Source organism: Crinia signifera, chromosome 3 (genome assembly GCF_055691185.1).
Source record: "Crinia signifera chromosome 3, ASM5569118v1, whole genome shotgun sequence".
Taxonomy (NCBI): Eukaryota; Metazoa; Chordata; class Amphibia; order Anura; family Myobatrachidae; genus Crinia; species Crinia signifera.
The window spans coordinates 336,059,699-336,131,787 of NC_139219.1; the positions used below are offsets into that span (position 1 = coordinate 336,059,699).

General features: G+C 46.1%; 1 protein-coding gene across 1 annotated transcript; it reads right to left on the reverse strand.

Moving 5' to 3' along the window:
- Positions 1-897: 897 nt before the first annotated feature.
- LOC146063095 (vomeronasal type-2 receptor 26-like) lies at positions 898-48,481 on the reverse strand. The gene is made up of 8 exons (XM_083175108.1): positions 48,471-48,481; positions 45,763-46,054; positions 42,229-42,314; positions 41,567-41,850; positions 31,010-31,389; positions 16,377-16,598; positions 7,061-7,184; positions 898-1,968 (listed from the first exon to the last, which is right to left on the reverse strand). The coding sequence occupies exons 1-8, from the start codon at positions 48,479-48,481 to the stop codon at positions 1,070-1,072; spliced, it is 2,298 nt and encodes a 765-aa protein (XP_083031234.1). The 3' UTR covers positions 898-1,069.
- Between the last annotated feature and the right edge of the window lie 23,608 nt (positions 48,482-72,089).

A 72,089-nucleotide genomic window follows, 5' to 3' on the forward strand; every position in this document is an offset into this window, starting at 1 on the left:
TGTTTAGTTTCACGGCGGCATTTACATAGTTAGTGTAGTGTCTCTGTCAGAATCAGCGTAGTGTTCCTGCAGCAGGCGTAGTCAGCATCCCTGTCAGTATCAGAGTCATGTTCCCGCCTGTTGATGGCTAGCTGGAGCTTACGTAGTCAGCAGAGTCAGTCAGCGTTATGCAGTTAGAGTAGTCAGTCAGCGCTTATTACATTGTGTGGGAACCATTGACCATTTCAACCTGCCTGACATGACAGGTGTGAATGTGTTCCTGAAACACCCCCTCTATCCACACCAGTCTGAAGCGTGGCGAGCAAAGCGAGCCCTGCGAGGGGCGGCGGTACGCATCCTCCCGACCTGTTCATACCCCCACTATCCACGTCAGCGTAGAGTGGATTCTATAAAGTGTGGCGAGCGTAGCGAGCCACCAAGCCCAAAGTGTGGCGATCATAGCGAGCCCCACGAGGGAACATGGGTTACTTGAGGCCATAATCCATGTCCCTGCGCTCCCCAAGCTTCTGGCTTGGTGGCTTGCTGCACTTCCCACACTTTATAAAATAAAATTCATGGCAACATAGATAGTGGGGGTATGATAAGGTCGGGAGGACGCGTACCACTTCCCCTCGCAGGGCTCGCTACGCTCGCCACGCTTCGGGCTGGCATGGATAGTGGGGGTTTGAAATGGAGGCATTTGCCAGTATGTAACATGGAGCACTGGCAAATGCGTCCTACCCTGCCACAATAATTACTGAGACACAGGAGTCCTGCATCTCAGACAGATGGAGTGCCTCTCCGCCGGTGCCCGCATGATCCCCTCTCTGCCAGCGCAAGGGATCTGGCGGTTACCGGCGCTGTGTGAGAGGCGCTCACTAGGCTTGCCAAGGACGCCGGGGACAGAGCTGCAGCTCCCAGGGAGAGTACGGTGACTGGCTGCCTGATGCGGACACTACGCTGACTACGCAGGGCTGCCGTGGAGTCACTACGCTAGCTGTGCTAGGCAATCATAGGGCTACGCTGACAACGTAGCTTAGCCTATACTGAAAATGTAGCGTAGCCTGCCGCCGTGAAACTACACAAGTACCTATCTTTTTGCAGATAAAATTGGCTTGTTGTTTAACTCTGGCCTGATAAGGATAATATAACATTTAGGGAGGAAGATGCAGCCCAGGAGTCCAGCGCTGGAAGCCAAAATGGCAAATACCTCAACAGCCACAACGTATCTGCCCTTGGCACTGAGGTAGGCCGGGATGAAGGCCAGCCAAACGCTGCAGAATACCACCATGCTGAATGTGATGTACTGAGCCTCATTGAATGTGTCTGGCAGCTTCCTGGCTAAAGATGCCACAATAAAGCATAAGGCAGCCAGACCTCCCATGTAGCCAATCACCATGTAGAAAGCAGTGACAGATCCTTCATTACACTGTAATATCATCTTCCCAACCTCTACCTGGGTGTCATAGTCTTGGAATGGTGGAGATAAGACTAGCCAGAGGGCACAGATCACAGCCTCAACACAGAAGCTGATGACAAGTATGAATATCGATGACTGTTTGGTCAGCCACCTCATCGTTCTCTGGTCTGGTTTGGTGGCTTTGAAGGCGAGGATAACGGTGACTGTTTTGGCCAAGAGTGATGATAAAGCAACAGTGAAAATGTTTGCAAAAGCCACTTGTCTGAGGAGACAGGACATCTTCGTGGGGCGTCCAACAAATAACAGAGGACACAGGAAGGCTAAAATGAGTGAGAGGAGGAGGATGAAGCTTAGGTTCTGGTTGTTGGCTTTCACAATAGCCGAATCTCTGTATTTGATAAATGTGCCCAATATTACAGCTGTGAGACCACAAAATAATAGAGCGATGGAAATAAGAGATGCTCCTAATATTTCTCCGTATGATAAGAACTCGGCTGTCCTCTCTATGCAGGCGTCTCTTCTCTCATTTGACCACTGATGATCGGGACACTTCAAACATTTCCCCAGATCTGAAATAGGGAAAATTCTGACATGAGTCATTCATAAATAATTTTATTTTGGTCTGATCTTATTATCATATCTGTCGTATTTTAATTTTACTTAATAGTATAAAATATTACAGATGTGTCTCCAGAAGGTTATCATGATGCCTCCTGCAGACACGTTGAACGCCCATCAGTGAGCCACACGTACAAGGCTGAGACTTTAACTTTACAAGATACAGAACACACACAAAGACACAGATGGGGCACGGTGGAAATGAACAGGAGAACATTCTGTGGCCAATCACCTCAGAAGCCTTTCTAGACAGATTCAGATCCAGTCATGCAACGATGGACAAATGTCACACCTCAGATTGATCAGTGTAATGCAGTAATGTAGTTTGGTCGCTTCTAGTGGAATTAATTAGGTGAGAAGACTTGGACCTGGAGTGTTGTGAGGGCTAATTGTCTGACTTTATCATCCACACTCAACACTCCCACTCACGAGTGCAGGACTTTCTTCTGGCTGCAGCCACTCTGTGGTATCCCCTCGCATGTACTCCTCCAAACTTCAGAGAAGCATTTCCTGACATTTACCTCTTCAGGCAGCTTATCACCATCTAGAACCCAAACACTTTTGACCTTTTATACCATAACTGCCGAGTTTAATGTTAATAAATTATTGCAAATTATGGTAATGTGTGGGTTAGGGTGAGAAGTGTAGGGCCCCTCCCCTATGCATTACTATAAAGGGGGTGTGTTAAGGTGCGCAGTCTTGGCCCCTTATGCGTGTGTTAGGGTGCACAGTCTTGGCCCCTCCCCTCTATATTCCTGTAATGCGTGTGTTAGGGTGAGCAGTCTTGGCCCCTCCCCTATATATTCCTGTAATGTGTGTGTTAAGGTGAGCAGTCTTGGCCCCTCCCCTATATATTCCTGTAATGCGTGTGTTAGGGTGAGCAGTCTCGGCTCCTCCCCTCTATATTACTATAATGCGTGTGTTAGGGTGAGCAGTCTTGGCCCCTCCCCTCTATATTCCTGTAATGCGTGTGTTAGGGTGAGCAGTCTTGGCTCCTCCCCTGTATATTCCTGTAATGCGTGTGTTAGGGTGAGCCGTCTCGGGCCCTCCCCTCTATATTCCTGTAATGCGTGGGTTAGGGTGAGCCGTCTCGGGCCCTCCCCTCTATATTCCTGTGATGCGTGTGTTAGGGTGAGCAGTCTTGGGCCCGTCCCCTGTACATTCCTGTAATGCGTGTGTTAGGGTGAGCAGTCTTGGCCCCTCCCCTGTATATTCCTGTAATGCGTGTGTTAGGGTGAGCAGTCTTGGCCCCTCCCCTGTATATTCCTGTAATGCGTGTGTTAGGGTGAGCAGTCTTGGCCCCTCCCCTGTATATTCCTGTAATGCGTGTGTTAGGGTGAGCAGTCTTGGTCCCTCCCCTGTATATTCCTGTAATGCGTGTGTTAGGGTGAGCAGTCTTGGCCCCTCCCCTGTATATTCCTGTAATGCGTGTGTTAGGGTGAGCAGTCTTGGCCCCTCCCCTGTATATTCCTGTAATGCGTGTGTTAGGGTGAGCAGTCTTGGCCACTCCCCTATATATTCCTGTAATGCGTGTGTTAGGGTGAGCAGTCTTGGCCACCCCCCTGTATATTCCTGTAATGCGTGTGTTAGGGTGAGCAGTCTCGGCCCCTCCCTTGTATATTCCTGTAATGCGTGTGTCAGGGTGAGCAGTCTCGGCCCCTCCCCTGTATATTCCTGTAATGCGTGTGTTAGGGTGAGCAGTCTTGGCCCCTCCCCTGTATATTCCTGTAATGCGTGTGTTAGGGTGAGCAGTCATGGCCCCTCCACTGTATATTCCTGTAATGTGTGTGTTAGGGTGAGCAGTCTTGGCCCCTCCCCTGTATATCCCTGTAATGCGTGTGTTAGGGTGAGCAGTCTTGGCCCCTCCCCTGTATATTCCTGTAATGCGTGTGTTAGGGTGAGCAGTCTCGGCCCCTCCCCTGTATATTCCTGTAATGCGTGTGTTAGGGTGAGCAGTCTTGGCCTCTCCCCTGTATATCCCTGTAATGCGTGTGTTAGTGTGAGCAGTCTCGGCCCCTCCCCTGTACATTCCTGTAATGCGTGTGTTAGGGTGAGCAGTCTTGGCCCCTGCCCTGTATATTCCTGTAATGCGTGTGTTAGAGTGAGCCGTCTCGGGCCCTCCCCTCTATATTCCTGTAATGCGTGTGTTAGGGTGAGCAGTCATGGCCCCTCCCCTGTATATTCCTGTAATGCGTGTGTTAGGGTGAGCAGTCATGGCCCCTCCCCTGTACATTCCTGTAATACGTGTGTTAGGGTGAGCAGTCTTGGCCCCTCCCCTGTATATTCCTGTAATGCGTGTGTTAGGGTGAGCAGTCTTGGCCCCTCCCCTGTATATTCCTGTAATGCGTGTGTTAGGGTGAGCAGTCTCGGTCTCTCCCCTGTATATTCCTGTAATGCGTGTGTTAGGGTGAGCAGTCATGGCCCCTCCCCTGTACATTCCTGTAATACGTGTGTTAGGGTGAGCAGTCTTGGCCCCTCCCCTGTATATTCCTGTAATGCGTGTGTTAGGGTGAGCAGTCTTGGCCCCTCCCCTGTATATTCCTGTAATGCGTGTGTTAGGGTGAGCAGTTTCGGCCCCTCCCCTGTATATTCCTGTAATGCGTGCATTAGGGTGAGCAGTCTTGGCCCCTCCCCTGTATATTCCTGTAATGCGTGTGTTAGGGTGAGCAGTCTTGGCCCCTCCCCTGTATATCCCTGTAATGCGTGTGTTAGGGTGAGCAGTCTTGGCCCCTCCACTGTATATTCCTGTAATGCGTGTGTTAGGGAGAGCAGTCATGGCCCCTCCACTGAATATTCCTGTAATTCGTGTGTTAGGGTGAGCAGTCTTGGCCCCTCCCCTGTATATTCCTGTAATGCGTGTGTTAGGGTGAGCAGTCTTGGCCCCTCCCCTGTATATTCCTGTAATGCGTGTGTTAGGGTGAGCAGTCTTGGCCCCTCCCCTGTATATTCCTGTAATGCGTGTGTTAGGGTGAGCAGTCTTGGCCACCCCCCTGTATATTCCTGTAATGCGTGGGTTAGGGTGAGCAGTCTCGGCCCCTCCCTTGTATATTCCTGTAATGCGTGTGTCAGGGTGAGCAGTCTCGGCCCCTCCCCTGTATATTCCTGTAATGCGTGTGTTAGGGTGAGCAGTCTTGGCCCCTCCCCTCTATATTCCTGTAATGTGTGTGTTAGGGTGAGCAGTCATGGCCCCTCCCCTGTATATTCCTGTAATGCGTGTGTTAGGGTGAGCAGTCTTGGCCCCTCCCCTGTATATTCCTGTAATGCGTGTGTTAGGGTGAGCAGTCTTGGCCCCTCCCCTGTATATTCCTGTAATGCGTGTGTCAGGGTGAGCAGTCTTGGCCCCTCCCCTGTATATTCCTGTAATGCGTGTGTCAGGGTGAGCAGTCTTGGCCCCTCCCCTGTATATCCCTGTAATGCGTGTGTTAGTGTGAGACATCTCGGCCCCTCCCCTGTACATTCCTGTAATGCGTGTGTTAGGGTGAGCAGTCTTGGCCCCTGCCCTGTATATTCCTGTAATGCGTGTGTTAGGGTGAGCAGTCTTGGCCCCTCCCCTGTATATTCCTGTAATGCGTGTGTTAGGGTGAGCAGTCTTGGCCCCTCCCCTGTATATTCCTGTAATGCGTGTGTTAGGGTGAGCAGTCTTGGCCCCTCCCCTGTATATCCCTGTAATGCGTGTGTTAGTGTGAGCAGTCTCGGCCCCTCCCCTGTACATTCCTGTAATGCGTGTGTTAGGGTGAGCAGTCTTGGCCCCTCCCCTGTATATTCCTGCAATGCGTGTGTTAGGGTGAGCAGTCTTGGCCCCTCCCCTGTACATTCCTGTAATGCGTGTGTTAGGGTGAGCAGTCTTGGCCCCTCCCCTGTACATTCCTGTAATGCGTGTGTTAGGGTGAGCAGTCTTGGCCCCTCCCCTGTATATTCCTGTAATGCGTGTGTTAGGGTGAGCAGTCTTGGCCCCTCCCCTGTATATTCCTGTAATGCGTGTGTTAGGGTGAGCAGTCTTGGCCCCTGCCCTGTATATTCCTGTAATGCGTGTGTTAGGGTGAGCCGTCTCGGGCCCTCCCCTCTATATTCCTGTAATGCGTGTGTTAGGGTGAGCAGTCATGGCCCCTCCTCTGTATATTCCTGTAATGCGTGTGTTAGGGTGAGCAGTCTTGGCCCCTGCCCTGTATATTCCTGTAATGCGTGTGTTAGGGTGAGCAGTCTTGGCCCCTCCCCTGTACATTCCTGTAATGCGTGTGTTAGGGTGAGCAGTCTTGGCCCCTCTCCTGTATATTCCTGTAATGCGTGTGTTAGGGTGAGCAGTCTTGGCCCCTCCCCTGTATATTCCTGTAATGCGTGTGTTAGGGTGAGCAGTCTTGGCCCCTCCCCTGTATATTCCTGTAATGCGTGTGTTAGGGTGAGCAGTCTTGGCCCCTCCCCTATATATTCCTGTAATGCGTGTGTTAGGGTGAGCAGTCTTGGCCCCTCCCCTGTATATTCCTGTAATGCATGTGTTAGGGTGAGCAGTCTTGGCCCCTCCCCTATATATTCCTGTAATGCGTGTTTTAGGGTGAGCAGTCTTGGCCCCTCCCCTGTATATTCCTGTAATGCGTGTGTTAGGGTGAGCAGTCTTGGCCCCTCCCCTGTATATTCCTGTAATGCGTGTGTTAGGGTGAGCAGTCTTGGCCCCTCCCCTATATATTCCTGTAATGCGTGTGTTAGGGTGAGCAGTCTTGGCCCCTCCCCTGTATATTCCTGTAATGCATGTGTTAGGGTGAGCAGTCTTGGCCCCTCCCCTATATATTCCTGTAATGCGTGTTTTAGGGTGAGCAGTCTTGGCCCCTCCCCTGTATATTCCTGTAATGCGTGTGTTAGGGTGAGCAGTCTTGGGCCCTCCCCTGTATATTCTATATTATGAGATTTTGAATATATCCTCTACATAGTCAATAAATATGTAATGAAATAACCAATAAATAAATATATCCTCTTAGCTGCGTTTGTGCTCCCAGGCCGCAGTGAAGGACAAAGGAAGCTCAGACTGTAATTAATCTGCAGGTCTCTGACCGGTTGTGTTGGTGATCTCCCCCTCCGGACATGGGACACAGTAATGGCAGCAAACCTGTCGCCTTCTGTCAGGAAGTGTGTGATATCCAGGCAGGCAGCTCTCAATGCACACAGAGCGGGGCGTCTGGGGAGACCGAGACATTATATGTAGGTTATTATTCAAACTCACTTACTGTATGGTTAATTTTATATCATACATAGTGTACCCTGAAGCATTGAAAGAGAAATCCACCTTTTTAATACTATATATATATATATATATATATATATATATATATATATATATATATATATATATATATATATATATCTGTATCAAATAGAAGAGGAGAGGGGCGCTCCATAGTGCATAAAATACCGTTTTAATAAAAACAGTTAAAAACAATACAAGCAAAGGTGTACTGCTCGTACCAATAGTTACATCTGCAGTGGGCTGGATACCACAAGATTTTATATACAGAGTTTACCAGGCCTGGACAGCTGACACCAATCCGGGGCACCTTCAGGGACCAAACAGCCCACGCTGCTTCCCTCAGGAGGTAACAGCGCGCCGGGTCCTTCCGGGAACAGATGGTTCAGGAGCAGCCTGGATGACAACAGCAGCGAGCGTCACCGTAGCCACGCCCCTACGCGTTTCATGGTAACACTTCGTCAGAGGGCGTGCTCTCTGACGAAGTGTTACCACGAAACGCGTAGGGGCGTGGCTACGGTGACGCTCGCTGCTGTTGTCATCCAGGCTGCTCCTGAACCATCTGTTCCCGGAAGGACCCGGCGCGCTGTTACCTCCTGAGGGAAGCAGCGTGGGCTGTTTGGTCCCTGAAGGTGCCCCGGATTGGTGTCAGCTGTCCAGGCCTGGTAAACTCTGTATATAAAATCTTGTGGTATCCAGCCCACTGCAGATGTAACTATTGGTACGAGCAGTACACCTTTGCTTGTATTGTTTTTAACTGTTTTTATTAAAACGGTATTTTATGCACTATGGAGCGCCCCTCTCCTCTTCTATTTGATACAGATGTCCACTACTTCTGAGAATCCCAGGAGTCAATTTGTTGAGGGTGCAGCAGTCCGGATTGTTGGGACTTAGTGAACTTTGGTGACCCCAGTAAGGGTCCTTTTGCTGGACTGAGATCTAGAGCGCTTATATCCTTCATCTTTTTTATATATATATATATATATATATATATATATATATATATATATATATATAAGCACTCACCCTCCTTGCAGAAGGTTTAGGGAAGAACCGGCACACACTTGTAGAAGTCCAATGTAGATTTATTTTAAGGCATGAGATGGTATACAGACACGGCCCAACAGCCGTTTCAACTGATATTCACAGTCTTCCTTAGGGGCCCCTGACTGTATATGTGTGTGTGTGTGTGTGTGTGTGTGTGTGTGTGTGTGTGTGTGTGTGTGTGTGTAACAACAACTCCAGAATTGAGCTGAAACTTATAGGATTATTCCAATATTGGTCGCTGTCAACACTAAATTCCCTACTAGTCAAAACTTTAATCACCGATCTCCAATACAACAGTGTCAACAGCGCCCAGCATTAAATGGAATTTAATTCATATGTACAAACAGACAAAAACATTTTTAAAAATACTTACTTAAAATAATACAGATTCGACGACTCCTTGTGGCTGGAGTAAGCCTTGGTGTTAAAAGTTGTTTGTAATGACTGATGTAGCATACCCAGTGCATTTCGTCTTAACAAAAGACTTCATCAGGGGTAAAAATGATCTCTTGAATACGTCTATCTGAGATCAGGGTATTTTGATCTTCTATATAGACCAATACAGGGGATTATATCCTGATGACACATTCGTTTGATTAGAACTAGGAACCATTTCCATCCCATTCCCATATACGATCTAATGGAGGTAGATACAGTATACACTTGTTTTCCCATCAAAACAGAATTTTTATTATCTTCAATTGCCCACTAATTATTAATTAGCTGAAAGCCTCCAGAAATATCTGATGGCAACTCACCAAGGGAAATCCTTGTAAAATATCAAAGATTGGTATCCAGAATTAAAGTCTTTACAAGTTCTCAGTTAGGAAGTCATCAGGAAATAATCCCCTGATCTCTCAGGTATTCTCACGTATTCAAGAGATCATTTTTCCCCTGATGAAGTATTTTGGGTACTTGTTTCCTAGCACGGCCACAATCGTGTGGATCGTGTACCTTTAAGTTAAGGTACACGATCAGCACGATGGACCCGATTTCCTTTGAAATCAGGTCCATTTTGCTGGCAAAGGTACAAAATCGGGGGCATCGCGTCGGTCGGGACCATTAACATTGGTCCCGACGCGACCGACGCGATGCCCCCGATTTTGCCATAGGCTTCAATGTTAAAATATTTTTTAACATTGAAATTGTGAGGATCGCGTCGGTCTTGTGCCATTATAATGGCACAAGATGAGATGGACTTGATTAAGTCCATCTCACCTTTAAAAAAATGTGAAAAATGTGAAATGGGCCAATATGACCCATTTCACATTATAGATGTCCCCGTCGTCACCCCACGATAGACGCCAACCCGAAGCGTGGCGAGCGCAGCGAGCCCGCGAGGGGCGGCGGTGCACGTCCTCTGACCTTTTCATTCCCCTACTATCCACGTCGGCATGGAGTTGAGAATAGAATAGTGTGGCGAGCGCAGCGAGCCAAAGAGCCCGAAGCGTGGCGAGCGCAGTGAGCACTGCGAGGGGACGCGTATAACTTCACAGGTATACGCGTCCCCTCGCGGGGCTCGCTGCGCTCGCCACGCTTCGGGCTCGGTGGCTCGCTGCGCTCGCCACACTATTCTATTCTCAACTCCACGCCGACGTGGATAGTAGAGGAATGAAAAGGTCGGAGGACGCGCACCGCCGCCCCTCGTGGGCTCGCTGCGCTTGCCACGCTTCGGGTTGGCGTCTATCGTGGGGTGGGGTTTACGTCGTCAAATTTGGGGGTCTAGGGAATATTTCACATTGAATCCAATGTAAAATCGGGTCCCAGGGACCCGATTTACATTTCATTCAATCAAAAAATCGCATGCGATGCGATCGACGCGATTTTTCCGACACGACCACCCCGATGTAAATCGGTGTGGCCGTGCTAGGAAACAAGTACCGTATTTTGTTAAGACGAAGCGCATTGGATATTCTAAATCTGTGATTACAAACTGTTAACAACAAGACTTACTCCAGCCACGAGGAGTCGTCCAATCTGTATTCTTTTAAATAAATATTTTTAAAAATGTTTAAACTCATTTGAATTTTGTTTGTTTGTACATATGGAATGAATTCCATTTAATGCTGGCCGCTGTTGACACTGTTGTATGTGACATATATAAATATGTATTTGTTTTTCCATCAGATGTGTGAACACAATTTTTTTATATACAGTAACACATGAAAGGTCCACATGAAGTTGTCCATGGGGAAAATATTCCCCACTAAGGTCACCTCCATCTTCATTAAGGTCCTAATTCTGGTTCACTCGTAAGAGCAAATTCTAATGGACAAAAGCATGTACCCACTCTATGCCCCTACTCCCATCACACACCCCCAGCCACCCTACTCTATACCCCCTGCTCTCTATCACATTCCACCCCAGCCACCCCACTCTATACACTCTACTCCCCATCACACACCCCAGCCCCAGCCACCCCACTCTATACCCTCTGCTCCTAATCACACAACCCAACTCCAGTCACCCCACTCTATGCCCCCTGCTACCCATCACTCACCCTAGCCTCAACCAGCGCACTCCAGGACTCATGTATCACCTCTAGGCTCTGCATCTCACCCACCTCCCACCTGGTTACCTGTACTTCCCCCAGTGTGCCACTGCATGCGGGCTGTCTCAGGGGTGTTACGTGACCTGTATCTTCCTGGTGGGTACCTAGGTGTATTTTCCCCATCCTCCCTGTGAAGCAGGATTTTCCATGGACTGGTTTCCTCCAGCAGCTAGAGTCTGATTGGCATCCACGAGTGCCCGAATCAAACGTTCCTTACTCTGGCCAGACCAAGGGATATTCCTCTGAATACATAGGACCACCAGGTCATCTCTCCTCATCTGCTGGTAATCAGCCATCCTGAGTCTTACACTTGTCAAATAAAAATGATAGGAAAGAAAACAAGAGAAGGGGGGAACAGAGATTGCATCCATTGTGTGACTTTTAAAATTATAGTAAAGCTCTGAGTTCTGATTCTGGTGATGTGGGTATTTCTCACAAAATTCTACCCACACTCACTTACTGTAAGTTCATAAAAAGAAAATTAATTCTCAATCCCACCCCTTGCCGCCAAATGTCACGGACCCACCGGTCGCCTGCTCCGATATGTAAATCTGAGCAGCTCCAGCCGTGACTGGGGTTCACCTTGGACAAACAAGTCCCCTCTATGAGGTACACCGCCACCCATGCAAGTTCAAGAACGGACGCTTGCATATGTCAGGATACCCAATACAATATATAAAACAGGTTGTAACGTTGACCGCTCTTCTTTGGCTTAAGTCTTTAGAACACAAAATTCAGAACTGTAATTATAAATGATTTATTCCAAGAAATACTACAGAGCTTTATTGATAAAAATGGTTACGAGATGATTACAAAGATTTTAAAAGTACACACAGAAGAAATACAACTCAAACAAAGTAAAAGGGAAATAAAAAGACAGAACTGTATCTTACACACAAGTACGGATCCTGTATTGGGGGGATTTCCACATGAAACATCGGGTCGCTTCCAGCCAGCTGGCTGTTCCCCCAAGAAGTACCAATTTGCTATAGGGAGAGAGTGCAGTTATATCTGCAGTACCCCTCATCCCTCCCACCCTTGGGATTTTGACCCTTTCCCTGCTGGACACTAGTGAATGTCCCTAGATAATTGATCTTCTACATGAAGAATTAGTCTGCTGTTTTCAGAGTGATTTTTACACATTCCTTATCCATTGAGATGCAAGACATTCCCCAAGTCCGATAAGAGATCTTTAGTGGAGGGGGCAGAGCACCTTTGGCCTGATGTGGACCATGCTGATCTAACCCCCCATATGATTTAGGTCTCTGAACCTAACTTCAGAGAACTATACAGTTGGTCACTCTGAGGGAAAATGGCAGGCAGCCCCCCTTCAGGTCACATTAAGTTTACATGCATAGTACAAGACATGCCCTTATCTCACACATAATAATAGTAGAAGACATGATTTCACAAACAGTACCAGAAATACATTCATCTCACACATAATAATAACAGGAGGAATTCTTTATTCAATCCATCACCTGCTTGGATCGTGACATGTGTCATGATCCAGGGAAGCAGCACCTCAATGCCGATGTCCTTTCCAGGAAGTTTGTAGGTCCTGATCCTACAAGCAACCCTATGGTGAAGCTAGGGGAGGAGGAAGAGGGTGAGATGTGCGACCTCTGGAAAGTGGTAGAGGGCTGTGTACCCAGGCAGGTGACACAAGTAGAGGTGGGCGAGGTGGCTTGCCTGAAAATTGTGTAGCTTCACCAGGGTGGTTGTAGCTAAGTGGGGAGGAGTGTGGCAGAAACAGCATCTCTCCACAGGAGAGTAATGTGGAGGATCCAGACCAGGTTGTGGAGCAGTAGCAGCATCTAGCTTGTGTAATCAGCAGCACCTGTGCTCTCCTGATATAAGTGTTTCCGGTTCAGAAGGAAAAAGCTCTTGTTGGTGGATTATCTGCGCAAGCAATAGGCTGGGGTGTGGGCTATGGTGTAACTACTGGAGCTTAGTGAAGTGCTTGTATCATGCTGTGACCTGTATGCTGCACACACTGTAACCAACATTACTGTGCTTATGCTTGGTATGCTTATCTGCTATGAAAAATAAAGACCCATACTTTATCTGACCCAGAGTATGGGAACAATTCATCACCGTACTTTGTAATATAGTGACTTAAGTGTTTTTACATAAACTTCAAAGAAAGTGCTTCAATGCCATTGTGTCCCAAAATATAGCCCTCTATTGACCTCTTCTGCCACCTTGTGGCTAGATAGCAATATGCACCTGATTATGCCAAGTGGTTAAAGCTATTTATTTGCACCCAGTGTTATTGTGAGTATTTATACAGTATAACTCACTTGTTGAAGTTCCATGATTATGAGGATGCCTCAAAAATTCAGTTGAAACCTTAAAATGAAATAAGATCCCAAGTGTGTAATATTGCTTTAAACAATATAATTGTTACGATGCCCTGGCCTGGGCACCTGGGACAATACGGGTTCCAGACGGTGAGATAATAAGGCGTGAGCCCACAGCCGGGACCGCCGGTTAGGACGGCCACAGCGGGTCCTACACTCTCTCTGTTGAGTCCCCGAGGCAGATGGCAAACCCCTGCGGAGCTAGGCTTCACCTGTGGCCGCCGCGTTCGAAGGAGCGAGTTAAGCCCGCTCCGACCCCGATGCAGCCAGGTCTTATGTGGTGACAAGGGGTAAGCAATCGCCACGGGGAATACTCAAGAGGATAAGCTGACTAACGGACCTAACTGGATACTGGCCCCTACCTGCCGGCACCAGGCCAAGACGGGGAGTGCGACCTAGTCGCAGACACCAGCGGATAGAAGGGAGTCCCCAAGAATACTCCAAAGGGGCCGTGACTCCCAAAGCAGGGATCCGGATGAACGGTGACACTCCTGCCTAAACAGAACACTAATGACAGACGGGGGCCAGGGAAAAAATACCAAAAGACGGGGACAAGGAGGCAAAAGAAGATAACCAGGGATTATCCCACGGAGGGGCTTAGCCACGGAGGGCCAGAGAACCAAAGAAGAAAAAGACCAGAGCTCCACTGGAGCACTTACGTGACCCACGGAAGATGGAGACAGTGGGTCCGCTGCAGGCTCACAGGCTGAGGATGGAATTCAGCAGAGGAGTCCGGGGAAGTGCTGGAATCAAGGGATCCACTGACAGACAAGCTGACAGTCAGGGAGACCAGGAAGGCTGCAATAGAGATCCACAGCCAGGGAAACTGGGACCAAGGACCCAGGGGACCGGAGATAACAAGCAATATGCCCTGGAGCAGATAAAGCTATAACCGGCGTCTGTGCCCAGCAGACGCCGGCTATTTATTCAAATCTCGCGCCGCCTGACTGTCGTCAGGCGCGCGCGTACCTGGCCGCCGGGCGGAAGCTCGGGGACGTTGCCTAGCAACGCCCCGACGCTTAGCCTCAGAGGGAGGCTTGGGACGCTGCCCGGCAACGTCCCCCGCCGCGTCAGATGACGCTGCGTCCGCAGCGTCAGATGACGCTGCACTCGCCGTCCGTCCGGGTGCAGGGATACCGGACGGCGTGCAACAATAATGACCCCTGAAGAAGTCCCATAAATCAAATACAGGGATGAAACACATTGGGCACCTGCAGCTACATCTTCACTGTTGATACAGTTAATCAGACAAACCTTTATATAACTTTTATATTGTATATGTCCATTTTTACTATTTTAATGTGTATTTTTATAATTAATGTTTGACGCAACATTATACTACCCAGTTCTTTACAAATTCGTTTTAAGGTTTCACCTGTCTTGAGGAGTCCTCATAACCCTGGAACCTCAAAAAGTGAGTTATACTCATAGAAACATAGAATTTGACGGCAGATAAGAACCATTTGGCCCATCTAGTCTGCCCCTTTTTTATCCTCTATAACTACAATAACACTGGGTGAAAATACCAGCTGGCAGAGTAGAGCGGTTGGCAGTGCTGCCTGATCACTGGGGAACAGTGTCATTTTGCGAAAGCGCTGGTTCCCGGGAGTTGCGTGGCCAGTGGTGCTGCCACCCAGATATGCAGGCTGGCGCACCAGCAACATCGGGCTGCAGCAGGCATAGGAAAAAAAGAGGACACACAGAGGTTTGTGACCACATCCAGCACCACAGTAGAACACTGGCAGGGTAAGTCCAAGCACCTGGGGGCAACAGGATGCCAACCTCTCAGCTCACAAAATCCACAACCAACTACATTAGACCACCTGCTAATATCATGTATCCTATCATCAACTTCATATGGGCCAACAAAAGTTGGACATGTTTGGTAATTGCCTGGAGAACATCTGAAGCCAAAGTGTAAAGTACCGACTGGAAAGCAAGCAGGTGGTGGTGTTATGCTAAGGGGCGGTGTCATCTGGTGTGGAATAGGTCTTTTAGGTGTAATTCATGCTCACAGTAGCTCAGAGAAGTGTAGAGATGTTCTCCATAACGCTGTCCTCCCTAGGTTATGACAGTTCTACAGAAACTAAAAATGATTTAGGATGTGAGAATGACAATGACATATGTCTTGTTTCTGGGGATACATTGGGCTGGTATTCAAAAAAAATTGTAGCCCAGATGGACTGGCCAGCTCAGAGAATCTGGGTTCGGATTCCTTCCTTTTCAGGGCGAAGTTGTTCTCTCAAGCCAGGTATGGGTTAGTAAACCATGATGAGACGTGAAACAAAAAATAAAAATACACAAAATTACAATAAATCTTGGTGTAAGTGTCACTTATTTTAAACCCCCTATAGGGGGTTTATAATAGATTTATTGTAATTTTGTGTATTTTTATTTTTTGTTTCACGTCTCATCATGGTTTACTAACCCATACCTGGCTTGAGAGAACAACTTCGCCCTGAAAAGGAAGGAATCCGAACCCAGATTCTCAAGTATCTCCATCTTTGCGCCTTTTTTATCTATATCCCATTTTTTCTTCCAAATGTCTATATTGTTGAAGTAAGGGTGTATCTTCAGGGATTGTGATTTTTTAGGCAGCATTGCGCCACGTATCTCCTGTCATCTTCTTGTACATGGCCAGCTCAGAGTCCAGATCTTAACCCCACTGAGAACCTCTGGAAAGAATTGGAGTGATAGGTGCATTCTAGGCTGACAACCTTGCTCAGTGTCACAGTTGGTCACTGTACATGGGGCAGAATGGAAAAACACACCACCTGCTGTTGACCGGGTACTTGTGGACAGTTTGCTAAGAAGGCATCTGCAGTATGGTCTTCCTACATAGTACTGACATTATTAACATCTCATTGATCTGTCCGCAGTTAGTCTCCAAGCCCTTTTGTCTACATAAATCGGTCATTACATAAAGTTGGCTTTTCGGTCCCCACAAGGACCTTTGTCAAGACCACAACAAAGACAGTCTACATAGTGTACATGGCAAGTGTAGGAGGAAAAGTCCCAGCTGTTGATAAACATATTCTGGAAACATTTAGCCATGGTTACACGAGAGGTTACATATATTATTTGTTTCTGGAATTAAATGCTTGTGAAAAAAAGGCTATTGTTATTGTTATATTAAATTGTGCTAAAAGTTGACTGTCCTAATACCTGAGCAAATGCTGGCATCCACTGAATGGCGTCAACGTCTATGTCCCATTGATAATCCCGGCCATCATTATAGAAATATCCGACCATGTTGCTTTGCAAATTTTCTTCGGACAGAAAGATGACATTCAATAAATCAAACTTGACTGGAGTTTCTCCTTTATCAAAACGTATTTCCTCCCCTCCGGGTGTAGTAAAGTGCACTTTTCTCAGGTATCTGGTAACCTGAAAATCAGTGAAATAGTACCGTTAGTGTCCTCTAAAACATAGAATATGGCGGCAGATAAGAACCACTTGGCCCATCTAGTCGGCCCCTCTATTAAACATGTTACCTCAAACCATATTTGATCCTTATTTCTCTGTAAGGATATCAATATGCCTATCCCAAGCATGTTTACATTGTATTACTTTATTTGCCTCTACCACCTCTGATGGGAGGCTATTCCACTTATCTACTGTTAGAGGCTGCGTAAGCACCTCTGGCGCTCGCCCCAGGCGGCCTCTAAGCAGCGTGTCCCAGCTGTTGCTAGGCAGTTACTAAGCGCCCGGGATGCTGTGCGTGGCCTCTTCCTCCCCTGCCGCATCGGTTGCCTAGGCGGCGGGGGACGCCAGGCGGCTGCGGGGAGGAAGAGGTGCAGCGCTCAGCTGCACCATCTTTATAATTAGCAGCAGCAGCCCATTGGATAGCTGCCCTGTTTAATCTTCCTGGGCAGGCCGGTCAGACGCCAGTTATAGTTCTGTGTCAGTGTGTCCAGAGTGTTCCCGGTCCCTGGTGGCTTGCTGTTGCCTCTCTATCCAGCCTGGTTCTCCGTGTACCCAGAAGTGTCATCCCTGTATTCCAGTGTTCCTATTCTGGTGTTATCCTGCCTGTCAGTGCTGTGGTGTTCCTACTTCCCTGCAGTACTTCCACCTAGCAGATAAGTTGGGTACTCACCCACCGTTTCATTACTGCCAATTCCTGTTTCTTGCTTATAACATCCTCTGTGTATTTTTACACTGGTATTGCTCATAATATCCTCTGTGAATTGTTACACTGGTATTGCTTATAAGACCCCTTACACCTGCACTGCCCAAAGTACTGCTACCTTCTGGTTCCACGTCAGGCTCTCCAGTCTGTCGGGGGATCGGTGCCCCGCTATGGTCCTGTTTAGTTAGCCAGTCCTCTTGTAGTCTGTTTCCACGAATACGTTTTCCCCACATAAGTCCTGCCTGTAACGGAGTCTTGGCAGACCTAATTGGCACTTGCAGCTGGGACGGGTACAGGCGAAGCCTAGCTCAGCACTTATCCGTGGACACTAGGCCAGGGCAATAGAGTTAGGGAGCGGGGCCACCGATACCTCCCTAACCACTACTCTTTCTGCGAAGTAATTCTTCCTCACATTTCCCCTGAATCTTCCTCCCCTAGTGTCAGTGCATGTCCTTGTGTTCTGCTGCTCCTCTTCCTGTGAAGAATGTCTCCCACCTGTACCTTCCTCCCCCAGTGTCAGTGCATGTCCTTGTGTTCTGCTGCTCCTCTTCCTGTGAAGAATGTCTCCCACCTGTACCTTCCTCCCCCTAGTGTCAGTGCGTGTCCTCGTGTTCAGCTGCTCCTCTTCCTGTGACTAATGTCTCCCACCTGTATCTTCCTCCCTCTAGTGTCAGTGCATGTCCTCATGTTCTGCTGCTCCTCTTCCTGTGAAGAATGTCTCCAACCTGCACCTTGTTAAAGCCCTTGAAATATTTGAAAATTTCTATCATGTCCCCCCTTTCCCTTCTCTGCTCTAAAGTATACATATTAAGATCTTTTAGTCTTTCCTGGTACGTTTTGTGATGTAGGCCATGCACCATTTTAGTTGCCCTTCTTTGTACAGTCTCTAATGTATTTATATCCTTCTGGAGATATGGCCTCCAGAACTGAACACAGTACTCTAGATGAGATTCGGTATGAAATACCAACGGTCGAAATCCAAACAGTCAAAATCCCGACAACCATTGACCAACGGTTAAAATTCCGACAAGGTCAAAATCCAGACATGGTCAAAATACCGACATTTAAAATCCCGACAAGGTCAAAATACCGACAGTAATACCGACAAAAAACAGTGAAAAAACATATGTCGACCTCGCGACCTGTCGACCGAAAGTCATGTAGACTTTTTCACCTGTCTACATGCTATATGTCGGTATTTTGACCTTGTCAGGATTTTAAATGTCGGTACTTTGAACTTGTCGGGATTTTGATCTTGTTGGGAATTTAAATGTCGGTATTTTGACCTTGTCGGGATTTTGACCGTCGGTCAATGGTTGTGGGTATTTTGACCATCAGGATTTTGACCGACAGGATTTTGACTGCATCCCCTCTAGATGAGGTTGTACCAATGACCTATACAGTGGCATTATTACTTCTTTCTTTCTACTGCTGATTCCTCTCCCTGTACAACCAAGCATCTGACTTGCCTTATTCATTGCTTTGTTACATTGCCTACCTGCTTTTAAGTCCCCTGAAATAGTGACACCTAGATCCCTCTCTTTCTCAGTAGTTTCCATAATATTGCCATTTATACTATATTTAGTCTTTGGATTTCTGAGACCCAAGTGCATGATTTTGCATTTTTTGGCATTAAACTGTAGTTGCCATGTTCTTGACCATTCCTCTAATCTGCCTAGATCCTCAATCATTTGTTTTACCCCTCCTGGTGTGTCTACCCTGCTGCATACCTTTGTGTCCTCTGCAAAAAGGCACATTTTACCCTCAATTCCATTTGCAATATCACCAATAAAGATATTAAAAAGCACCGATCCAAGTACAGATCCCTGGGGTACTCCACTTGTAACCTTTCCCTCCTGTGACTGTACTCCGTTTACTACAACTCTCTGTTTTCTGTCCTGCAACCAAGATCTTATCCATTCAACTATCTTAGAATCCAATCCCAAGCTCTCAAGTTTATTTAACAGTTTGCGATGTGGGACAGTGTCAGAAGCCGTATAATGCACATAATGCAGCTATGCTGAGATGAAGATGATATGGTGCATTGTTCCCAACAAAGACCAAGGTGGTGAAATGCGTTGTTCTTGTGCCTAGTGGGATATGAATGCAACCTTTGGCCATATGGACCTGAAAACATGCTGTACTGAACTGTAAGCTGATGATGATGACGATGATGATGATTTGTTAGAAAACAGCCAAATGTGCTGACAGTGAGGTTTTTCTTTCAGTAACTAATTCCTAGTTAACTCACTTTCTGTATCGAATGTCTGTGTTTTCAAGCCATAATTTCACCAGGAATAAATGTACTACAGGTTGAGAATCCCTTATCCAAGCATCCCTTATCCAAACATCCCTTATCCAAGCATCCCTTATCCAAACATCCCTTATCCAAACATCCCTTCTCCAAACATCCCTTCTCCAAACATCCCTTCTCCAAACATCCCTTATCCAAATATCCCTTATCCAAACATCCCTTATCCAAGCATCCCTTATCCAAACATCCCTTATCCAAACATCCCTTATCCAAACATCCCTTCTCCAAACATCCCTTCTCCAAACATCCCTTATCCAAACATCCCTTATCCAAACATCCCTTATCCAAACATCCCTTATCCAAGCATCCGTTATCCAAACATCCCTTATCCAAGCATCCCTTATCCAAACATCCCTTCTCCAAACATCCCTTCTCCAAACATCCCTTCTCCAAACATCCCTTCTCCAAACATCCCTTCTCCAAACATCCCTTATCCAAACATCCCTTATCCAAGCATCCCTTATCCAAACATCCCTTATCCAAGCATCCCTTCTCCAAACATCCCTTCTCCAAACATCCCTTCTCCGAACATCCCTTCTCTGAACATCCCTTATCCGAACATCCCTTATCCAAACATCCCTTATCCAAACATCCCTTATCCAAACATCCCTTATCCAAGCATCCGTTATCCAAACATCTTTTATCCAAGCATCCCTTAACCAAACATCCCTTCTCCAAACATCCCTTCTCCAAACATCCCTTATCCAAACATCCCTTATCCAAGCATCCGTTATCCAAACATCCCTTATCCAAGCATCCCTTCTCCAAACATCCCTTCTCCAAACATCCCTTCTCCAAACATCCCTTATCCAAACATCCCTTCTCCAAACATCCCTTCTCCAAACATCCCTTCTCCAAACATCCCTTCTCCGAACATCCCTTATCCAAACATCCCTGTCACAGCCTGGACTGTCTGTGTTCCCGGCACTGACCTGGGTGCGCCAGTGGAGGGCGCAGGGAACTGGAAGCGAGGAGGCTTGAGGTAGCTGGAGCTCATGCACGGAGGCTGGAGGGAGATGATCTGCCGGGGACACAGAGGATTGGCTGAGACCTAAAGCAGAGGCGCGGGGTCTAAGCCGACAGTGGTATTCACCAGGGACCCCCGCAAGGGGATATGGACTTCGCTGCAACTGCCGACCAGGTCGCGGCCCTCTGCCCAGGTTCCCCTGTGGCTTTGGCAGGGTTTGGATAACAAGAGTCTTTAGAGGGGTACTTAAACCATCGATGGTGATCGATGGCACTGAATGCTATACAGCAACACGGAGGGTACTTGAGAAATGAGAGATGCGGCCTGGAAGCCGGGGATGACACAAGGGTAGCACAGGGAGACGCAGGAGACACTGAGGATCACTGGAGCGGCTAGGGAGCCGATACTGGAGATCACTGGGGATCACTGGAGCGGCTAGGGAGCCGATACTGGAGATCACTGGGGATCGCTGGAGCGGCTAGGGAGCCGATACTGGAGATCACTGGGGATCGCTGGAGCGGCCTGAGAGCCGAGGGGAGACGGGCACGGAACCCACTGATATCCGGACGCTGAGCAGATAACCTGGACTGCACGAGAAGACAGGATCACACGGCAGATGGAACACGTGGAGACTTCTGGCAGGAGTGGAATAACCAGGACGCTGAGAGTAGCACAGGTGACAGCGGACTCAGGTAACCGGATCTCTGGAGCAAGTGGGGAGTCTTGACAGGAGCTTAACGCTGGAGAACTCACAGGTAAACTGACGAGTTGTTTAAGACAAGGAGGAGACTGTGAGCTAGGCTTTTATCCCTCCAGGTGATTAGGGAATCAGACGCAGGTGAAGGGATTAGCCGCAGCAGCAGCACACAGACCAGGAAGTAAGTTGGAGCTTACCTGGATCATGTGACCCGCAGTCTGATTAGGGAATACACCTGGAGCTCACAGTGACGCAGGGGCGACTTGGAAGAAAAAGACATCACGCCAGGGATTGCCGACTGTGCCGGCAGCTGATCTACGGAGGACACTACCCCAGCGTGCCGGTAAGGGGCGCATGCGAGGGGTGCGAGAACCGGGGTTCATGACAATCCCTTATCCAAACATCCCTTATCCAAACATCCCTTCTCCAAACATCCCTTCTCCAAACATCCCTTCTCCAAACATCCCTTCTCCAAACATCCCTTATCCAAACATCCCTTCTCCAAACATCCCTTATCCAAGCATCCGTTATCCAAACATCCCTTATCCAAGCATCCCTTCTCCAAACATCCCTTCTCCAAACATCCCTTATCCAAACATCCCTTATCCAAACATCCCTTATCCAAACATCCCTTATCCAAACATCCCTTCCCCAAACATCCCTTATCCAAACATCCCTTCTCCAAACATCCCTTCTCCGAACATCCCTTATCCGAACATCCCTTATCCGAACATCCCTTATCCGAACATCCCTTATCCGAACATCCCTTATCCGAACATCCCTTCTCCGAACATCCCTTCTCCGAACATCCCTTCTCCGAACATCCCTTCTCCGAACATCCCTTCTCCGAACAGCCCTTCTCCGAACAGCCCTTCTCCAAACATGCCTTCTCCAAACATCCCTTATCCAAACATCCCTTCTCCAAACATCCCTTATCCAAACATCCCTTCTCCAAACATCCCTTATCCAAACATCCCTTATCCAAACATCCGTTATCCAATTTGTAAAAAAAAAGGAATCTTGCTAAAAGCACTACTGGGACATCTGTAACTGGCACTACTTGCGACATGATATGTAACTGGCACTACTGGGACATCTGTAACTGGCACTACTGGGGACATGATATGTAACTGGCACTACTGAGGGCATGATATGTAACTGGCACTACTTGGGGCATGATATGGAACTGGCACTATTGAGGACATGATGTGTAACTGGCACTACTGGGGGCATGATATGTAACTGGCACTACTAAGGACATGATATTTAACTGGAACTACTGGGGGCATGATATGTAACTGGCACTACTGAGGACATGATATGTAACTGGCGCTACTGGGACATTTGTAACAGCACTACTGGGGGCATGATATGTAACTAGCACTACTGGGGACATGATATGTAACTGGTACTTCTGGGGGCATGATATGTAACTGGCACTACTGGGACATCTGTAACTGGCACTACTGGGGTTATGATAATAACTGGCGCTACTGGGACATCTGTAACGGCACTACTGGGGGCATGATATGTAACTGGCGCTACTGGGACATCTGTAACTGGCATTACTGGGGGCATGATATGTAACTGGCGCTACTGGGACATCTGTAACTGGCATTACTGGGGGCATGATAATAACTGGCGCTACTGAGGACATGATATGTAACTGGCACTACTGAGGACATGATATGTAACTGGCACTACTGAGGACATGATATGAAACTGGCACTACTAAGACATCTGTAACTGGCACTACTGGGGGCATGATATGTAACTAGTACTACTGGGGACATGATATGTAACTGGCACTTCTGGGGGCATGATATGTAACTGGCACTACTGGGACATCTGTAACTGGCACTACTGGGGTTATGATAATAACTGGCGCTACTGAGGACATGATATGTAACTGGCACTACTGAGGACATGATATGAAACTGAAACTACTAAGACATCTGTAACTGGCACTACTGGGGGCATGATATGTAACTGGCACTACTGGGACATCTGTAACTGGCACTACTGGGGGCATGATATGTAACTGGCACTACTAAGGACATGATATTTAACTGGAACTACTGGGGGCATGATATGTGTGACCGAATGCCTGCCGGTCGTCTTGAGGCAGGAAGATGTTTATTTGCTCATAGATCTAAAAAAAGATCTCTTCTCCTATCGCTAGGAGGTACAGCATACAAGTGATGTTACAGCATTCAGATCAGGCAGATTGTACCAATAACTCAGGGCTGAGCCCTCCTTTTATGCTACTCCAACACACATCACCACAGGGGGTACGCCCACCCTGTGGTCTCCAATCAACCATCTTAAGTGCATAAGATGTGCATGCACTGGGCACATGCACGGTCAGCATTGACCACTATGGACAGAGGGGAGTGGTTACTCCTCTGAGCCACAGCCCACCTGGGGGGCCAGGTACCACCCAGGTGCCGGTCTGTCTGGCGAGGGGGAAGGTTTCCCTCCAAAACATACTCCAGGAGCCTGCCAGGGGACTAGCTGAACACCTCTAGCCCAGGCGTGAGTTTCAGAGATGGGCAGCCCTGATCCCCTGCCCGGGACTCCTGCCCGCTGATGGAGAGCCCCATGCAGCTCGAGGGAACCATTCAGCTTGTTGGAAAGCTGATGTTCCCTGCTACCTTCCTTGCAGCTCCCAGCTTGGAGGCTATCTGGGAAAGCATTCTGTTTTTGGGGTAAAGACTGGGGGAATCCACAACATCAAAAACATGTAAATTAGAATTTGGCGCCAAACGCCCATTGTCTAATATGGCACCGAAGCATGGAGGGCCATGCTGGCACTACTGAGGACATGATATGTAACAGCACCTCTGAGGACATGATATGTAACTGGCACTACTGGGGACATGATATGTAACAGCACCTCTGAGGACATGATATGTAACTGGCACTACTGAGGACATGATATGTAACAGCACTACTGAGGACATGATATGTAACTGGCACTACTGAGGACATGATATGTAACAGCACTACTGAGGACATGATATGTAACTGGCACTACTGAGGACATGATATGTAACTGGCACTACTGAGGACATGATATGTAACTGGCACTACTGAGGACATGATATGTAACTGGCACTACTGGGGACATGATAAGTAAATGGCACTACTGAGGACATGATATGTAACAGCACTACTGAGGACATGATATGTAACTGGCACTACTGAGGACATGATATGTAACTGGCACTACTGAGGACATGATATGTAACAGCACTACTGAGGACATGATATGTAACTGGCACTACTGAGGACATGATATGTAACAGCACTACTGAGCACATGATATGTAACAGCACTACTGAGGACATGATATGTAACTGGCACTACTGAGGACATGATATGTAACAGCACTACTGAGGACATGATATGTAACTGGCACTACTGAGGACATGATATGTAACTGGCACTACTGAGGACATGATATGTAACTGGCACTACTGGGGACATGATATGTAACTGGCACTACTGAGGACATGATATGTAACTGACACTACTGGGGACATGATACAGTATGTAACTGGCACTACTGGGGATATGATATGTAACAGGCACTACTGGGGACATGAGAACTGGCACTACTGGGGGCATGATATGTAAGTGGCACTACAGGGGGACATGATATGTAACTGGCACTAGTGAGCACATGATATGTAACTGGCACTACTGGGGACATGATATGTAACTGGCACTACTGAGGACATGATATGTAACTGGCACTACTGGGGACATGATATGTAACTGGCACTACTGGGGACATGATATGTAACAGCACTACTGAGGACATGATATGTAACTGGCACTAAATATGTGCAAGAAAATGATTGCTTGGCATTGAAATTCAGTGCCTGAAATAGTACAAAGATTTTGTTTCATGTTTTGAAACCTTGTTTTCTGAACAAATAAAATATATTTGATCGTACTTCATGTGTTTGATGTGTTTATACAGCATAGTGACACAGCGCCTGCTCCGTTCTGTGACGTCACATGACATCAGCGCCTGCTCCATTCTGTGACGTCACATGACATCAGCACCTTCTCCGTTCTGTGATGTCGCATGACATCACATGACATCAGCGAGGAAAAAGCTGGGATATAGCAGCGCTGTAAACTATTAAAATGTTTTGTAAAAAATAAGATAGTATAAATGAAGGATTGGACTGATTGTACAATTTAAAAACAATAATACATTTTATTAGTATAGTGACCAATGGTGCTGGTACGATAAAAAGTATGGGGGGAAGGGGAAATGATAAAATCACAATGTAAGACTGTCCATTCCTATTATGCCGAGGACCATATATTGTGCAAATGCAGAAATAATTGGATAGGGGTTACCGTCCACCTGTAGACACACCGGGGTGTAGCTTATGCTCCCTGGGACTCAAGGCCCGAGTTGGTATTAGGGCCGAGTCACCGTCCAGAGTGGGGGAGACACCCGGAATTGGCACTCCCAAAGATGGTTCTGGGGTCCTTAGTGATGTTAGAGTGTCCACGGTTAGGTAAATCCAACGGGGTCCAAGGCTGGTCTGGAACAGTCCAAAGATAAAAGTGGAGAGACACTGACGCGTTTCGCCGGCTCAGCGGCTTTATCAAAGGTGATGGAGTGATTGGGTTTTTTATACCAGACTTTGACAGGAAGTAGATTTGGTCACATGATACACAGTAAAAACACATAATCGGTCCAATCCATAAAAAACATAATAAAGGATATGTGGAGGAGGCAGAAAAGAACACATATATAGTTGGTAATTGTTACTGACTGATTAGTTACATGATTTTATATAAAAATACACAAAATACACAAAACATTTGATTGGTGAATAGTGGTCATGTGCCACTGTAGTAAGATGAGTCATGATTGGTTGGATAGGTGGCCTGAATTACTATGGTGACCCAGGGTTCGCAAAAACGCGCTATAGCGCATATTTTACCCTAAACCGGTCCCCGGGGACTCAGTTTTTAAAACTAAAGGGGTCCCCGAGGACGCGCTGTGCTGAACCTGTGAGCCGACGCCGTGTCTGGCTGTCACTGCGTCTCTTGTGATGCTGCAGTGTGGGCTGAAGAACCTCACCCACTAACCTCCCACTCTGGAAGCGAGGAGCCGAGCACCTCAGGCCAGAGCACCCCTCCCATACTGTGACGTCAGAGTGTGGGCAGAAGTCGCAGCTTCCTTCTGGCTGTCCGTAGACATAGCGCGTACGGCAGCATCCCGGGGCTGTGTCAGTGAGACAGACAGAGGGAGAGCACGGAGACGTGCACACAGCGCGTAACGGCTACACAGCACCGCAAGCAACATGGGTGAGTCTCACATCCAGCCCGGGCTGCGGCTGTGTGTACGGGCGGGGTGGTGGACGGAACAAGAGGCCCCGTGCAGAGAGGAGGCTGGGCACCAGCAATGATGGGAGAGGACTACTGGGTGTGAGGGAGGCCGCGCTGTATGAATGAGCTCTACAGGCTGGGCGCGGGATAGCCTGATAGGTCACTGCCATGGGCTATATGTGATTAGAAGTGGAGTTATCAGGTTACCCCCATAATACTTCATGTGTCATTTTATATGGGGAGGCGGAGGTGTAATGGGGCTATGGCAGACCTTGGACTAATGAGGGCCTCGGAATGGGGTTATGGGAGATCTTAGGGTAATGTGCCCTGTTTAATGGGGCTATGGCAGATGTGTGCTGGGGCTATAGCAGACCATGGGGTATCTTGTGCTGTGTAGTGGGGCTATAACATACCGCAGGATAATGAGGGCTGTGTAATGAGTCTATGGAAGACTGCAGGGTAACAAGGGCAGGCTAATGAGGTTTTGGTAAAATGAAGGGTAACTTGGGTAGTATAATGGGGCTATGGCAGACCTCAGGGTATTGTGGGCTGCGTTATGGGGCTATGATAGACCTTGTTCCAATGTGGGCTTTGTAATGGGGCTATGGCAGACGTCAGGGTAATGTGGGCTGTGTAGTAGGACTATGGTAGACCACGAGGTACCGTATGATATGTAGTGGGGTGTAACGGGCTTTGGAAGACTGCAGGGTAACATGGGCTGTGTAATGGGGCCCTGGCAGACCATAGAGTATTTTGTGCTGTGTAATGGGTCTATAGCCGACCTGACGTTAATGTGGGCTCTTTACTTGGGTTATGTCAGACCTCAGGGTAGTGGGGGCTATGTAATGGGGCTATGGAAGACCTCAGGCTAAAATGGGCTGTGTAGTGGGACTATGGCAGACCACCGGGTACCATGTGTTGTATAGTGGGGCTATGGCAGACAATTGGGCAATGTATGTTATATATGCTGGGAGTGTAAAGAGCTTGTCCTACTGTGTGTAACCTGCTGTGTGCTTATGGTTTTCTAGTACTTTTGTGTTGAGAGAGAACTGAAGGTGTATAATGAAGCTTTCTGTACTACAGCTGTGTGGATTGATATGGACATTATTTGGACATTATTTCATTCATTTTATTTCTGATTCTGTGTTGTGTTTGTGTGTGCTTGTGACTTGTTTAGTTTTCAGGTTTATATAGTTTCTAGTATATATGTTTCTTTATGCGAGTGGGCCAATTGATACTCCCCCCCCGACCCACATGTGCCATGCTGGGGAGAGGAGGCTTTATTCCGTTGGGACCCAGAAAAGGTCAGGAAGGACCCCAATATTTAGAAGTGAAGGGTCCCCGGGACCCACTTTTTTGGGTGGTTTTCGCGAACACTGGTGACCCCGTATTGGTCTGGGCATGTAAATCAGGAAGAAGGGCGGAAGTAAAATAACAGTAAGGGCAGAAGTGGGGCGTACCTTTTGTATAACTAGTAAGTAAAAAGCGTATGTAATGTTAGCTATATTTAATCGCATGGCCGCGATGGAGAACGATACATAGGTGTATATATGGACATGGTTTTAAACGTCCACATAGTCCTTTCCGTATGTGGAGTGCTTAGAACTACGGAGATGTGCGTGTCCGGTCATGTGACCACCGGAGGCGCTGACATGATGACGTCACGCATCAGTGTGCGTGTGGTTGGCGGCTTCCCCAATGTGTGACAGGGTGGTTGGCGGCTGGCTAGGGATCCGGTAACGTGGTCGAGATGGAGGGTTGGCATCCTCCCAGGTAGTAATCACGTGATCGGGATCCCGTTGCCATGGTTAAGTATAACGCTTATGCGGACACATGGTGGGGGCACTTTTTCATGTGAATAATATCTACAAGGGGGATATATATTAACTTATATATAAATTCATTGGTAAAATTTATGGTTTGGAATGGATATAGAGGGGAAATCCTCTTCCAATGTATAGCTGGGAATTAACAAATATTCTGGAATCCGGGCACGTGATCAGGGGGGGGGGGGGGGAAGGGGCCTGCATTTATTCAGGCCGTGGTCACGTGACCGGACTAATTCATATAGGTTGCCATGGTAGTGTGTGATGCTTATGTAGTTCTGGGATGGAGGCAATATAGCACATATTTAAATCTATCGAATTTACCACTTTGAGCATACATCCTTGTCAGAAAAAAGGTATAGAGTATAGTATATAAAGAATTTTTTTTTTTTTTTTTTTTTAGAAATGGCAGATATATATGATATTGGGTATAGGGAAACCAATATATGGAGAACAAAAGTACATAGATTTCTATTGTCACAACAATAAAAATAAATAATATGGAGGAGATAGAGAGTAACAATATTATAATAGATAGTTCACTCAACAGATATACTTGGAGATGGAACATGCCTTTCCTAAGAAACTTTATTTTAAGTATATGAATCCACTAGCCCTAATTATATACAATCTTGGGAAAAGAGAGGGGTACAGCAAATATTAGCGTATAACAGGATTCCAATAATTTCTTACATCTATAGAATGTAATAGATGTATAGGTTTTGGAAGAATACCATTTGTCAAATGTATATCTCTATATAAAAGAAAGAGGTTTTAGATCCGCCTGGGTGGAATCTATGGGAGAACCGAGGAGAGCAGTGTTGGAGATTCTATGGTGACACAAGGGTGCACCTAGATCAAGATGTTAAGCTCAACGGCTTCGTTTAGACTTTCTGGATGGATTGATCCAAACTGGTGCATCCAAAAGACTTCTTGGCGGCATAGGTTTCTATACCTATCGCCTCCTCTAGGGGTCGCATCAATATGTTCTATCCCCAGAATTTTTAGAGTCTGGGGATCTTTATTGTGGTAGATGGCAAAATGCTTGGACACACTGTGGGTTATCAGACCGTTGATGACATTACGTCTATGCTCTAAAAACCTTGTTCTTAATTTGCGGGTGGTCCTGCCTACATAAAAGATGTTGCAGCTGCAGGTCAGGACATAAATGACATATTTTGTGTCACAATTGATAAATTGTTTTATGGTGTATAGTTTTTTTGTTGTTGGGATTACATAAGTTTTCATTTTGAGGATATGTGAACAGGTTGTGCATCTAATTCCATTACAGTTGTAGCACCCTTTGGGTTTCTGAGGTAGCCACGTATTAATGGCATAGGTAGTTGGTTTTTCTTCTTTTAAGAAGCTTGGGGCCAGAATTTGTTTCAACGAGTTACTTCTTTTAAAAATAAATATCGGTTCATTGGGTAAAGATTTAGCTAGGAGGGGGTCTTGTTTTAAGATTGAGAAATTCTTCTTTATAATATTCTTCACATCTTTGCTGGAATTATTAAAGGAGGAGATGTATGCAACATCTCTATTCGATATTTCTTTCTGTTTATCAGTGTAGGCCAGGAGATCTTTTCTCTGGCCGCTTAGGACTTCTTTATAGGCTTTTTTCACCATATGTTGGGGATATCCTCTTTGTAGGAATGCAGATGACATGTCTTGTGCTTGTTCGATGAAATCATCGATATTCGAACAATTTCGCCTTAGTCTAGTGAACTGGCTTTTCGGGATTGACCGTTTCCAAGGGAAATAGTGCTGGCTCTTGAAGTGGAGATATGCATTCTTTCCTACTTCTTTTATGTAGTTAGTTTATTGTCAATAATTTCCAGTGAAATGTCCAAAAACGTGGTTTTAGTCGCATGAAGTTGGTGGGTGAAGGTGAGATTGAATTCATTACGATTTAGGTGGTCAACAAAAGATTGTGCAGAAAGCGCATCCCCATCCCAAACAATAAAAAGTTCATCAATCTACTGACCATAGAGGACCAGGTTTGCGCCAAAGTCACTTCCCCAGATTAGCTGTTCTTCTACTTGTCCCATATATAGGTTGGCGTAACCTGGCGCAAACCTGGTCCCCATGGCGGTACCCATGACTTGCAGATAGAAGGTGCCAAGAAATAAAAAGTAATTGTGTTCCAAAATAAACCGTATAGAATCCCGAATAAAGTGTTGGTGTTCCACCCTCAGGTCATTGTCTTTAGCCAATCTATCTGTAATTGCTTGAATACCTGTATGGTGTGGAATGTCAGAATAAAGACTTTGTATGTCCAAGGTGAGAAATTGATAAGAACTTTTCCAAGCAAAGTCTGTGACTAAATTTTAAAAGGAAGTTGTATCCTTGATAAATGACCTGAGGGTGGGCACTCTTGGTTGTAAAAAACTATCAACATAAAAAGAAAGATTAGAGGTGAGTGAATTAATCCCTGAAATAATAGGTCTCCCGGGGGGTGAAGTGAGTGATTTGTGCACTTTGGGCAAATGATAATAAATAGGCACCACAGGGTGTTCTGTGTAGAGGAAGCGAAATTCATCATTTGAAATGATTCCTTCGATCTTTGCGTGCTCTAAAAGGGTGTGGAGTTCCGTGAGAAAGAGATTGGTTGGATTATTAGACAGTTTTCTGTAAAATGAGGTATCTTCCAGTTGTCTGTAGGCCTCGAACACGTAGTCTTCTCGGTTCTGAATCACGAGTCCTCCGCCTTTATCGGCTTCTTTGATTATAATCGTGGTGTCTGCAGTCAATTTTTTGATAGCTTGTTTCTCAAGTTTTGACAAATTGGATTTATTCTGAATGCAGTGGTTATTTGGGGATGGTTTATTGCATAGTGCCCGAAATTCCGATAATGTGGCTTTATAAAAGGTTTCAATAGTAGGGCCTTTAAATTTAATAGGAAAAAAACTCAGATTTAAATTTAAATTTTCCTCTGGTGATGTCGAAGATCTTCTCCACTGTTGGTTCTATTTCAGCTGTGAAATTTGTCTGTTGTAGTTCTTCTAAGATATTTAGTGCTTGTTGGTCGTCCATGTCTAGAGTAATGGGGAGTCCTTGCTCTTGATTGTTCTGAAGATTCTTATTCGCGAAAAAGCGGTTACGACAGAGACTATGTATATATCTGTTTAGTTCCACAAAAAGTGTGAAGATGTTAGTAAAAGAAGATGGGGCAAATTTCAGACCACGGCTTAGGAGGGATATTTCAGGTTTTGTGAGGATTTTATTGGACAGATTGATGATGTTAATTGTCTCTTTCTCATTTTGTTTTCTTATTTGTTTAAGAAAATGGTACCCAGAGGGCTTAGACTTTTTAAGCCCTCTGTATTTCAGGATGGAACCATCTTCCAAGAGGAGTGGAACAATATCCTCGACCGCTGCTCTTTTTCAATAATGGAGGTTGTAATAAAATATAGAAAAGAACAGGCCGAGTCCCTAGCAAAAGAGATTGAAAATCTTAAAGTCTCAATGGAACCTTTTAGTAATAATAAGGAATTTAAAGAGAGAGATAAAGTAGTCACAGAAAAAGTCGAAAAATTTGAACAACTACTCCTAAATAACAAATGCTCCAAATTTAAAAGAGATCTAGAGGATTACAAGAGAGGAAAAGAACGCACATACAAACTCGTAAACAGAAATAACCTGAATAGAAGAAGAACAAACTATCAAAGTAATCCAAGAGAGTATAATCGAAACGAATATGAGGGAAGAAGAATCGAAGATGAACGTCCCAAACAATATCGAGACAGATTCCAACAAAATGTATATGCAGATCCCCAACCCCCAAGAAGGAATACCTTTCCAGTAAAACCCGATCACTCAACATCATCCTATAGACAGAGATTAGAATCAACGACATATACCAACGATACCCCCGACAGACTTGGAGCCAGACCAAAGAGGAAAGAGAGATTATATTCCGATGTAGCCAGACCAAATGAGTCTCAGAATTTTTTAGAACAGAGCCAAAGGAGAATCTCAAGATCCGAAAGGATGCCGGACCCCCCCAAAAAAAGAAGATTCAGCATAGAGGATGTAGAGGAGGAAGAAGAATGGCACTCAAGAAACAAATAAGAAAACGAAATGAGAAAGAGACAATTAACATCATCAATCTGTCCAATAAAATCCTCACAAAACCTGAAATATCCCTCCTAAGCCGTGGTCTGAAATTTGCCCCATCTTCTTCTACTAACATCTTCACACTTTTTGTGGAACTAAACAGATATATACGTAGTCTCTGTCGTAACCGCTTTTTCGCGAATAAGAATCTTCAGAACAATCAAGAGCAAGGACTCCCCATTACTCTAGACATGGATGACCAACAAGCACTAAATATCTTAGAAGAACTACAACAGACAAATTTCACAGCTGAAATAGAACCAACAGTGGAGAAGATCTTCAACATCACCAGAGGAAAATTTAAATTAAAATCTGAGTTTTTTCCTATTAAATTTAAAGGCCCTACTATTGAAACCTTTTATAAAGCCACATTATCGGTTTTTCGGGCACTATGCAATAAATCATCCCCAAATAACCACTGCATTCAGAATAAATCCAATTTGTCAAAACTTGAGAAACAAGCTATCAAAAAATTGACCGCAGACACCACGATTATAATCGAAGAAGCCGATAAAGGTGGAGGACTCGTGATTCAGAACCGAGAAGACTACGTGTTCGAGGCCTACAGACAACTGGAAGATACCTCATTCTACAGAAAACTGTCTAATAATCCAACCAATCTCTTTCTCACGGAACTCCACACCCTTTTAGAGCACGCAAAGATCAAAGGAATCATTTCAAATGATGAATTTCGCTTCCTCTACAGAGAACACCCTGTGGTGCCTATTTATTATCATTTGCCCAAAGTGCACAAATCACTCACTTCACCCCCCGGGAGACCTATTATTTCAGGGATTAATTCACTCACCTCTAATCTTTCTTTTTATGTTGATAATTTTTTACAACCAGAGTGCCCACCCTCAGGTCATTTATCAAGGATACAACTTCTTTTTTAAATTTGGTCACAGACTTTGCTTGGAAAAGTTCTTATCAATTTCTAACCTTGGACATACAAAGTCTTTATTCGAACATTCCACACCATACAGGTATTCAAGCAATTACAGATAGATTGGCTAAAGACAATGACCTGAGGGTGGAACACCAACACTTTATTCGGGATTCTATACGGTTTATTTTGGAACACAATTACTTTTTATTTCTTGGCACCTTCTATCTGCAAGTCATGGGTACCGCCATGGGGACCAGGTTTGCGCCAGGTTATGCCAACCTATATATGGGACAAGTAGAAGAACAGCTAATCTGGGGAAGTGACTTTGGCGCGAACCTGGTCCTCTATGGTCGGTACATTGATGACCTTTTTATTGTTTGGGATGGTGATGCGCTTTCTGCACAATCTTTTGTTGACCACCTAAATCATAATGAATTCAATCTCACCTTCACCCACCAACTTCATGCGACTAAAACCACGTTTTTGGACATTTCACTGGAAATTATTGACAATAAACTAATTACAAGAAACTACATAAAAGAAGTAGGAAAGAATGCATATCTCCACTTCAAGAGCCAGCACTATTTCCCTTGGAAACGGTCAATCCCAAAAAGCCAGTTCACTAGACTAAGGCGAAATTGTTCGAATATCGATGATTTCATCGAACAAGCACAGGACATGTCATCTGCATTCCTACAAAGAGGATATCCCCAACATATGGTGAAAAAAGCCTATAAAGAAGTCCTAAGCATCCAGAGAAAAGATCTCCTGGCCTACACTGATAAACAGAAAGAAATATCGAATAGAGATGTTGCATACATCTCCTCCTTTAATAGTTCCAGCAAAGATGTGAAGAATATTATAAAGAAGAATTTCTCAATCTTAAAACAAGACCCCCTTCTAGCTAAATCTTTACCCAATGAACTGATATTTATTTTTAAAAGAAGTAACTCGTTGAAACAAATTCTGGCCCCAAGCTTCTTAAAAGAAGAAAAACCAACTACCTATGCCATTAATACGTGGCTACCTCAGAAACCCAAAGGGTGCTACAACTGTAATGGAAATAGATGCACAACCTTTTCATATATCCTCAAAATGAAAACTTATGTAATCCCAACAACAAAAAAACTATACACCATAAATCAATTTATCAATTGTGACACAAAATATGTCATTTATGTCCTGACCTGCAGCTTCAACATCTTTTATGTAGGCAGGACCACCCGCAAATTAAGAACAAGGTTTTTAGAGCATAGACGTAATGTCATCAACGGTCTGATAACCCACAGTGTGTCCAAGGATTTTGCCATCTACCACAATAAAGATCCCCAGACTCTAAAAATTCTGGGGATAGAACATATTGATGCGACCCCTAGAGGAGGCGATAGGTATAGAAACCTATGCCAGAGATAGGAGATTTTGGTCAGTCGCACAAGACTAAATATGTTTGGACCCCTAGAATAATGTGTATAAGGTTAAACCTATATAAGCAGGGGTGTGCTACCTCTGGACACTAGGTTTGAGAGCATAGAGAAAGAAGAAAAAAGAGTGTCCTTGTGTGGGTGCACCACAGAGAATGAATCATACAATAAAAATTAACTTTTATTATTATACCTTTAAAAGGCTGCGAAAATTAGTTAAAACACATATATAACGTACAGGGGTGGGATAACACACTTTTATTAAAACAAAGGTGGCAGGCAGGTGTGGCTGTACACTTGTAATGAGTAACGTGTAGTGATTCACAGTGTGTAGATGCCTCAGTTCGAGCCGTGGGTCTACGATGTCCACAACGAACAGTAGTATTGGGCTGCCAGGGGAGCTGGGTCAACTGACCTCTAATAACTCCACTCTTATGGCATAAATTAATATACACACATGTGTGCCGTCTCTGACAGTAAATTGACTGGTGCTATCTGTATATTATAGCACAAAAGCCACAAAGCTGTATGTGACAAAGATCAGCTACTGGGGGTGTCCTGTCTGTCATAAATAGCAGAGAGAACTCTTCCCCAGGGTGCCTGATATTGTCGTCTGTGGCAGACGCGAGTGAGGGTTCTGAGGTGGGATGTGCCCCTATAAAAATGGGGAGGCAACGTCACCACTAATAATTCACTCTCTTGCCTATTAGGACCCAAATGCTGTAATAGGTCAACTGGCACAGGTACCAAACACCTCTTACCCTGGAGTCTTAAATGGGGTGTCACATCTGTGTAAATGACAGAGAGACCTCAACCCCAGAGAACCCCTAGATATAAGGGGGGGTAAGTTAGTTATGGGTACGGCTTGAGAGGTGAACTGTGTCCCTGTCCATGGACCAGTGGAAACACAGTCACCACTATTGGCTCTCAAATGGAGAGGGGTCAGAGAGAGTGAGAACTCATAAGGTGGGGTGTATCTCACTACAGCACAGGTGTGAGTTGTAGCCCTTACAAGGGCTTACAAGGCAACACACTGTAATACATAAATCAAAATGCAATTTACAAAGAAAATAACAAAACAGCACACAACTGCCTGTGCACCACTAGCCGGCACGCACTTCGCAGTGTAGCTTCTTTAGGGCCCTGAAGAAGCTACACTGCGAAGCACGTGCCGTAAGGGCTACAACTCACACCTGTGCTGTAGTGAGATACACCCCACCTTGGGAGTTCTCACTCTCTCTGACCCCTCTCCATTTGAGAGCCAATAGTGGTGACTGTGTTTCCCCTGGTCCATGGACAGGGACACAGTTCACCTCTCAAGCCATACCCATAACTAACTTACCCTCCCCTTATATCTAGGGGTTCTCTGGGGTTGAGGTCTCTCTGTCATTTACACAGATGTGACACCCCATTTGAGACTCCAGGGTAAGAGGTGTTTGGTACCTGTGCCAGTTGACCTATTACAGCATTTGGGTCCTAATAGGCAAGAGAGTGAATTATTAGTGGTGACGTTGCCTCCCCATTTTTATAGGGGCACATCCCACCTCAGAACCCTCACTCGCGTCTGCCACAGACGACAATATCAGGCACCCTGGGGAAGAGTTCTCTCTGCTATTTATGACAGACAGAACACCCCAGTAGCTGATCTTTGTCACATACAGCTTTGTGGCTTTTGTGCTATAATATACAGATAGCACCAGTCAATTTACTGTCAGAGACGGCACACATGTGTGTATATTAATTTATGCCATAAGAGTGGAGTTATTAGAGGTCAGTTGACCCAGCTCCCCTGGTAGCCCAATACTACTGTTCGTTGTGGACATCGTAGATTCACGGCTCGAACTGAGGCATCTACACACTGTGAATCACTACACGTTACTCATTACAAGTGTACAGCCACACCTGCCTGCCACCTTTGTTTTAATAAAAGTGTGTTATCCCACCCCTGTACGTTATATATGTCTTTTAACTAATTTTTGCAGCCTTTTAAAGGTATAATAATAAGAGTTAATTTTTATTGTATGATTCATTCTCTGTGGTGCACCCACAAAAGGACACTTTTTTTTCTTCTTTCTCTATAGAAACCTATGCCGCCAAGAAGTCTTTTGGATGCACCAGTTTGGATCAATCCATCCAGAAGGTCTAAACGAAGCCGTTGAGCTTAACATCTTGATCTAGGTACACCCTTGTGTCACCATAGAATCTCCAACACTGCTCACCTCGGTTCCCCCATAGATTCCACCCAGGCGGATCTAAAACCTCTTTCTTTTATATAGAGATATACATTTGACAAATGGTATTCTTCCAAAACCTATACATCTATTACATTCTATAGATGTAAGAAATTATTGGAATCCTGTTATACGCTAATATTTGCTGTACCCCTCTCTTTTCCCAAGATTGTATATAATTAGGGCTAGTGGATTCATATACTTAAAATAAAGTTTCTTAGGAAAGGCATGTTCCATCTCCAAGTCTATCTATTATAATATTGTTACTCTCTATCTCCTCCATATTATTTATTTTTTATTGTTGTGACAATAGAAATCTATGTACTTTTGTTCTCCATATATTGGTTTCCCTATACCCAATATCATATATATCTGCCATTTCTAAAAAATAAAAAAATAAAAAAAATAATTCTTTATATACTATACTCTATACCTTTTTTCTGACAAGGATGTATGCTCAAAGTGGTAAATTCGATAGATTTAAATATGCGCTATATTGCCTCCATCCCAGAACTACATAAGCATCACACACTACCATGGCAACCTATATGAATTAGTCCGGTCACGTGACCACGGCCTGAAAAAAATGCAGGGCCCCCCCCTTGATCACGTGCCCGGACTCCAGAATATTTGTTAATTCCCAGCTATACATTGGAAGAGGATTTCCCCTCTATATCCATTCCAAACCATACATTTTACCAATGAATTTATATATAAGTTAATATATATCCCCCTTGTAGATATTATTCACATGAAAAAGTGCCCCCACCATGTGTCCGCATAAGCGTTATACTTAACCATGGCAACGGGATCCCGATCACGTGATTACTACCTGGGAGGATGCCAACCCTCCATCTCGACCACGTTACCGGATCCCTAGCCAGCCGCCAACCACCCTGTCACACATTGGGGAAGCCGCCAACCACACGCACACTGATGCGTGACGTCATCATGTCAGCGCCTCCGGTGGTCACATGACCGAACACGCACATCTCCGTAGTTCTAAGCACTCTACATACGGAAAGGACTATGTGGACGTTTAAAACCATGTCCATATATACACCTATGTATCGTTCTCCATCGCGGCCATGCGATTAAATATAGCTAACATTACATACGCTTTTTACTTACTAGTTATACAAAAGGTACGCCCCACTTCTGCCCTTACTGTTATTTTACTTCCGCCCTTCTTCCTGATTTACATGCCCAGACCAATACGGGGTCACCATAGTAATTCAGGCCACCTATCCAACCAATCACGACTCATCTTACTACAGTGGCACATGACCACTATTCACCAATCAAATGTTTTGTTTATTTTGTGTATTTTTATATAAAATCATGCAAAATAGCAGTACGCTGTAACTAATCAGTCAGTAACAATTACCAACTATATATGTGTTCTTTTCTGCCTCCTCCACATATCCTTTATTATGTTTTTTATGGATTGGACCGATTATGTGTTTTTACTGTGTATCATGTGACCAAATCAACTTCCTGTCAAAGTCTGGTATAAAAACCCCCAGCCACATCACTCCATCACCTTTGATAAAGCCGCTGAGCCGGCGAAACGCGTCAGTGTCTCTCCACTTTTATCTTTGGACTGTTCCAGACCAGCCTTGGACCCCGTTGGATTTACCTAACCGTGGACACTCTAACATCACTAAGGACCCCAGAACCATCTTTGGGAGTGCCAATTCCGGGTGTCTCCCCCACTCTGGATGGTGACTCGGCCCTAATACCAACTCGGGCCTTGAGTCCCAGGGAGCATAAGCTACACCCCGGTGTGTCTACAGGTGGACGGTAACCCCTATCCAATTATTTCTGCATTTGCACAATATATGGTCTTCGGCATAATAGGAATGGACAGTCTTGCATTGTGATTTTATCATTTCCCCTTCCCCCCGTACTTTTTATCGTACCAGCACCATTGGTCACTATACTAATAAAATGTATTATTGTTTTTAAATTGTACAATCAGTCCAATCCTTCATTTATACTATCTTATTTTTTACAAAACATTTTTAATAGTTTACAGCGCTGCTATATCCCAGCTTTTTCCTCATTGTCCAGTTCGGGCCCAACTAACCCTACTAACCAGCAGCTGCTAGTGACACAACCCAAGTCACAGCGCCACCATACCACATTCCCCCCTTGTGGAGGAACCCCTTCTTTCACATGACATAAGCGCCTGCTCTGTTCTCTGACGTCACATAACATCAGCGCCTGCTCCGTTCGCTGAGGTCACATGACATCAGCGTCTGCTCCGTTCTCTGAAGTCACCTGACATCAGCGCCTGCTCCGTTCTCTGACATCACATGACATCAGCACCTGCTCCGTTCTCTGACGTCACATGACATCAGCACCTGCTCCGTTCTCTGACATCACATGACATGAGCGCCTGCTCCGTTCTCTGACATCACATGACATGAGCGCCTGCTCCGTTCCCTGACGTCACCTGACATCAGCGCCTGCTCTGTTCTCTGACATCACATGACATGAGCGCCTGCTCCGTTCTCTGACATCACATGACATTAGCGCCTGCTCCGTTCCCTGACGTCACCTGACATCAGCGCCTGCTCCGTTCTCTGACATCACATGACATCAGCGCCTGCTCCGTTTTCTGACATCACATGACATCAGCGCCTGCTCCGTTCTCTGACATCACATGATATGAGCGCCTGCTCTGTTCTCTGACATCACATGATATGAGCGCCTGCTCCGTTCTCTGACGTCACATGACATGAGCGCCTGCTCCGTTCCCTGACGTCACCTGACATCAGCGCCTGCTCTATTCTCTGACATCACATGACATCAGCGCCTGCTCCGTTCTCTGACGTAACATGACATCAGCTCCTGCTCCGTTCTCTGACGTCACATGACATCAGCTCCTGCTCCGTTCTCTGACGTCACATGACATCAGCGCCTGCTCCGTTCTCTGACGTCACATGACATCAGCGCCTGCTCCGTTCTCTGATGTCACATGACATCAGCGCCTGCTCCGTTCTCTGACGTCACATGACATCAGCGCCTGCTCCGTTCTCTGACATCACATGACATCAGCGCCTGCTCCGTTCTCTGACATCACATGATATGAGCGCCTGCTCCGTTCTCTGACATCACATGACATGAGCGCCTGCTCCGTTCTCTGACGTCACATGACATCAGCGCCTGCTCCGTTCTCTGAAGTCACATGACATCAGCGCCTGCTCCGTTCTGTGATGTCACATGACATCAGCTCCTGCTCTGTTCTCTGACGTCACATGACATCAGCTACTGCTCCGTTCTCTGACGTCACATGACATCAGCTCCTGCTCCGTTCTCTGACGTCACATGACATCAGCGCCTGCTCCGTTCTGTGACGTCACATGACATCAGCTCCTGCTCCGTTCTCTGACGTCACATGACATCAGCGCCTGCTTCGTTCTATGACGTCACATGACATTAGCGCCTGCTCCGTTCTCAGACGTCACATGACATCAGCGCCTGCTCCGTTCTCAGACGTCACATGACATCAGCGCCTGCTCCGTTCTCAGACATCACATGACATCAGCGCCTGCTCCGTTCTCTGACGTCACATGACATGAGTGCCTGCTCCGTTCTCAGACGTCACATGACATCAGCGCCTGCTCTGTTCTCTGACGTCACATGACATCAGCGCCTGCTCCGTTCTATGACGTCACATGACATCAGCGCCTGCTCCGTTCTCAGACGTCACATGACATCAGCGCCTGCTCCGTTCTCAGACGTCACATGACATCAGCGCCTGCTCCATTCTCAGACATCACATGACATCAGCGCCTGCTCCGTTCTCTGACGTCACATGACATCAGCGCCTGCTCCGTTCTATGACGTCACATGACATCAGTGCCTGCTCCGTTCTCAGACGTCACATGACATGAGCGCCTGCTCCGTTCTCTGACGTCACATGACATCAGCGCCTGCTCCGTTCTCAGAAAATTCCGAAGCAAATGAAAGTCAGTTTAGACTGATTATATTTGCGAACGGCGGAAAAAATCATTAAATGGTTGGTGAACATCGAAAGATTTCTCCCGCGTACGCTTGCATCGAATGGCTGTGTGATTGTGCACATCCTTTCCTATAGCAGAGTAAAGATTCCTAGGAGGCGGGCATTCGCTCACCCGGCGGGCAGCTTTAAAGTGCTTGCTAAGCAGCGAGTCTTTACTGCTAGTGGGACAACATGAATTAGGCCCCGTATTAGCTGTGAGGTTATTTTATATCACATTTATGTCATTATATGCATTGCTTTAGTATTTGATGCTTGTGTTCTATGGTGCTATACAATGGCAAGAGCAGACATCATTAATCTGCTGGTGGCGCAGTGCTGGTAAGGGACATGTGTGTGTATTGTCCGTACCTGCCAGGCCGGCCATCTCTCCGCACCTTGTCCTCTCCTGTACATCGCATCCAGGGCGTGGACCATAGCGTAAACTGCGGAGTACACACTGAAGGTGAAGCGGAAATTGTCCACGTCATACAGAGAGGGACTAACAGCTCGGAGGTTATCTGTCTCTTTACAGGGATTTTCTAGGAATATTGAGGCATTTGCAAGTTTTTCAGGTAAACAGTCAAAATGCGCCAACCACGTTTTTACTAAAATCCGATTTTCTGGGTAACTCTCCGGGCGCAAGCTGAGCAGAAACTCCTTCAGGCCTGGAATCTCCCCTCTGTGCAGATGGATCAACAGTGACCCGTTAACACCAATTGTGGCCGGATTTGGAATCAAATGAAAAGTTCCAAATATTATAAATACTTTCCTTAAAGATGGAATCGCATTTAAATAATTGAGCAGACCCAAAAACTCTGAGTTACTACAGAGTATAACTACATTGGAAGTTGAATGAAAAATTGTATTTTTAGCTTCAAAATCACGGACATCTGTATAACTCAATGTAATAATGACGGAATACTCAACGCAGATCCCGTTCTGTGACATCACACGTTGCAGCCCACTACTGATTCGCTGACTGGTCTCATCATTTGTAGACACAATGCCCACCCAGGACCAGCCAAAGTGTTGTAATAGGAGGACAACTGCCCGATACTGGACGGTAATATCTGGAACCGTGCGGTAGAAGGACGGAAACAGGATCTCATCATTAAATACCGGATCCATCGCTCCATAGCTGATCTGTAATATAACACCAAACAGCCATCTGTGGTTAGTAAATCTTATCCACCCTCAGAACCTGGGCGCACAGAACATCTGATAGAAATCTTTCATTGGAAATGTTTGTGATTGTATATTGCATTATATTGTTTATGCACACCACAGCCCTTCACTGAGACAGTCACAGCAGAGCTGCACACCACAGCCCTTCACTGACACAGTCACAGCAGAACTGCACACCACAGCCTTTCACTGACAAAGTCACAGCAGAGCTGCACACCACAGCCCTTCACTGACACAGTCACAGCAGAACTGCACACCACAGCCTTTCACTGACAAAGTCACAGCAGAGCTGCACACCACAGCCCGTCACTGACACAGTCACAGCAGAGCTGCACACCACAGCCCTTCACTGATAAAGTCACAGCAGAGCTGCACACCACAGCCCATCACTGACACAGTCACAGCAGAACTGCACACCACAGCCCTTCACTGACACAGTCACATCAGAGCTGCACACCACAGCCCTTCACTGGCACAGCCACAGCAGAGCTGCACACCACAGCCTTTCACTGACACAGTCACAGCAGAGCTGCACACCACAGCCTTTCACTGACACAGTAACAGCAGAGCTGCACACTACAGCCCTTCACTGACACAGTCACAGCAGAGCTGCACACCACAGCCCTTCACTGACAAAGTCACAGCAGAGCTGCACACCACAGCCCTTCACTGGCACAGTCACAGCAGAGCTGCACACCACAGCCCTTCACTGGCACAGCCACAGCAGTGCTGCACTCCACAGCCCTTCACTGACAAAGTCACAGCAGAGCTGCACACCACAGCCCTTCACTGACACAGTCACAGCAGAGCTGCACACCACAGCCCTTCACTGGCACAGCCACAGCAGAGCTGCACACCACAGCCCTTCACTGACACAGTCACAGCAGAGCTGCACTCCACAGCCCTTCACTGACAAAGTCACAGCAGAGCTGCACACCACAGCCCGTCACTGACACAGTCACAGCAGAGCTGCACACCACCGCCCTTCTCGGACACAGTAACAGCAGAACTGCACACCACAGCCCTTCACTGACAAAGTCACATCAGAGCTGCACTCCACAGCCCTTCACTGGCACAGCCACAGCAGAGCTGCACACCACAGCCTTTCACTGACACAGTAACAGCAGAGCTGCACTCCACAGCCCTTCACTGACACAGTCACAGCAGACCTGCACACCACAGCCCTTCACTGGCACATCCACAGCAGAGCTGCACACCACAGCCTTTCACTGACACAGTCACAGCAGAGCTGCACTCCACAGCCCTTCACTGACACAGCCACAGCAGAGCTGCACACCACAGCCTTTCACTGACACAGTCACAGCAGAGCTGCACTCCACAGCCCTTCACTGACACAGTCACAGCAGAGCTGCACTCCACAGCCCTTCACTGACACAGTCACAGCAGAGCTGCACACCACAGTTTTTACATTGTAAATTTCCAATTTTATAAGTTTAATACATTCAAAATTATTGTCACATTTCATTTACAATTCAGTACAAATGAATATGTTCCAATGTAAAGAGTTTATTGACAATAATACATTGTAAATATCCAATGTCATGCATTTGTTCCCAGTACACTTTACATGAGAGGATTTCCTTTTTCTGCCGGGTAGACCCAGCATGTCACACGTCACATTTACAAGAGTTACTACCAGTGATAAAGAGTTTATATTTCCTAATTGATAGATTGTAGATGCTCCAAAATAAGGAGGGATTCAGAATGTTCCTTCATTTCAAGAGAATTGTCAGCCTTCAAGTTGATTCACCTTCCCACAGAACATGGAACCATGAATGGTTCTTGCAGTATGGTTGGTTGGTCGCACTATGATTCAGAGAGGTCATCTCTATTGTAATGCACTTGCACCCGAGCTTCCAACATGGCTACCAAAGAGGACAGATCGTGATACCATGGTGAAGAGCTGTGTTTTTAATTGTTAGTTTGAAGCTTTTGCAAAAAGCGTCAAACAAGTTCTCCATTCACCAGAGGAGCCAGTTTCATAGGAAATGTGCTGAGTTCATCTTCAACAGAAAACAGTTCCTGTAGTTCCTGTGAGTACTCAACTGATAGAACCGGAAGATACCCAAAACGCTATGTTGACCATTATTAGCACTCTTACTTGCCGTACTCTGGAGATGAAATAACTATGCACTAAATGATGTTACTGGAGGAGAGAGCACAGGCCTTAAACAGTGGCTGTTCCACTGTGTCACCTACTTGGTCCCTCCATGGTATAGTGGCAGAAGGAGGAATGTGACCATGGTTTGCCATACTTACCGATGACACTGCTGATGTAGCTGGCAATAGTGCCGAATAGCATTAATCTGCAAACATTCGATATACATGAACTCTTCCTAGGAATGCATCATTCTCATGATTCTACAGGGGTTGCCTTGGTTGCAGTAATAAAAGACATGTTTCTATGGTTGAATCTATCTATTGACGAGCTTCGAGGATACTGTATTAATGGAACTTCCAATGGATCTGAATGTAAGGAAAGGAATTTATAATATCTTGGCAGATGAAAAGCCCAAGTTGCTGTTGGTACATTGTGCCAACTATTCCACAGATTAGGAACTCCAGGAAGTGACCCCTTAAACAGGAGGCATATGTGACTATATGCTTGGTGAAAGAAACCTCAAATTGTATATTGGAGACCATGAAGAGGAAGGCAATAGATAAATATATGGATCCCTCCTCCTATTGCTGCCGCCTCCGAGTCAGTTCTCCCAAGGAAGCTCATTGTCATGTAACCCACCCGATGATGTGCCAGAGTTCAAGTCTCTTACACAAAACCACAAGGAGGACCTTTAGAGGGTGCAAGACTTTTCAAAATATACTTAATCATAAAGGTGCTACAGTATTTCAGATGAAAGTAGGGCTGCTGTTCGAGGTTGGCTGCATATGAGGCATCTCCTGAAAATAAGCATTGAAGCTTTCAGTCCTTGCGAACAACTATCTTGTTCCCTGCAGAAACCAAAACTAACTGCATCCGGTGATGAGAGCTGTGGTAGTCAGACGTCTGGAAGGCGTGCGATCAGAAGAGAAGTTTTATTGCATCTACAGTGAGACACGAGGTAGCAGAAGATCTGGAGTTATAGTTGTCCGCACAACCCAGGCCCAGAAATACACCGCGTCACCTGTGCAGGTTTGTCAAGATTTGTTTATTGAAGCACTTACTATAAAGAGTTTGATTTTACTGTATTGGTGACCTTATGGTTTGATAAGCTTATTAACTCTACAGAAGTTTGTTATATAGTTGAGCCATGAAGTGAGAGAGTTAGGCATCAGAAACATCTGCAGCACAGTAAAAGCTTTGTAAATAGAGTAAAAGAAGGTGTGATGACAGGAACAGAATACAGTATAAACACAAGACAAATAAAAATAACATCACCCCCATTACCTGAGGATAGTGGTAGACCCCGGTCAGTGAAGCCAATGAGATGGAAGGAGCGGTAAGCCGGTGACCGACAAACCCGACCACTTTACTCTTCTCATGGCAGTCGTAGTTAGGAACGGCATCGTCCAGCCCCGATAGTATATTCATCGCACTCTGCAGAGTTTTATAATCTCTATCACAGGTGTCATAAAGTTGATATCCCAGTGTGACATTTGGTAACAAGTCCGTGTTATTATTTATTTCCTCAATAGCGAACATGAAGACCAGCAGATGCCTCAGGAAGGAGAGGGATTCCCTGTAGAAAAACAACAGATGCCAAATCAGGTGCACAGAAAGATGTCATTCATTCGTAACAGTATTAGTAAGGGATTAGTAATATATAGTAAACAACACCAAGTGAGTATTAAAAAAAAGTGTTTTGCAACTCTGGAGATCATTCGTAAACTCACAAGTCCAGACAAGACAATACATGACAGCCACTAGATATTGTACATGCTCTAGGGGCTCATTTGAAAAATGGATGTTTCTGTATGTAAACATTTCTACATTATTGTGCATCATTGACAAGCACCCTATAAACCAGGAGCCTAAAAGAAAAGCGTAATCTTATAAGTAGATGTAGACACATCCTCCCATGTACCTCTAAGGAGGATTATCTACAAGTAGATGTGGACACATCCTCAGATGTTCCTCTAAGGAGGATTATCTACAAGTAGATGTGGACGCATCCTCAGATGTTCCTCTAAGGAGGATTATCTACAAGTAGATGTGGACACATCCTCACATGTACCTCTAAGGAGGATTATCTACAAGTAGCTGTAGACACATCCTCACATGTACCTCTAAGGAGGATTATCTACAAGTAGATGTGGACACATCCTCAGATGTTCCTCTAAGGAGGATTATCTACAAGTAGCTGTAGACACATCCTCACATGTACCTCTAAGGAGGATTATCTACAAGTAGATGTATACACATTCTCAGATGCACCTCTAAGGAGGATTAAATACAAGTAGATGTAGACACATCCTCACATGTACCTCTAAGGAGGATTATCTACAAGTAGCTGTAGACATATCCTCGCATGTACCTCTAAGGAGGATTATCTACAAGTAGATGTGGACACATCCTCAGATGTTCCTCTAAGGAGGATTATCTACAAGTAGATGTGGACACATCCTCAGATGTTCCTCTAAGGAGGATTATCTACAAGTAGATGTGGACGCATCCTCAGATGTTCCTCTAAGGAGGATTATCTACAAGTAGATGTGGACACATCCTCACATGTACCTCTAAGGAAGATTATCTACAAGTAGCTGTAGACACATCCTCACATGTACCTCTAAGGAGGATTATCTACAAGTAGATGTGGACACATCCTCAGATGTTCCTCTAAGGAGGATTATCTACAAGTAGCTGTAGACACATCCTCACATGTACCTCTAAGGAGGATTATCTACAAGTAGATGTATACACATTCTCAGATGCACCTCTAAGGAGGATTAAATACAAGTAGAAGTAGACATATCCTCAGATGCACCTCTAAGAAGGTAAGTTTACAAGTAGATGTGGACACATCCTCAGATGTACCTCTAAGGAGGATTATCTACAAGTAGATGTGGACACATCCTCAAATGTTCCTCTAAAGAGGATTATCTACAAGTAGATGTGGACACATCCTCAGATGTTCCTCTAAGGAGGATTATCTACAAGTAGCTGTAGACACATCCTCACATGTACCTCTAAGGAGGATTATCTACAAGTAGCTGTAGACATATCCTTGCATGTACCTCTAAGGAGGATTATCTACAAGTAGATGTGGACACATCCTCAGATGTTCCTCTAAGGAGGATTATCTACAAATAGCTGTAGACATATCCTCACATGTACCTCTAAGGAGGATTATCTACAAGTAGATGTATACACATTCTCAGATGCACCTCTAAGGAGGATTATGTCTAAGAAGTTGTGGACGTATCCTCAAATGCACCTCTAAGAAGGATCATGTCTAAGTTGATGTGAACAGAAGGAATGTAGACCTCCATACACAACATGTAACAGATTCTTGCATTCACAAACACCCATGTCATAGATAGACCCATGTCCATTCAAGCAACGGTCAATACATAAACTCTGTCCATGTAAATACACTGGATTTGGTTAAAGAATAATTATTGTATTTAGTGCTTGCATGGTATGGTGAGATCCACACGAACCATCTGGTCTGCTAACAGAATCATCCTCTGTCTCTAATGCCTTCATAGTCCCCTGTACCAGGAGATAGGACCTCAGAGAAGCATCCACCATGAAACTGTTCTACTAAGAGGTGGTTCCAGCCCAACATCCATTTTTTTACATATTTCAAGAAAAGACTACAAAATGGGCATTCAATAGCCACTGCTCCCATAGGAAAAAATAATTATTACTAATAATTATAATAAAAATAATCTTAGATATTACTGTCCATCCATTTATTACATCCCACTACTTCTTGGTGTGTGTATTCTTCTACTTACTAGGTGCATGAATCATGCTACTTACTGAGTGCAAGGATCTTGCTATTTACTGGATGCATGGATCATGCTACTTACTGGTTGCATGAATCGCTGGACTCACTTGGTGCATGGATGCCGCTACTTACTGGGTGCACAGATACCGCTACTTACTGGGTTCACAGATCCCACTACTTACTGGATTCACGGATCATGCACCTTGGATGCATGATGTAAGACCCTGAGGTAGCACCGCCAGCCTGCCCCCTAACTCTGTTGCCCCAAACCGTGGTCCGTGGACATGTGCTAATGCCAGGCTTCGCCTATAACAGCTGCGTTCGAAGCAGGTGGTTATGCCGGCTCCAACCCTGATGCCGCCAGGTCTTTATGGGAGACAATGCATCCATGGAGGCGATCTGATTGCAAAAGAGGAACTAACTAAAGGGAATGGGGCTGGCTGGGATACCCCCTAGGAGTGCCAAACAGCAGAATGGCAGGCTATGAATGCAACAATGCACAGTGATGATATATACTAAAATATGTATGCAACAATGCGTAGGAATGGAGTAATGAACCATACTAATGCAACAATGCACAGGGATGTAATAAACATAGAATACCAAGGCAGATAGAAGGTACTGCAGGGTAACCCCTGACTTCACAGAGTGATATTGAGCGCTGATTGTATATTCTGCACTGCTGCTGAACCTGTAGGGGGATTACCAAAACCCCTTTTTAAATTCACAGAAACCAAAAAGAAAAATAGGAACAGGGCTGTGCTGAATATATAAAGTATTTATAAAAAATATATTAAACACAATATTTTGCCCAATATAGACACACAATACATACAGACATACAACAAGAACTCCCCCTCAATGTTAGAACTGGTTAGTTTGTTTAGGCATGCAATTGCGGATTTTCCTTGCTCATTAACAGAGCCAGTTAGCAGGATTAGTAATCAGAGTTCAAGTCCCCACAAACGTGTGCACATATATATATTGTGGTAATACTTGTTGTAATCCAGGGGCCATGTCAGCGGCTTGTAATCAGCGGCGAATTTCTCCGACCGTTAGCACTGCGGTCATATCTGAGATCAATCCATCAGCTATATAGTTTGACAGCCTTTGTGTCCCCTCTCAACGTGTTTCCCCACCTTAGTGTCCCTCAGCGGCTTCCTCAGGAGAAATATCATAAATATTGTGTTTAATATATTTTTAATAAATACTTTATATATTCAGCACAGCGCTGTTCCTATTGTTCTTTTTAACCCCTGACTTATCTGGGAGATGACAGAACCACAGATGACGTCTTCTTAACTGCAGTGGAAGTACAGGAACCAACAGACACAGGTGTTCTGCAGGAAAGCCGAGAACACAGGCCAGAGCAGACCAGACAGGATACCGGAACGCTGATAGGCAGGCTCTGAGAACCAGGAACACACCACCAATTTGCAAGTGCAGGATCAGGATGCTATAACTGGCGTATTTATTTCAATCTGCTGCCCTCCTGGCTGATGTCGTCAGCCGAACGGAGGGAGCCGCCGGGCGGAAGTTCGGGGAACGTTGCCGAGCAACGCAATGACGCCCGGCCAAAGGAGATGACGAGTCTGAAGCCCAGGGCGTCGCTTGGCAACATCCCTGAGGCTTCCTGAGTGCATCACTTTCGCCGCCCATCCCTGGCTTCCCGGCACGGTGGCTAACGCTGACTGCCTAACACCCGCCGCCCGTCCTTGGCTTCCCGGCGCGGCGGCTAACACATGAATCCCACGACTTACTGGATGCATGGATCCAGCTACTTACTGGGTGCACGGATTTCGCTGCTTACTAGATGCATGGATCCTGTTACTTACTGGATGCACGGATACCACTACTTACTGGATGCACAAATCCCGCTACTTACTGGATGTACAGATCCCGCTACTTACTGGATGCACAGATACCGCTACTTACTGGAATGCACAGATACCACTACTTACTGGATGCACAGATACCACTACTTACTGGATGCATGGATACCGCTACTTACTGGATGCACAGATACCGCTGCTTACTAGATGCATGGATCCTGTTACTTACTGGATGCACGGATACCGCTACTTACTGGATGCACAGATACCACTACTTACTGGATGCACAGATACCGCTACTTACTGGATGCACAGATACCACTACTTACTGGATGCACGGATACCGCTACTTACTGGATGCACAGATACCGCTGCTTACTAGATGCATGGATCCTGTTACTTACTGGATGCACGGATACCGCTACTTACTGGATGCACAGATACCGCTACTTACTGGATGCACAGATACCACTACTTACTGGATGCATGGATACTGCTACTTACTGGATGCACAGATACCGCTGCTTACTAGATGCATGGATCCTGTTACTTACTGGATGCACGGATACCGCTACTTACTGGATGCAGAGATACCACTACTTACTGGATGCACAGATCCCGCTACTTACTGGATGCACAGATCCCGCTACATACTGGATGCACGGATACCGCTACTTACTGGATGCACGGATACCACTACTTACTGGATGCACAGATACCGCTACTTACTGGATGCACGGACACCGCTACTTACTGGATGCACAGATATCGCTACTTACTAGATGTACGGTTCCCGCTATTTACTGGATGCACGGTTCCCGCTATTTACTGGATGCACGGTTCCCGCTACTTACTGGATGCACGGTTCTTGCTACTTACTGGATGCACGGTTCCCGCTACTTACTGGATGCACGGTTCCCGCTACTTACTGGATGCACGGATCCTGCTACTTACTGGATGCACAGATACCGCTACTTACTGGATGTACGGATCCCGCTACTTACTGGATGCACGGATCCCGCTACTTACTGGATGCACGGTTCTTGCTACTTACTGGATGCACGGTTCCCGCTACTTACTGGATGCACAGATCCCGCTACTTACTGGATGCACAGATCCCGCTACATACTGGATGCACGGATACCGCTACTTACTGGATGCACGGATACCACTACTTACTGGATGCACAGATACCGCTACTTACTGGATGCACGGACACCGCTACTTACTGGATGCACAGATATCGCTACTTACTAGATGTACGGTTCCCGCTATTTACTGGATGCACGGTTCCCGCTATTTACTGGATGCACGGTTCTTGCTACTTACTGGATGCACGGTTCCCGCTACTTACTGGATGCACGGTTCCCGCTACTTACTGGATGCACGGATCCCGCTACTTACTGGATGCACAGATACCGCTACTTACTGGATGCACGGATCCCGCTACTTACTGGATGCACGGTTCTTGCTACTTACTGGATGCACGGTTCCCGCTACTTACTGGATGCAGTTCCAGCTACTTACTGGATGCACGGTTCCCGCTACTTACTGGATGCACGGTTCCCGCTACTTACTGGATGCACGGTTCCCACTACTTACTGGATGCACAGATACCGTTACTCACTGGATGCACGGATCCCGCTACTTACTGGATGCACAGATACCGTTACTCACTGGATACATGGTTCCCGCTACTTACTGGATGCACGGTTCCCGCTACTTACTGGATGCACGGTTCCCGCTACTTACTGGATGCACGGTTCCCACTATACTGGATGCAGAGATACCGTTACTCACTGGATACATGGTTCCCGCTACTTACTGGATGCACGGTTCCCACTATACTGGATGCACAGATACCGTTACTCACTGGATGCATGGTTCTCGCTACTTACTGGATGCATGGATACCGCTAGTTACTGGATGCACAGATACCGCTACTTACTGGATGCACTGATCTCTGGCAGGTTTTCGGTCTCTGGGTACAGCATTTATCTTTGTTCCCAATAGAGACGTCTGTAAGATTCCGGCTATAATTAGGTCTCCCTCTTTGGTGTAGTTGAGGGGTGTCTCATGCAGAGCTTCTAAACTGCAAGCAGGTCTTTTGTCATAATCGCCGGCCAGATATATTGGCACATACAGGAAAGATGCCAGTTTCTTCAACATCTCTGTCTAGAAGGAGAAAGTGACAAATGGACCAAGAAATAAGATTGTTGTATGAGTCTGTCAGTTGCTTTTCATATGAAGCATTGTATTTCCAAATGATCAATTTGTACAGCAAAGCAAGGGGATTTGGGTGGCAGCAGGGGAGGTAGTGCATATGTTGGGGTGGAGTTAACCTGCTCACCAGGCTGCAAATATACACAGCCTAGCGAGCAAGTTTAAATCGGGCCCCTTGGAACAATAAAAGTAACTGCTGGGACATAAGGACAGGGGGCGCAACAGCAGGGACACCGTGATTGACAGCAGGGACACAGTGATTGACAGCAGGAACATAGGAACAGAGAGAGTGACAGCAGGAACATAGGAACAGAGAGAGTGACAGCAGGGACAAAAGAGACTGACAGCAGAGAAAGAGTGAGTGACAGCAGGGTCAGAGACAGTGACATGCAGGGACAGAAACAGAAAGTGACAGCAGGGACAGGGAGCATGACAGAGAGAGTGACAGCAGGGACAAAAGAGACTGACAGCAGAGAAAGAGTGAGTGACAGCAGGGTCAGAGACAGTGACATGCAGGGACAGAAACAGAAAGTGACAGCAGGGACAGGGAGCATGACAGAGAGAGTGACAGCAAGGACAAAAGAGACTGACAGCAGGGAAAGAGTGAGTGACAGCAGGGACAGGAACAGAGAGAGTGACAGCAGTGACAGGGTAACTGACAGCAGGGACAGGAAGAGTGACAGCAGGGACAGGGACAAAGTAGGTTATTCTGGTTGATTCGCACCCTTGCGAGTCCACCAAACTTCATCTTGTGAATGGTTGGCTGGCGCAACCCATTCCCAAGTGCGATTCACTTGAAGGACTTAACATCCATTCCCCTCCCTAAAGGATCCACCCACATCATTTAATGGTCGGTGACCATCGAATGATCGAATGATGGCAAGAGGCACACATATCACCGGATCTGTGTGTGCCCGGATCTCACTAACCTATACCCTAATCTAATCTGTACCCAGATCTAACTGATCTATACCAGGATCTCCCTGATCTATACCCACGTATCACTGATCTATACCCGCATCTCACTGATCTATACCCGGATCTCGCTAATCTATACCCGGATCTAACTGATCTATACCCGGATCTCCCTGATCTATACCCGGATCTCGCTGATCTATATCCGGATCTCGCTGATCTATACCCGGATCTAACTGATCTATACCTGGATCTCCCTGATCTATACCCGGATCTCGCTGATCTATATCCGGATCTCGCTAATCTATACCCGGATCTAACTGATCTATACCCGGATCTCCCTGATCTATACCCGGATCTCGCTGATCTATATCCGGATCTCGCTGACCTATACCCGGATCTCACTGATCTATACCGGAGCTCACTTATCTATACCTGGACCTTTGTGATCTATACCCGGATATCACTGATCTGTATCTGGATCTCACTGATCTATACTCGGATCTCCCTAATCTATACCCGGATCTCACTGATCTATACTCGGATCTCCCTAATCTATACCCGGATCTCACTGATCTATACCCGGATCTCCCTTATCTATACCCACATCTCACTGATCTATACCCGGATCTCGCTAATCTATACCCGGATCTAACTGATCTATACCCGTATCTCCCTGATCTATACCCGGATCTCACTGATCTATACCCGGATCTCGCTGATCTATACTTGGATCTCACTGATCTATACCCAGATCTCGCTAATCTATACCCAGATCTCATTGATCTATACCCGGATCTTGCTTATCTATACACGGATCTCCCAAATCTATACCCGGATCTCATTATTGTATACCTGGATCTCGCTGATCTGTACCTGGATCTCGCTGATCTGTACACGGATCTCATTGATCTATACCTGGATCTCCCTGATCTAATGCCGGATCTCGTTTATCTATACCCGGATCTCATTGATCTATACCTTGATCTCCCTGATCTATACCCCCATCTCACAGATCTATACCCGGATCTCACTGATCTATAACCGGATCTCAATGATCTATACTCGGATCTCACTGATCTCTACCCAGATCTGTACCCGGATCTCATTGATATATACCCGGATCAGGCTGTTCTATACCCAGATCTCGCTGCTCTATACCCGGATCTCATTGATCTCTGCCCGGATCTCGCTGATCTATGCACAGATCTCATTGATCTATACCCGGAACTCACTGATCTATACCCAAATCTCATTGATCTATACCTGGATCTCCCTGATCTATTACCGGATCTCATTTATCTATACCCGGATCTCCATAATCTATACCCAGATCTTATTGATCTATACCCAGATCTCACTGATCTATACACTAATCTAAGTGATCTATACCCAGATCTCATTTATCTATACATGGATCTCCCTGATCTGTACCCGGGTCTCACTAACCTATACCGTAATCTAACTGATCTGTACCCAGATCTAACTGATCTATACCAGGATCTCACTGATCTATACCCGGATCTTCTTGATCTATACCCGCATCTCAATGATCTATACCTGGATCTCGCCAATCTATACATGGATCTAACTGATCTATACCCGGATATCCCTGATCTGTAACCTAATCTAACTGAACTATACCCGAATCTCGCTGATCTATAACCGGATCTTGCTGATCTATACTTGGATCTCACTGATCTATACCCGGATCTCGCTGATCTATACCCGGATCTCCCTAATCTATACCTGGATCTTCCTAATCTATGCCCGGATCTCATTGATCTATGCCCGGATCTCGCTGATCAATATACGGATCTCCCAAATCTATACCCGGATCTCATTGGGCTATGCCTGGATCTTGCTGATCTGTACCCAGATCTCGCTGATCTGTACCCGGCCGGATCTCATTTATCTATACCTTGATCTCCCTGATCTATTCCCGAATCTCATTTATCTATACCCGGATCTCACTGATCTATACACTAATCTAACTGATCTATACCTGGATCTCCCTGATCTATACCCCATCTCACTGATCTATACCCGAATCTCACTGATCTATACCCAGATCTCGCTGATCTATACCCGGATCTCACTGATCTATACTCGGATCTCACTGAATTATACCCAGATCTCGCTACCTATACCCAGATTTCGCTGATCTTTACCCGTAACTCGCTGATCTATACCCGTAACTCACTGATCTATACCCGAATCTCACTGATCTATACCCGGATCTCATTGATCTATACCTGGATCTCCCTGATCTATTACCGGATCTCGTTTATCTATACCTGGATCTCCATGATCTATACCCAGATCTCATTGATCTATACCTGGATCTTCCTGATCTATACCCCCATCTCACTAACCTATACCCTAATCTAACTGATCTGTACCCGTATCTCACTGATCTATACCAGGATTTCATTAATCTATACCCGGATCTCATTAATCTATGCCCGGATCTCACTAATCTATATCTGGACCTAATTGATCTATACCCGGATTTACCTGATCTATACCCGGATATCAATTATCCATACCCTGATCTCGCTGAACTATACCCGGATCTCATTGATCTATACCCAGATCTCACTGATCTATACCCGGATCTAATTGATCTTTACCCGGATCTCGCTGATCTATACCCGGATCTCATTGATCTATACCTGGAACTCACTGATCTATACCCGGATCTCACTGATCTATACCTTGATCTATCTGATGTATACCCGGATCTCATTTATCTATACCCGGATCCCCATGAACTATATCTGGATATGACTGATCTATACCCGGATCTCCCTGATCTGTACCTGGATCTCAATGATCTGTATTCGGATTTCACTGATCTGTACCCGGGTCTCACTGATCTGTACCCGGATCTCGCTGGTCTATACCCGGATCTCATTGATCTATACCCGGAACTCACTGATCTATACATGGATCTCACTGATCTATAAACGGACCTTAGGGTGCAATTTGAAAAATCTCCCATATTACATTTCTGGGGTGACATTTAATGAGATGACATTTAATGAGGATCTCGCTGATCTATACCCGGATCTCATTAATCTATACCCGGATCTCATTTTTGGGCCTTGAGAAAGACAGCAGCAGGCTGTTGAAATGCGTTGGCAAAGGAGTGACTGATATTCTTAACCTGGGTTGTGGCCATTTTAATTTTTTTATCTTGTATTGTGATGTTTTCTTAAATTTGCTTGTGACCCTAAGACCGTTCCTATTTTTATTTTCACACCACCCTATGTGTGAGGTAAATTATCCAGGTTCATCCATGATCTATACCTGGATCTCACTGATCTATGCACTAATCGAATGTAACTATACCCGGATCTCACTGATCCATACCTAGATCTCACTGATCTATACCCGGATCTCATTGATCTATACCTGGATCTCCCTGATCTGTACCCAGATCTCACTGATCTATATTTGGATCTCACTGATCTGTACCCTAATCTCACTGAACTGTACCCAGATCTTGCTGATCTATACCCAGATCTCATTGATATATACCTGGATCTCGCAGATCCATACCCGAATCTTACTGATCTATACCTGGATCTCATCGATCAATACCCGTATCTCACTGATCTACACCCAGATCTCGCTGATCTATTCCCGGATCTCATTAATCTATGCCCGGATCTCGCTAATCTATATCTGGACCTAATTGATCTATACCCGGATTTACCTGATCTATACCCGGATATCAATGATCCATACCCGGATCTCGCTGAACTATACCCGGATCTCATTGATCTATACCCAGATCTCACTGATCTATACCCGGATCTAATTGATCTTTACCCGGATCTCGTTGATCTATACCCGGATCTCATTGATCTATACCTGGAACTCATTGATCTATACCCGGAACTCACTGATCTATACATGGATCTCACTGATCTATAAACGGACCTTAGGGTGCAATTTGAAAAATCTCCCATATTACATTTCTGGGGTGACATTTAATGAGATGTGAAAACAGTTTTTTTCTGCTATTTTTTCTGCAAAAACGGGCGAAATCGCCCGTTTTTCTGAAATTTTATGAGATGCAAAAAGCGGCAATAAACACACATTTTGCTGTGAATTCACACATTCTGAAGGTGCGATTTTTAGTAACGCCGGAACACGCATCTAGATGTTTTCCCATCATAAAGTATACAAATCGCATATTTAATGAGATGAAAAAACTGAAAAATGTTACTAAAAATCGCTACACATGCAGACCAGGTTCTGACAGGCAAATTTGCCAGAACCATGCACAGATCATTGAGATCTGTGCTTGGTCCTGTCTTAAAAAATGTGTAAAAGTTGAATTTTTTATTTTAAATGGCGTGAGGTCCCCCCTCCTGAGCATAACCAGCCCCGGGCTCATTGACCGGCCAGGGCTCCAACGGTGTCATGCCACAGCCGTGGGACACTTTTTCCGAACCAGGGTCCGGCGCTGCCCTCCCTACCTCCACAGCCAGCTCACCCCGCACTGACAGCGGGGTGAGACAGCTTTCTGCGATGCTGCTAAGAGCTTCTATAGTGCTGTCCCAGCGCTATAGAGGCTATAAGCGTGGTTGGCTCGATGCATCTCCACTATGTGTTGTGTAATGTGACTATGGGTCACTACATGCTGTGTAATGTGATTAGGGGTCACTATGGGCTGTGTAATGTGATTAGGGGTCACTATGGGCTGTGTAATGTGACTATGGGTCACTATGGGCTGTACAATGTGACTATGGGTCACTGCAGGCTGTGTAATGTGACTATGGTCACCACGGGCTGTGAAATGTTACTGTGGGTCATTACGGGCTGTGTAATGTGACTATGGGTCACTACACACTGTGTAATGGGAATATGGGTCACTATGCACTGTGTAATATGAATATGGGTCACTACGTGCTGTGTAATGTGAATATGGGTCACTACGCACTGTGTAATGTGAATATGGGTCACTACGCACTGTGTAATGGGAATATGGGTCACTATGCACTGTGTAATATGAAAATGGGTCACTAACATGTGCTGTGTAATGTGAATATGGGTCACTACGCACTGTGTAATGTGAATATGGGTCACTATGCACTGTGTAATATGAATATGGGTCACTACGTGCCAGAGCCGACCCTAGCCTAACTGATGCCCTAGGCAAGATTTTGGCTGGTGCCCCCTAGCACCGCCACTAGTTCCGCCTCTGACCCTGCTCCCCTTTCCCAGCACTATCAATCCTCATCATAGCAGTCATCATTTTGGTGCTCCTACCCGCAATATTTTAGATAGAAACAGTGCACACATTCGGTGCGCAGCCAAAACAGGGGTGTGTTCTTGCTGGGAAGGGGCATGGCCACACAATAGTACCCCAATTCAAATTATGCCACACAGTAGTGCAACTTTATTTACATTATATCATGCGATGGTGTCCCTTATTCACGTTACATCACACAGTAGTACCACTTTACCTTATATACATTACTCGTCACATTATTCACATTATACCCTTAGGGGAGGAGGCCCGAGGCCCCCACTGGGCCCTTCCATCAGACTTTGGCCTGGGTAATTTGTACCCCCTACCCCTTTCTCTCGGCACCCCTGATAATACCACACAGTAATGCCCCTTACACATGACACACATTATTAATGTCCATATAAAAATAATGCCCTTACACATTATGCCAAACTTTATTAATGCCCTTCATACACATAATGAAACACATAATGTCCCTTACACATATGCTGCACATTATTAATGCCCTTATACACATGACACACATAATGTATGTTACAAATGTCGCACATTATTAATGCATTTATACATGACACACATAATGCCCTTTACACATATGCCGAACACTATTGCACAACCAACCCACCCGCAGACAGCACTCGCACAGCTACTAACACTGTGACCTCTGCCTCTGCTTGGATACAGATGTTTCCTCATGCACCTTGCCTCAATAGGCCATGCAGCTCCTGGCCAGTTCTGCTAACGTTGGGTGCCTTTTTTGCTGAAAAATTGTCTTATTTGCATTGTTATGACCAGCACACACAAGGAGCTTCCAATGATTAAAATAATATGTGGCATGCCTATATTCTGTGTGCGACTGTGGCTGTACCTGCATACAGAATGCTAAGTTACAGTGATTTCCATGAATACACTATTTCATATGCAGATACAGCCTCACTCACACACAGAATATAGGCATGCTGCATATCATTTTAATCAGCAGAAGCTGCTGCTGCCCCCAGGCATTCCAAATGCCCTAGGCAATTGCCTAGTTGGCCTATGCCTAAGGCCGGCTCTGCTACGTGCTGTGTAATGGGAACATGGCTCACTATGTGCTGTGTAATCTGAATATGGATCACTATGCGCTGTGTAATGTGACCAATAGTCACTACGTGCTGTGCAATGTGAATATGGGTCACTATGCGCTGTGTAATGTGAATATGGGTCACTACGCACTGTGTAATGTGACCAATAGTCACTACGTGCTGTGCAATGTGACCAATAGTCACTATGTGCTGTGTAATGTGACTATGGGTCACTACGTGCTGTGCAATGTGAATATGGGTCACTACGCACTGTGTAATGTGACCAATAGTCACTATGTGCTGTGTAATGTGACTATGGGTCACTACGTGCTGTGTAATATGAATATGGGTCACTACGTGCTGTGTAATGTGACTATGGGTCAGTACGTGCTGTGTAATGTGGCTATGGCCGGGTCACTACATGCTGTGTAATGTGAATATGGGTCACTATGCGCTGTGTAATGTGAATATGGGTCACTATGTGCTGTGTAATGTGAATATGGGTCACTACGTGCTGTGTAATGTGACTATGGGTCACTACGTGCTGTGCAATGTGACTATGGGTCACTACGTGCTGTGTAATATGAATATGGGTCACTACGTGCTGTGTAATGTGACTATGGGTCACTACGTGCTGTGTAATATGAATATGGGTCACTACGTGCTGTGTAATGTGACTATGGGCCAGTACGTGCTGTGTAATGTGACTATGGGTCACTACGTGCTGTGCAATGTGACTATGGGTCACTACGTGCTGTGTAATGTGACTATGGGTCACTACGTGCTGTGTAATATGACTATGGGTCACTACGTGCTGTGTAATATGACTATGGGTCAGTACGTGCTGTGTAATGTGACTATGGGTCACTACGGGCTGTGTAATGTGACTCTGGGTCACTACGTGCTGTGTAATATGACTATGGGTCAGTACGTGCTGTGTAATGTGACTATGGGTCAGTACGTGCTGTGTAATGTGACTATGGCTGGGTCACTACGTGCTGTGTAATGTGACTATGGGTCAGTACGTGCTGTGTAATGTGACTATGGGTCACTACGTGCTGTGTAATATGACTATGGGTCACTACGTGCTGTGTAATGTGACTATGGGTCACTACGTGCTGTGCAATGTGACTATGGGTCACTACGTGCTGTGTAATATGAATATGGGTCACTACGTGCTGTGTAATGTGACTATGGGTCAGTACGTGCTGTGTAATGTGACTATGGGTCACTACATGCTGTGTAATGTGACTATGGGTCACTATGGGCCTTATTCTGGTCGATGCGTTATTTTCCGAATTCTTTCGGGTTGGCGTTTTTTAGCAGTCTGCGCATGCGTAGGCAACGCTATGCGCATGTGCCACGCAAGGTCTCCGTACTTGTTCTTACTAATACCGTACAGAAATGTGCACCGCATTCACTCGGGAGATATGGGCGTATTATGGGCGTCATTCGGAAGTACACAGGGGCGTAGTTTCAAAGTGGGCTAAACTGGGCGTTAACATGGGCGTACACGAGGGAGTGCACTAATTCTGGTAGGCGTACATTCGGACTGAACACCGACTGCAAACGAACCAAAAGGCAAGAAATATGCGGTGTCCATAAGCAAGTATTTCTTTGCGGACACCACTCGGCCATGCGCTAGGCATTCGGATCGCCCAATTAGTACTCCCGCACCTGAACCAATGTCACCTGAACACAATACAATCCACTCCTCTACTCATTACTCATTATCATCATCACGGCTGCATTGGTAAACACATTTACACTGCAAGCAATGGACAGAACTTGCTATCACTAATATAAATATACATGTCACTTGTACATTTACCAATAAAACCACACATTTGGGGATCAAAATATAAATTTATTAGACTAAGGTCAAACATAAAATTGAAAAAGCATGTTTTTTGCCACATGCCACACCATACCAGGAATTTTGGAAATGAAAAAAAAAGTTACAAATGTATTATTTACATACATAGCCACAGCAGAATCATTAGGAACATATCAAGTGGCTTCACAAGAAAAGTATAGCACCAACACTTCAAGTACAGCAGACAGTAATGGTAGCCAAAAGAGGCCAACAGGGGAACCAAACACAGCATTCGAACCGAGGGCAAATGTGGGTACCCTGTGCAGGGGATTGGTTTGCACACAGGAGGCTGACACACACAGCAAAATGAAAGATTTGGGAAGACATAAGGGTGGAGATTAATGTGGACACAGGTTCATGTGCGGGGCTTTTTGGCCTTGGAAGGGCCCTTGCCACGTGCAGCAGCAGCTCCTCGCCCACGGCCACAGCCACGTTGGGATGGTGGGGCAGGTGGGGCAGATGATGGCGAAGGGGATGATGCTCTACCCCTTCTGCCAGCAGGGAGTGCTGGTGGTGGGAAAGCACCAGAGACGGCTGCCAATAGGGCCCGATTGGTGGTAACTAGGTCTTGGAGGAGGTCATTCATCCGGCAGGGTTGATCTGCCAGCACCCGCAGGCTGGCAGCTACGGACTGCTGGGTGCTGACAAGACCCATCATGACCTCCTCCGTCCTCTGCAGCCGCTCTGATGCTACCTCTCCCTGCTGGTGAATCTGGCCAAGCATCTCCACCCACCTGTCCACATCCTGTGTGGCCGGTGGCTGCTGCTGCTGCACATGTCTGGCAGTGGTGGCAGGTGGCACAGGCTCCTCCACCTCCTGAAGACTTGCATGACCAAACGGCGGGGATGCTGGTGAAAGAGAAAATTACAATTACAACACATTCCTTGAAAATTAGTACAAACTACTTATGCCATGCCAAACAACTACCTTCTACATAAGCAGCAAAGACTTCCACTGGGGCCTCGCTATCCATGTTGCTCACCCCCCGGATCTCCTCTATGGCTATGCAGCCAGCAGCCATCTCTTCCAGGGGGGTGAGCTTCAATTTTGCTGGCACGGGGCCAGCCCCAGAGGTTTGGCTGTGTTCCCGCCGTTTGGTCAGCTTCTTCTTCAGGTTGGTTTTGAAGTCGTGCCACCTGCATGCAAAGTTCTCATATTAATACATGTCACCCCTGATGTTTGATGTAGCATGCATTGTAATCTGCTACCGATGTCAACGTGTGCTTCATTCTACATAACTTACATTATGTAAAACTATCAACACAACACTTAGAACAAACATTCCCACTCAGCCTCCAATAAATATAGAATAAGAGACATGCCAATCATGTCTGTTGCTCCTAGCAACGTGACCGACCATTCGCCAACTCCATCTAACATATAATACAAACATTACTGGTCTACTTCTGCACAAATGTAGCACACTTTAACTTGCCTCTTCTTCACATGCTCCCTCTCACGAACTTGTGGAGCTTCCACATTAATCTCCGCGGTTATGTCATCCCAAATCTTCCATTTCCTGGTGTGTGTCATCTTCTCCTGTGGACACTCTATCCAATCCCTTGCACGGGGTACCAGAATGGCAAGCTCCTGTGGTTCGAATGCCATGTTCCTGGTGTCTGGATCCTCTGTTGGGCTCTTTTGACCACGGCCACGGCCATGCCCACGGCCACCTGCCGCTGTACCTGAAGTGCTGGCCATGCTACTATCTTGGGAAGCCACCTGCTGTGTTCCCAATGATTCTGCTGAGGCAGAAGATGGGCCAGCTGCTGATTTGCCATCTGTGCTTTGGCCTGATGTGGATGGGCCAGCTGCCTGCTCTCCTCCAAATGCCTGTTGTGAGTGGAGGGGCACATAGGAGGTGCTGGAGTCCAGGCGAGCCATGATGTTTTGGAACTCTTGCTCTCCCTCAGAATGAGAGCCTGCCATGTTTGAAACACCATTTTGTGGTTCTTGCACACCTTTATATACTATTTCTGTCAGTGGCGTACTTCAGCCACACCCTGTGTTTTTTGCGGCAGCGTTCTGTACGACAGCGTTCCGTACGGCAGCGTACGCCGTGCTGTTTGTGCGGCGCATAGGCCACGCCCATAGTAGCGCCAATTCGATTTCACAACACCTGGCGTACCTTCAAAGTCTAATTTAGGTGAAATGTTGTAAGATTTGCTATATTGGCCACCTCCAACGTTATAAAAACATAAATGCTATCTGTGAATGTTCATTAGTACTGTGCTATTGTTGTGAATGTCCAAAAAATGTCAGAAACCCAATCCATTTGGAAATCCACCCCACAAGTCATGCAATAGTCATCACTGATGTCATGCACAACACATGTGATAGGCCTATAAATAGTGGTTTGATGCTAGATTCATTTGTCTCCAGATCTGTATTGTGGCCAGGTCTAAGGTAAGATCTCCCATGGTCATTGTAGAGATGATATACATTAACAATGTAAGGGTAATAATGTATACAGTAAGTACTGCGAAGTACTGCTATGCGATGCCAAGCTATAGCACGCGTTGCTTGGCGGTGCGATGTTTTCGCCGATTGTTGGGCGCATACACAATGTTCATGTCAATATGGATAATAAAGTTAATACCAAATAGTAAACTTAACAACCAATCACAGGACAGGAGTATTTATCATGCGCCATAGCGAAAATGGCTTCTTACCAAAGGGCACAACCTTTTAGCACCGCGGAGCTGCTGGCACTTGTTGCCGTCATGGAGCGGAGGCGCAGGCCCCTTCATATCTAATCGAGACAAGCGCCGGGCGTACCTTGCTGCCCGGCGCAGGATACTCGCACGCACAAATGTGCGGAGGAGCGTCGCCCAGCTGGAGAGGCGATGGTCCGACCAGCGGAGGCGGCAGCCTGATTTACTCCAGCAGTTGAGGCGCCGTATAGAACGATGTAAGTTTTTTCGCTATTCATACATAATTAACACTGAATCCTTTAATTTTCACATTAGTGACACATTTATTAACATGAGGTAAAGTGGGTGTTGATGATTGAGTAATGGCATATACTATATGTGTGATACTTCCTCTATCACATGCATTAATGTGGATATGATATGTACTTGTTATAGTAATTAGAATGTCAAATGACACTCAACCATTTTGTTTGTTTAACCCACAGCGCGGGAGAGAGCCAGACAGGCCCGTGAAGAGGGCCGTGAGGAGGGCCAGGAGGAGGCCCAGGAGGAGGGCCAGGACGAAGGCCGTGAGGAGGCCCAGGAGGAGGCCCAGGAGGAGGCCCCGGAGGAGGCCCAGGAGGTGACCCAGGAGGTGGAGGTAGAGGTGGAGGGCCAGGTGGAGGTGGAGGAGGAGGAGGCGGGACAGGTGGAGATGGAGGAGGAGGAGGATGATGAGGGCCGCCATGAGGCGGAAAACTTCACCTCCACTCCCCCTACACACACCCCTCCCCCTAGCCACTCACCAACCTCCTCATTCTACCTTCCTTCCCCACCTGTGTACCATGAGCAGGAGGAGCTATCCCTACCCCTCCCAAACTTCCCACCACCTCCCAACGTGGAGGATGATGATGTTGTGGAGCTGGCAGGCAGTGGTAAGTAGACGTAATGCCTCATTCCTGACTAATTTAGGTACAGTTTTTTATGTTGCACAGCTGATTACATTTTGCTATAATATAGTAAAGACTAGTCAAAACAAATGGATAACAACAGACACACTTTGGGGTTATAGGGCCATGGTGCAAACGTTAAATCTGGAGGCTCATGTAGGTGATGAGTGTTTATTTATGAAGGGTCTTTCTATACAAGCACAAATAAAACATCAATAGAGTATGGCCAGGCCTGATTTATAATGGAGTCACAAGTGGGCAGTTCCCCTGGGCCCCCCTCTAGCCAGTGGGCCCGTGTTGTTGCCATGTACGGTAGAAAGAAATTATGTAGCATGGATTTTGCTTATGAAACTTTTGGTGTATGGAAGCGGATTAGTGCAGCACCTTCACCTATCTGGCAATGTGACAATGATTCATGAAGTAAGGGGTAGAGGGACTAGGCTAGGCTTTTAATGTTCTATCTATCTATCTATCTATCTATCTATCTATCTATCTATCTATCTATCTCTCTTACAGTTTAGCATTGAGCAGCAGGTTTATATGTATGGCAAAATGTGACAAGTTCTAGTGGATGTAGCTTTCTAGTAGATTGGTGAGTGTTTTGGCAGGAGAAGTGTGAGTGAGGCTCAAGTGTTGCTGGGAATTTTATACATACATTGGCAATTTTATCAGTCACATATTCTGTAGTGTAAGCCACTGTGTGTGTGTGTGTGTGTGTGTGTGTGTGTGTGTGTGTGTGTGTGTGTGTGTGTGTGTGTGTGTGTGTGTGTGTGTGTGTGTGGCACCATCATAGTTTTTTTTTTTTTTTCATTTGAAACACTATTGGCTATGTAATTGTTTGTATGTATGATTTCTCATGATGTAGGTACTTAGGATTGACTGTACAAGGTCTACCTGAATAGCATAATTAATGTTGAACCCCCTTTAACATGCCCACAGATGACCAGAGGGAAGAAGGCGAAGGTGTGCGAGGGGCCCTCCTAAGGCTGCGCCAGCACCTGCTGATCCTGTGCAGGACCTCTGCGACCTCCTGCTGTAAATTGTTTTTTTTTTTTTTTTTTTTTTGTATTTAAATAAATGTTTTGTTGAAAGTTAGAAGTGGTCTGTGTGTTATTGTATCATTTTACAGTATAAGTATAAATAGTGAGGTGCAAAAGGTATATACAGTATATAGATGGGTTTATAGCATACAAGTGGTTGAAAGTGAAGGGTAATGTAAAGATGTACATAGTGTGTTGATGTGTATGTGTGTGTTTGGATTTGACGAATAATTTGTGATCATTAGTGATGTAATTTGCATATATAACAAAGGGTAAAGAAAGAATGTTGTGAACTTAGCATGATGTAAGGGGTAATCTAAAGTGGTAGTAAAGTGTTTAATTATCTATTTGAGAAATAATAGATAACCATTAAAATCAATCCCTATTTAATGAGGTAGCCTAATTGCATAAGTGTGTCATGTGTGTGATGTATGAGTTCCGATGATAGTAGTATGTTTTGCGGAAATACACCGCATCGGTGCGTACGGCCAGGTTCCCGTCCGTTCTGACGCGGTAAGACCGTGCAGACGCTGTAAGACCGTGCAGAATATGTGTGTGTCCACCGCACAAGCAAGGTTTGGATGTCGTCCGTAAACACGCCCTCTTCTTAAAGAGTGAGACCGTCCGAATGCGTAGGACCGGTGGGCGTTTCTTTGTACGATGTCCGCACAGCGTGGCGTGCGGACCGCTCCGAAAGATTTCGGAAATGTACGCACCAACCAGAATAACCTCCTATGTGCTGTATAATGTGAATATTAGTCACACGCAGCCATTTTCCCAATGATCATAACCGCTTCTCTGCCAGGGCGACAGAGAGGTGAGTAGAATTAAATGGGGGCAGGGTGTACAGTGTGTGGGGCCCTCAGGCTCTGCAAACCTCACACACATTATGGATATGCCAGTGGATGGCAGGGGCAAATACAGGATTTTCAGAAGGGGGTTTCCAGAGAGGGGTGGAAGCAAAGCACGGAGATGGACACATAGGTGACCCAGTATATGCCGGGTCAGTTAAAGTATTATAGATAGACCAAATGTTTATAAATAATAATAATAATACTGTACACACACACACACACACACACATAACAGCAGTATAGACCCCTGGGCATAGCAATGTATTGGGGCCCATACCGATCCATCAGCGGTAGGGGTGGGGGAAACTTTGATGTCCCACAGGTGGTAGGCCGTATTATCTCAACTGCTCAGCAGGTGATATTACTGGATCAGTAATTTCCACTAATTACCCATTACTGCACAGATTATGGGAGATGAGGTGGGAGAAGGGGGCATTGGGCTGAATGAAAGGGCCCTGATACATAACTTCCAGGGTGGTAGAGGATGTTTAATATGCAGAGGAGGGGTGTATAGTGGAGTGGGCTTATTATTCATAATTTTCTGGTGGGAGGACAGCTTGCTTGACTGCAGATATCTCCAGTTCCCGGAAATAGATTTCTTAGCTTTTAATGGAATTAAAAACTAGAAACTAGAAACTAGAGACTAGAGACTCTAGTACCAAATGGTACTAGAGACTAGGAGATCAGAGTTCAGGAGGCAGAGCAATCTGCCAACCAGAATATAAAACTACATACCAGGTGTGTGCAGCTGGAGCAGTAACCAGCTGCTGGAAGGCTGATATCTCTGGTTCTTGGAATAGTAGAGACAAGCTACTAGTGTCCATCAAAGGGGGAGAGTCCCAGATTTTGGAATATACCCTCAGAAAAACTTTAAGTAAGATAGAACCTGAAATATCTGACTGGGAAGAGCAATTAACAGGCCTGGATGGGGACCACTGCTTTGAAGTCAGATATCTCCGGTTCCCCAGGGCCGATTTTTTAAATTCCTGTACCCATGGAAAGATTAGTCCCTCAGCTTTGAGTCTAGCATCCTTAGATTCCGGGGGGGGGTTTTGGGTACTCAGAAACCCCCCCTGCATGCGCCACTGGATGGAGGGTGTTGCTGGCTGCTGCTGTGATCTGTGCTGCTGGGTTGCATGTACTGGATCAGATGTGGAACAAGCGGCAGTGCTAGGCAAAATTTTGCCTAGGGCATCAAATTGGCTAGGGCCAGCTCTGCATCTTCTGATGATGTAATAACTCTGCTCAGTTTTGTATCATCCACAAATATGGATACATTGCTGAGTAATCCCATCCCAATATCGTTAATAAAAATGTTAAATAAAATGGGCCCTAGAACCGAACCCTGTGGCACCCCACTTACTACTGGTATCATATTTGATATGGCACTGTTCACGACCACTCTTTGTTCTCTATTACACAGCCAGTTCCCTACCCATCTACAGATATTTGCCCCTAATACCAGGTCCTCCATTTTATTTATCAACCTCTTGTGTGGTACGGTGTCGAAGGCTTTAGCAAAATCTACTGCGTTTCCATTATCAAGGTTTTTGCTAACCTCTTCATAGAAACTGTGAGGGTACGAGTTCCTCAATCACTCAGACACCGAGCAGATGAAACCAGAAGAATGGTTTATTTTCCACAGCACGCACAAATAGACAATAAACAGTGGCAAAGGTAAATTGCAGAGTAGAAAGATATTCAGGTAGCAGGCCCAAACAGACAGTCCTTGTATAGTCACAGTCCCAGATCAGTTCCACAGGGCAAACTATCACTTGTCCACACAGCTGTGATAGCAGAAAACTGTATAAGTCCACAAAACACTGGCAACTCCACAGAAGCGAGGATGAGGCGTTCCACAAGACACAGGTAGAGCATACCTCTGAACCTTAAGACTGCGACTAACCTCCTTCCTCCCCTCTTCTCCTTCAGCTCTCATTCACATCTCTCCCCTCTCTTCCTGCAAACACCAACTTACATCCCAAAGGCACCCCTCTCCCCCTCCCTCAGGAATTCTTAACCCTTCCTATGCTGGGTGCAGTTGCATGAATGTAACAGGGTCTCCTATTACCTGTCCAGGGGCTGATTAACTCACTCCCTTCATCTGGCTTTGAAGCTTGTGTATGTGAGGGATTTCACACCTTCATGTAAACAGATCTCTTCTCTGGAGACTGACCCTGGTGTTATCCATCCTTAGCCTCTTGTTATTTGGGGGGGAAGTGTATGTCTCTGCCACTATCTGTCTCTGTTACTAAACAGCCTATAAAGAGGTCCTTTGATCCCTGAACCAAAAACTATACACAAACTGAACAGATTCTAATCTAAGCATTTGGTCGCTTCTAGCCGGACCATTTGTCTCCACATACACAGTTACAATATTTAAGTAATACGCAATTGGGGCTTACATGAATAAAGTCCTGGGAAATACAGACATACCTAGGGAACAATAGGGCTAAAATGTACATTAATTACTGTGGAGTAGAGGATGTCACAATTCACTTATCGCCAATGCAATTCCTTCACATTTCCTCCCCCACATTTTAGTCCATGTTCCTGGTGTCCTGGGTAATGGCAAGGGCTGGTCTCCTGGTGTTAGGTGGCACTGGGTCTGGTTCCTGCTGACGGGATAGGCCATCCGCGTTTCCATGATCTTTACCCTTTTTGTGAGAAATAGAGAAGTTGTACAGTTGTAGGGCTAAGCTCCACCTCAGTAACCGTCCATTGTCTCCAGCTGTACGTTGTAGAAAACTAAGGGGGTTATGATCTGTTACCACTGAAAACTCACGCCCATACACATAGGGCTGCAACTTCTTTAGTGCCCAGACGATGGCTAGGCACTCCTTTTCAATGGTGGCGTAGGCTATCTCGCGGGCAACTAGTTTTCGGGAAATAAAGGCAACTGGGTGCTCACACCCATCCTCCCCTATTTGACTTAGCACAGCTCCTATTCCACAAGCTGAAGCATCTGTTTGCACAATGAACCGCCGGCGGAAGTCAGGGGCGGCTAACACTGGGGACCGGGACAAGATGTCCTTAAGCTGGGAGAAAGCCTGCTCGCAGTCAGGGGTCCAGTCAATGTTTCGGGTGTACTTTTTGGTCGTTAGGTCAGTCAGTGGTTTGGCAATGGTGCTGTACTGAGGAACAAATTTACGATAGTACCCCGCTGTGCCCAGGAAGGCACGTACCTGTTTTTGGTTAGTGGGGTGAGGCCACTTCAGAATGGCCTCAATTTTTGCTGGTTCTGGACGAATACGGCCTCCCCCAACCCTGTGGCCAAGGTACAGCACCTCTGCCATCCCCATCTGACACTTATCCGGTCTGATTGTCAACCCTGCCTGGCTAATCTCTGCTAAAACCTGGGCTACATGCTGCAGATGATCCTCCCAGGTCTCACTAAAAATTGCTATATCATCCAGGTAGGCCTGGGCAAACTCCTGACACCCTGTCAGTATGCGATCTACTGTACGCTGGAAGGTGGCAGGGGCATTCTTCATCCCGAAGGGCATGTCAGTAAATTCAAAAAGCCCAAATGGGGTATTGAACGCTGACCTCTCCTGTGCCTCTCTGGTAAGGGGTATCTGCCAGTACCCCTTGCTAAGGTCCAGGGTGGACACATAGCGAGCCATCCCCAACCTGTCTAACAGCTCATCTACCCGGGGCATGGGGTATGCGTCTGTCACTGTCACCTCATTCAGCTTCCTATAGTCCACGCAGAAGCGTGTACTCCCATCCTTCTTGGGCACTAAGACCACGCTGGAGGCCCAGGGACTATTTGATGGCACAATGACCCCAAGCGCCAGCATTTCGTCTACCTCTTTTTTCATCATATTGAGCACCTCGGGATTCAGCCGATATGCTGGTTGCCTAATGGGCCGAGTTGCTCCGGTGTCGACATGATGGGCTGCTACATGAGTGCGTCCTGGCCTGCTAGTGAACTGAGGCCCCACTAGCTCCAAAACCTCCCTCATTTGTCGGGTCTGGGTTTCAGTTAACTGTGTGCCTATGGGCACGGCCTCCACCCCCACATCCTTCTTGGTTGCTGCCAGAATGTCAGGGATGGGGTCAGTCTCTGGGTCATCCATTGGTGGGCAGCAGATTGCCACAGCCCCTATTTCCCTGGTGACATATTTTTTTAATCTATTTATGTGGTAGGTGCCCACCCGCTTCCCGGTTTGATCTAGGGCAATGATATAATCTACCTGCCCCTGTCGGTCCACTACAGTATATGGCCCTGCCCAGGTCGCCTGTAACTTGTGCTTTCGTACAGGTACCAGTACCATCACTTTCTGACCCACTTCCAACTCCCGTTCACGTGCATGCTGGTTGTAATACTTGCACTGCCTTCCCTGTGCCTCCAGCATATGGTCATGCGCAAGCTGCATTAGCCTTTGCAGTCTCTCCCTCATTTGGGCCACATATTCTAAGACCGGAACCTCCGGTTCCTGGAATGATCCTTCCCAGCTTTCCCTGACTAAGTCGAGAGGACCCCGGACCCTTCTGGCATATAGTAACTCAAAAGGGGAGAACCCGGTAGAATCTTGCCTTACTTCGCGGTATGCGAATAGAAGCTGTTGCAAGGATTTCTCCCAGTCTCCCCCCTCTGATTCAGCATATGCCCGTAGCAACTGCTTAAGGGTCGCATTAAATCGCTCACACAATCCGTTTGTTTGGGGGTGATAGGCAGTAGTGCGAAAGGGATGGACCCCAAATTTGGCCCATATGGTCTGCAGTAAGTCCCCTTGAAATTGCGCACCTTGGTCGGTGACCACTTCTTCGGGAAATCCCACACGACTAAAGATATCCATGAGAGCCTGGGCAATATGCTCAGCATCTATGGATGCCAGCGCCACCGCCTCTGGGTACCTAGTCGCATAGTCAACCACAGTCAGTATGTATTTCTTTCCTGTTCTGCTCGGTTTCTTAAAAGGCCCAACAATGTCCATGGCCACTCTCCTGAATGGCTCACTGATCACAGGCATGGGTTGTAGGGGGACACGACGTGGGGGTCCCCCGAGGCGTTGACAGACCCCACATGACTCTCTATACTGTCTTACCTCCTGGTTTATTCCTGGCCAGAAGAAGTGCCGCAGCAGTCGGGCCCGGGTTTTACGAATCCCTAAATGGCCTGCTGAGGGGATGTCATGGGCAAGTGCTAGCAATCGCGCAC

Coding starts and splice junctions, on each gene's coding strand:
- LOC146063095 (XM_083175108.1), bottom strand. Junction 41,851..42,228: donor GTTCCAGATATTACCGTCCA/GTATCGGGCAGT, acceptor CCATCTGCACAG/AGGGGAGATTCCAGGCCTGA. Junction 16,599..31,009: donor TCTACACAGAACACCCTGTG/GTGCCTATTTAT, acceptor ACTGATTTTCAG/GTTACCAGATACCTGAGAAA.